The sequence below is a fragment of the Drosophila pseudoobscura genome, chromosome 2 (genome assembly GCF_009870125.1).
Source record: "Drosophila pseudoobscura strain MV-25-SWS-2005 chromosome 2, UCI_Dpse_MV25, whole genome shotgun sequence".
Lineage (NCBI taxonomy): Eukaryota > Metazoa > Arthropoda > Insecta > Diptera > Drosophilidae > Drosophila > Drosophila pseudoobscura.
In genome coordinates this window covers 17019628-17088408 of record NC_046679.1, presented here as the reverse complement: position 1 = coordinate 17088408, position 68781 = coordinate 17019628, and the positions used below count along the sequence as shown (strand labels likewise).

Genomic DNA, 68781 nt, shown 5'->3' with positions numbered 1-68781 from the left:
GATTTCGCTAAGCGCACACTATCCGCACAATACAGCACAATAAAGCATACAATACATTTGTCATGTTGCCAAGTGTAATCAAGTGCCACTAAAGATCTCTCGAATCTCTCTCGTTTTGACAACTATTACCATAACAAATCAGCGCGCCTGCCGGTGACAGGCCAATTGAACCGCACCGCAACACACCGGACGTCACCGCACAGTACCACACTCCGAGCGAGGACAGGAAACAAAAATATTTACACGGCACTATCGAAGGGCTGACTGCTTCTGCTTAGGAGAGTGGTAGGAGAGGAGTAGGAGACAGAATACGACGGAGAACAGAGCATTGTGGACGAGTCGGAGTCACCGAACAACAACATTGGCGAGGACGAGCCTGTGTGGGAAGAGCCTCTGAGGCCCGTGCCCGTGCCCGTGCCCCTGCCTGGGCTATATCCTTGTGCCTCTGTTCTCCTTTTTTATGCCACAGTCGTAAATTCCAATTATCGACGAAGTCGGGGCACGGCAGCGCCTGCGAGAGCGACAGTGACAGTGGCACCACAAACCGAGCAATGAGCCTGTCGAGTGAGGCAGATTGGAGTGGAATGGCACGGTGTGGAGTGGAGTGGAGTGGAGTGGGCTAGAGTGGTGTGGAGTGGAGTGGAGCGGATTGGTTTCGAGTGGTACAGGGGCAAGGGAATTTAAGCGATTTCCAAAGTCAGGCTGGGCTACTACAGTCGTACTGTTGCTGCTGTTTCCGATAGTTGTGGATTTTCACAAAATTTATACGATTTTTTGAGTAATCCTTGTGCCGCATCACATCAGGTAATGCAACTGAGTTACGGCTTCAATATTCGGTTTTGATTTCCGTTGCCGGTACGATACGATTGTGCAAAAATACCGGCAAACCGAACGAGTCGACAGACTCTTTCACACTACGGGTACGGGGACGAGTACGAGTACGAGGCTCAGGACTGGAGGCTGGAAATGGGATGGTTGGAACCGCACTTTGGTCATTGGATACGTTTGGTATTAACGAATCATTTACATTTATCACTCTCGATGGTTTCATTAAGCACTTCAGCAAATCCTGTATCCGAATACAATGCCAGCGCCAGCACCAACACCAACACCTGTGCACGCGCTCTACTCACATATACGAAGACACACGGCGGCGCCTGTAGTGGTACGAGCCCGAGAGTGCGTGCGAGTGGTTGTGTGTGTGTGTGTGTGAGTGCGAGGGCCGCTTTAGATGGATACCCCGAAGCGAACGGATTGGGCTACATTTCCACTTGGGACGCTCGCGTTTTCCGTTTTCCGACAGCAACTTGTGTACCGTTATAGCTTCGCCCGAAGAATGCCCAGAGTTAGTCGTTGCGTTGTCTGCTTTGATTTCTTTTCGAAATTCGAACTACGAAACCCAAGCAAAGAGAGCGAGAGAGGAGCGCGCGTGGCCGAAGAGACCAGCATGTGAAATACGAATCGGAAGAGAGCGCTCGCTCGAAACTTGGCACACGATATTCGAGCTCAACAGCAGAGTGGAGTGCGGCATTTCGTAAATTGTAGGCCGAAGCCGGACTATGCCATGGCAAATCTTTAAAGCCAACAAAAACCAGACAACAAAACGGCAACTGACAAATTTCCACCTCCCTGCCTTCTGCCTCCTGCCTCCTGCCTGGTCATTTATGCGTGAAGATTTCGCATCAAACTGGAGATATTCCCTGCGACGGGCGATAAAAGTTGTCGCTGTAAAAGTAATTAGAGCTAGACACGATTACTCGACAGAAACACTCTGCTTACCCGATAACTAATTGTTTCTACAAATTATTGGTGGTGCTATTCAAATTATATGGGAAAAATAAATAGGAAAAAGTACTTTACATACCTATGCATACGCCGTAGTACGATTAAGTATTTAAGCAAAACCATATACGAATCATACGAATAGATACAAATGAGCTTTTAAGAGGAAAAGGAAATATAAGAATTTACAAAAAATGTTCATATTTGTTACAGGTTTTCTTCCATATATAAAAGGTTACCTAAACGAAAATTAGAACCTTTCGCAGGTGGTACTTTTTGATATTTTATTACAAGCGGTGAGAAACTGATGGAACATTTGACCCTAACTAACTAAAATAATAGTATACATGCTATGTACAGAGCAATAAAAGTTAAGATAACTACGGCTAGACACGATTACTTTTCGGACAATATGTAAAATTGCTAGATAGGAATAGTGATTCCATATAGGAATACACACCATGTACACAATGTAAAAATATAACAATTTATTGATGTTTAATATGATTAAATTTGAACAATTTGATTTACAATATCAATATTTCGCCCAAAAAGAGCACACACAAGAAATGAATAATGAAATAATATCTGGGTAGGATGTGAGATGGGAGTCCGGGAGCGGAAATGTTATTCAAGATGATTCCTTCACTTGCCAATTCAAAATTAATTAAAGCAAACATCCGTGGCTTATTCACGAATTATTCACTTATCAATCAATATGTTTATTCTGTGACGAGCCAAGTCCATAAGTTGGCGCAGCATTTCAAGTGGATTTCCATACACTCCTCCCGCACCCCCACCCCCACCCGCACCCCCACTCGCAGCCGCACTCGTACTTTTATTTGGCGCAAAACATTGGGCCTTAATTCTGATTCGGCCAGATGTTATTCATCATGTGAGAGCGGCGGCACTGTTGTTCTTTATCAAGTGATTGATGCGCAATATCCACACAATTTGATACGGAAAGAAAGTTGTAGTGAAGGAACGCACGGGCAATTTGCGCTAGCCAGCCCCAGCGGGAAGAGCGCCCCCCAATCCGAATCCGAATTGACTTTTGTAGATCGAGTCTGTGAGATATGGCTGCGGCACGGACAGGGGAGTGGCAGTGGTCCGGGTGCACGGCCACCCAAACGAATCCGCGGCGGAGAGTGCAATCACCTGGGAATGGGGAATCGAACTCCATTCGATGGATGCCCAGTCGGGTCGGGGCGGGTCGGTGCCATGCTGTGCATTAAATCGTTAAAGTAACATATACAAATTAATGCAAACAAATACAAAATACACGAGCGCTGGGCTGCCGAAACGCATTCGACTCCTCAATCGCGATCTGAACAGATTCGAAAAACAATTCTTCTCGGCTTCTCGGTTGCTGGCGAGTTTGTTGGTGCTCCAGATCTTGTCAATAGTTACGACTTTCTGATGTGCCACGGAATGCTAAACAGATCAAAAGCATGGCACGTGGATGCGCCACCCCAACGTCTCCCACCAACCCCACCTTCTCCAGCTGCAACTCCAACGCGGACTCCCAAAAAAACCCCGTCTGACAGAGATGAGGTGTGAGAAATCTCAAGTGAGATGGCAGTGCACTCAGTCCCAGTCCCACACCCACAAATACCCATGGTAGCCGTAGCCGCAGCCGCAGTCGCATCTCCCACTTCCCATCGACTTGGCTTTTATTTTGGACTTAGCACTAGGGATTTGTGGTTTATTTCTGGCACCGGTACTAGGACTGCGACTGGTTGCAGCACAGTTGCTGTGGTATGGGGCGGTGGGCTGGGCTGGCTAGCTCATAAAATAGGTGTGGTCATATCATCAATAAATATTCTTTGACTGCTGGGCCGTTCAATAAAAAGAAGAGCAATGAGCAAATTAGGAAGAAATACACGGAATGTTTAGAATTGAAGAGAATAAGTTATGCGGGATGCAATGTAAAAATAGCAAGATGCATCTCCACCACGTAAACAAACCGCACTAAGATGCATCTCTGTTCGAGTGTGCGAGTGTGAGAGTGTGCTAGTGTGTATCTGTGAGTGCCTAATGGAAACACGAAACGGTGCGATCGCGTGCGCTGAGCGAACAACTGCCAGCGATAGTGCGGACCAATTTCTGGGAAATCCAGGTCCATTGTGTATTGTAGCCATTCACATTCCCATTTGCATTTGCTGGGCATTCGTCATGGGTCGCAGTCCCATCATACCAGTCCCCTCCTTAGAATATCTCTATGCAAAACTGGGGCCGGCAGCAGCAGCATACTATATACTTCGCCTTAAACGTTTAAAATCTCATTTCTAGATGCCTTACATGTGTTTCTCTCGGCCCGAACATTTATTATACCAATCTCGGAACTGAGACTGTGTCTCTGTCCAATTTACATACGAGTATGATGCCAAAAGCTGGGTCTGTTTTGGCGTGTTTGCGATTGGTCTTTAACGAATTGCTTGTCGAAGGCAACAATTAATAGCAGCGGCCAAATTAGTGGCAGCTCCGCCGTCCGCTGATGACTTAATGACAACTTCCTAATAAAAGCCAAGAATTTAATCAATTTATTAAGCTTTTACATTGGAGATACATGCGATTATTTGGCCATTAAAATTTACATATCAATGGAAGACACTCGCTTACACAATCCCGCCTTACATTTGACTCTGCCTTTGTTGCGGTGCTCCGTAGGAGGACAACTAATTCATAAATATCCCATCAATTTGTATGCAAATAACACCGATCAAATGAGTTATAGAACCAATAGAGCTTTATACATATATGTATATATGTGAATAATAATGTCGCTGAATGAGTACTGTTTATATATTATAAGTAAATCGTAATTCCGTTGAGCCATAGAATACAATAAAACCTTTAAATCTGAATGCAGGAATTCACTAATAATGGATACTTTATGTAGGAATTACAATGGAAAATTTAAACGAAATCTATTTCTTCAAGTGAACCCCTTGTCTGTACCTTCGAGCGTATCTGAGCTTCGGCTATCAGCGATTGTTCCGTGCCGCGGCTCATTTACGTTTATTAGAAATGATTTTGTTTTGGAAACGGGCCTGTTCGACCCTGTAGGATGGAGCAGACTAGCGTGGCTTTGGATTTTGGTTGGATGGATACACATTGATTCCAATGAAATCCATACATCGCATCGATTTATCGCTGCACACATGCCATCCAAACCAAACCTTAATACGTGCTTAACTGTAACATTTCAATTTGCAATTTTCGACTCGATGTCTGTCCGGGCCAACGCTCGTCTCTCCGCCTATCTGTCTGCCTCTCTGTCCGTTACGCACTTGCCACGCCCTTCATGCTAAAATGTTTTTCAAACATGCAAAGATCATTTGCGAACACAAAAAGATACACACGCATACACTCCCACGGAGACGGAGACGGAGACTGAGTAGCACTCAAGAACAGCCAAAGCACGAGCCAGAGGCAGAGCTGGTGCCAGTGCCCACGACCCAATGCTCAGAAACCGAACCCTTTGACATTGTTAAGTTTGGTGTTTTTTTTTTTGTTTTGTTCTGTTCTCGACCCGTGCGATAGAAGTATATGTATAATCAGAATTCGTAGGCACGCATTTTTGAATGGGCCACGACGGAGCGAGCTCCCTTTCCCCAACATCCACCAACATCTCCCACCGAAAAAAGAAAAGAATAACAGACATTGTGCGACGGCGGTGTCGTGCCTTATATGAGCGGGACACGACGAGTAACGTATCGTAACGTATCGTATCCGTATCCGTAACCATCGCCCGCTCAACGTATGTTCCCAGATAAGATACTTTATTGACATTGCGTGTCTAAACACTTTACCGCTACGCTACGCTAGTTATTGTTGCTGTCGTATTTGATTGCGATTGTGCGCTTTAAGCTTATTTGCATACTCATATTTCTTCATTCGGCCCGTTCCCGAGTGCCCCTCTGCTGGTCTATCGGTCTGTCGGGCTGTCGGTCTGTCAGTTTGCGTGTTTCAGTTTAAGCCACACACGAGCATGTGTATCTATTAGATAGATTGGGCAAAGCAGTTTTAATCAGAAGAAACACACTATTTATTGGGGTTTAATTTGGATACACGAAGTGTCCATGGAATATTCACCTGATCGCATGCAGTCAACGAATACTATATTAATAGAATCAAGAGAACTACAGGTACTAACAAAGAAGTTATCCCAATCTGGGATGCTTGTCAGATACTCGCATCTTTTGTAGCAGAAGATAAAGATTGCTTAAAGTGGTTACTCAATATATTTTCTACCTTTAGCCCTAGATTATTTTGACTGATTTATAAAAGAACATTTTCCAATTTCTTGTGCTCTTCGCCTCACGTGACAAAATCAATTTGAAATACAGACATTAGTACAGCTAACCACCAGATATAGAGGCAAATACGGCATTTCCCTTGGTATTCCGCGTATTCCCTTGGTAATCCGCGCTACGCTGTGCTACTAAATCGATTAAACTCCTCCGGATACCGACGAGGCCGGCGGCACGCTGCCCCTGGATCTGGTTTTCTGGAAAGGAATATACAGGATTGTCAATGGGAATCCGAATCTAAGTCCATGGCGTCTAGGCAGGGATCGCAAGGACTGGGACAGTGCCGTGACGCACCCACCACGAACATTATGTCCTGCGGATTGATGCTGTTGTCCATGTCCCGCTCGCACTCGCTCCCTCCCACCCTGCGGATATTTCGAAAAGACTTTGATTAGTATTGGATCTGAGTTGGTGTCAGCGCTCTTTACATACTTCGGCTGATCACTGCAACGGATGATCAGGCGGCAGCGGATCTCCAGCATACCGGCCGGCTCAGCCCCATTACCCAACACGCACGTGTCCACGTGGATGATGTCACTCATCCCTGGTTCGATGCGCTCTGTGACCATGGTAGGGAAGGCTATCTCTCCGTTGCCCACTGCGCGATCGTCGTACTTTACCACGAACGTCATGCCGCATTCCTCGAGGGTGTGGCGAAGGGCGTTGGGCTCCGTCTCGAACTGAAGACCGCTGCCCGGCTTGAACTCGTTGACATTGATCCGGCTCGAGGTGAGGGTCAATGGCATACGATTGAAGTTCACATCGATCACCAGCCGCTTGGGGTCGGCGATTTCTACGCCCTGTGCCTCTAGATTGGTGACCACGACGTCAAAGATAAATGTCTGAGGCGGTTCCTTGATCGGCTCCATCTTCAAGCAGGAAGCGCTAAACTTTGGTCGGAATCACTGGCAATCGCGAATTTTGTTGAGAGAATTAGGTCTGAAAAAAATAAACTTTGATTAAAGAAAGCATTTCAGATACGACTACTTCGATGATTCGGAAGAGCATCGATATATGTACATCGATTGTTCGACATATAGTCCAACATTCCCAACATCTATCTATCCGGCATCTATCTATCGACCGTTTATGTGTTGGTTTTATGTGCGTTATGCAGCACTACCCCTCGGTCGATTGCGTTTCTGCCTAGCTACGTTCTACGCGCCACAGGCTTCGGCTTGGTGTAACTTGCACTTGCACGTCAACTCCAAATGTAGGTGGTTGGTTAATAACCATTAGTAAATTTGTTTTCCATGTTCCTTATATAAAATTCATAGTCTTACGAGTGTATAGGTTCAGAAAGTGGTTGAGCTGGCTATTACAATCTCGGAGATCTCTGCGATCTTATGGCCGGACAGACTATCATGGGTAAAACGAGTAGGCTGTTGGTGCTGATCAGGAATATATGCAATAATTCTCTACGATCTTTTATAAAGCAAAACAAGCAGATCGATAATTAGATAAAACACACAATACTTTAATTTATGTTAAAATAGAAGAACTTTTCTTTCGAAATATATTTTTTACTGCTACAGATGCCACATCAGCAGAATTTTCAAAATGTTTCACTCTAAGATACAATTAATTTATACAAATATTATCACATTCTTCTATGAAAAAAAATTCCCATATGTTTTTACAGATCACCGATTGTTCTCGGTTTGAAACCATGCGGAATTGGGGACAATTTCATAGGCATATACATTGAGTGATTTTCAAGTGAGATTACATCAAATCAGGTTTCCAGATTTGCCTACGGAACTAAAATTTATGATCGCACTTCATCATTAGAGACTTCGAACTCGAAGCAGAGCAGAGTAGGCAGATTATAAATTTATGGGGCTTATTGTTATGAATGGGACAAGTTTTGACATCGCCTCGCCAGTTTCCGGTTATGCCTGATTTTCGAAGCCAAATTAGGGCCTAATGTGATCTAATTTGGGTTTTGATTTCAACGCTTCTTTACTGCGTCCACACTCATTCAATAAATTGTGCTTCAATAGAGATTTCATTTGTGGCTATGTTCGGGTAGTGATTGAGTGTTTTTGAGGCTGATTCGACCTGAATCAGTCCCCAGGAAAGGAAATTTCCTCACATCGAAGGTATGAAGGAATGCAAGGAATGTGACACGACGATGCTCTAGAGGAGCGGGTTTCTGTTGTCCAGATGTCTGAGTTCTGCCAGTTTCAAGGAAACCGGCAACGAATCAAGCCTCAAGTATCTGTCAGAGGCAATGAGGATGACGCCGTCGCTGTCGCCCCAAATCATTAATTTCACAAAACGTGACTTTTTTGCCATATGTTGAATTCTAATTCCACTCATTAGGCGGCACACTGAGGGGGTCCACTGCCATTCTAGGCATATAGTAACTTCAAAAAGATGCAGACTGCACTTGTGACACGTTTCGTAATCTCTTGGCTGGTTTTCTTGGCCCGGCAAAGGCTGTTCTCCGCTGTTCTTGCTGGCTTTTCCATAAGCAGGCGACGACAAACAACATACGGCCTCCTCGAAGAAGCCCAGTTACACTTACAGATGCACATGCAGATACAGATACAGATACAGGTACAAATGCAAATGCTTACGCGTACTTGCATCCAAGCAGCAGAGATGGATGTGCTGCGGGTGGGGATCGAGCTGGAGGAGCCCTCAAGGAGCTGCTATTTCCGCAGCGGAAGGCAGCACATTTGCGCTTACCTTTTGTGCCCAAAGCCGGCTCGGAGCCCCAGCCAGAGTCTAATTAAAATAAGCAACATGGCGAGGGGCTGGGAAGGGGAAAGGTCTTTGGTGTGCTACGTTGCAGTTGCACTAGCGGATTAGTCAGAGTTCGCTATTTCAGCTACAGCTACAGCTACAGCTACAGATGCAGATGCAGCGTTGCAGATGCAAACACGTTGCATAATTGGCCATTTCTGTGTGCAGTTGCCGCACATCGTTCTCAATCTTAATTAACAAATATACCGGGAATGAAAGTGCCAGCGAAAAACGAAAGGAAAGCCCTCCCTGCCCGGCCCAGCAAGACAAAAAGCCAGCGAAGATGCGACATAAAATGCAATTTACGACTTGTCATAAAGGGAGACCCGCCATATAGTAAATCATTTTTTATGTAGCCAAGTCGCGAGCGGAGAGTAGAGGGGAGGACATCGCGCGCAGGGTCGCGACCATAAGTAGCTGCCTGCCTGTTTGGGCTACTAAAAACGCAAATAAGCCGAACATAAAATCCTTTAGCACCTTTCAAATGCGAGCGCCGGATCCTTAGCCTTAGCCTTAGCCGTCGGACAGACCAAGACCCATGACCAGCCGCAGGTCCGCACCAGGACCAGGAAGGGCTAAGGGCTGACTGCCTGCTAAACGCGAAATTTACACAATCAACAAATGACATAAAATTGCTGCTGAATGGCACAAAACGAGAAAGAAACGAACACAACAAAGAAATGAAATTGCATGACAAATTCCCAGGGCGGGTCCGAGGCGAAGATGTCAGAGAAATGATGGACGATGATTATAAGAGTATCAGATGCCGATGGGGATGGGGGATGCGGATGAGGGGATTGGGGAGGCAGACGGGAAGATGGGTTCTCGCAGCGAAACAACATTTTAAGTCCTCGAATTCCAACATGTGGAGCAATAATAATAATTTTATTGTTTTAACAAAGGTACCAAACAGAAAGTTGCTTGAGCCACAGCTGAGCGGCTTTTAAAAACAAATCGCAAGGTGAACACGGCCTGGCTTCCTGGTAGACAGGCAGACAGAGGAAGGCAGGACTCAGGACTCAGGAGACAGCAGGTGGCAGGCGGCCAGGACCAAGGAGGATAAGTGCCAGGCAAGCGTAAAGATACAAAACATACATATAAAGAGGTTTCGCCAGCGACGCTGTAAAATGTATGAAAAAAGGAAAGCAAATATAACAAAGCCAGGCCAAACAGAGGCAAAGGACGAAGGGGACAGGCTGGAGGATGGCATCCACCTCCTCCCCCCCCCCCTCCCCATACCATCCTCGTACATAACTCCAGCCCGAAAACAAATAAAAATGGCGAAATAAAGCTGAATAAGATCTGTAGCGAAATATTTTTATTGCCATTTTGGCGATGGTGGGTGGGTTGGTGTTGGTGTAGGTGTGGGTGTGGGTGGGTGTCTATGGCGGTGGATGTGGTCCGTGGGTGGTTCGCCTTTACGATATAAATATAAATATAAATATAAATAGAAGGTGGAAGGTGCAATCTGGGGGAGGGAGGGAAGCCGGTGAGCCAACATAATTTACGCGGCCATAATTTGTCATTAAAATCTTCAGAAATAATTTTATGTTGAAATGCAAATTTTGAATATACGACTCTTTTATGCGAATCCAAAGGCACAAATGCGAGTGTATGCACATGTGTACATGTGTGTATGGGTACGTATATATAAATTGTTTCTATAAATTTACCAGAGATACGAGCACGAGTATGAGTTCTGGGCAGAGCGGAGTGGCGCAGGTGAGGAATGGGCCCGACCAAGAATGGCTAAGCTCGGGAGATTGCCTTGGTGGCATGGCCTCTGATTTAGATGCATGTTATGCGGGTAATTGACTGGAACCAGCCAATCTGGCGACCTTGTCCAAGTCATTCATTGGCGAGGATATTATAGAATATTTCCCACTGGGTGGGTGCGTTCCTGTGAGACTCAGATTCAATTTTTATTTTGCATCCAAAGCAAGCAATCCATCTTCGCTTCTCCCAAGTTAATAAATTGAATCAAATGGGAGTAATCCAGGCAAAAAACAGACGACTTTTATTATACTTTAACTGCACAAGATTTCGATCTCTAAATATTTTAGAGATTTGGTTGATTGTGAGCAACAATTTACCTACTTTACGCTATACGAATAACATATTCCCTTTTGATTTACGAGTAATGGACACAACTGTTTGATTTGAGGTATATAATGTATTCACATATTATAATAATTGCTGGGGCGCAGAAAATAAAATGTACTCGTATTTCTTAACATTAGGTTACTACTGTATTTTTCTGATTTTTTGAATCCATGAAAATACATATTTAGGAAGTAATTTATTGCATTAAAGACGCATTAAAGTCCAGAACGCATTGAGTGGCATTAGAGGGAATTGTTTAAAGTCTCCAGTGTCTCCCTCTACGAACTAGTCGTCGTACTTTTGAGATATACTCGTATATCTCATTTACGGCCGTTTGGCATGACAATTGCCACACATGGTATACATTGTAAATATTTTATATGGCCTGGCAAATATTTAGAGAACTTCACACTTGATATGCGAACAGAGTTGAGGAGGCTGAAGATGGGTAGGAGGAGCGTTTTATGGCGGACTGACGGGTGCAAAAGCAACAATCTTTGTTACTACACTCCCGTTTAATCTTTATGGCGCCTATCTGCCCGGCCCGCTCCTCTCTTTTGAACTAAATCATAATCGGGGCTGGCAATGCTGCGTGTCATTTGAGAGCACACGTCATAAAGCAGCAATTAAGACAGTGCTCGAATCGTAAGCGTCAAAAATGTCATAGAAAATGCGTAGCACAATAAAAAGAAAAACCCTCATAAAAGTGTCGAGCAGGGCACAAAGGAAAGGAGAGGAGAGGAGAGCGGAGAAGAGGAGTGGAAAGCGCAGAGTGAAACGAGAGGAGAGTCAAAGACGGAGTTGGCAACGTTGCCATCGCTCTGCTGCTAATTGTCTGTCAAAATTCTATGCACAGTAACAGTCGCAGTCCCAGAGATGAGATAAGTGCGTAGTAACCGAGTTGAATGCACAAGATATCAGTCGTTAGGAGCACCCCCTCCCTCGCTCTCCCCTCTCTACATCACTCTCTCTCCCTCTCTCTGAGTCCCTCAAAAGAGAACCAGGGCGGTTAGAAAAAAAGCAACTTTGAAAATTTCCTTCTAGGACATTCACCCGAGGTGTCCTGCAGAAGTTATAATGAAAGCCTCACAAAAGAAACCGAAAGTCTTTGATGAGAGACAAAGAAAGACACCATCTGGAATTCAAATTGGAACAGAAAAGCGCAGAGCAGATAAATGATTTACATATAGTTATTTTATTTACTAAATGTGGTTTTAATTGGTTGAAGGTTTAAGAAGATTTTCGAATTTTATCTACCCCAAATCTGCACTTTCCTCGTTGGAGATCTGAGGCACTTTAAGGAGATCATTCCTACAGGATTGGGTTGGGATTAAAAGTTGCCCATTTCTTGGCACTTATGAGTCCTGGTCCTTTTAGAACTTATAACTAATCTCCCTAATATTTACCCACAGCATTCTCCTACTTACCCAAGAAGTTTTTATTTGGTCCATTCGAGCTAGTATTTCTCGTTAGAACGGTACGTACTGTTGGACATCAGCTATCCCGTCACTTGTACACTTGGACAGGATAAAATCATTGCCTACTTTGTAGAGAATCTGCCCCAAATTTAAGATTCGAAGACACAGTAGAGTGCCTTAAAGTGCATTTCCGAGCTTCAGTTGATGTGAGCATTGCCTATTTTCCGTTTCCCGTTTCCCGTTTGCCTCGCTCCATCCATTTATGAAGTTTTATATTTTTGACTATTTACTTTGGCAAAAACAGCATCATCGAAACCGAGTTGTCAAGTGCTTATCTCTGAGCACTCGACGCCAAGTAGAGAAATATGTCAAGTCAGAAGCAAATATTTGCCCCAAATAATTGACTGCTGCCGAATAGGAGAGAGGTTGGGAGGAGGGGCGTCACTCTGCGTCACAGTCTTCCGTGTGGTCCAGTACGCAGGAAACTCTCGACAATCCCATTTCGATCAAATGGATGTCGCAACAATCACCACAAACCGCACACATCAAGCATATGAAAAACAGTCGCCTGTCGCCTGTCGCCTGTAACGGAAGCGGATATGACTCTTGGAAGCAGACCCCATCCCAATTCCATCCCCGGAGCCAACTGAGCTCTGGACTGAACTATTCGGTAAACTAATGCCGACCTAAGGCAAATATAATTGCGTGTGTGGGTCAGGCTGGGCCGGGACGGGCCGGGCCGGGCTGGTCGATCGGTGTAGAGGACGATGTTGCGGGACATTTGCATGCAGGCGTCATCTGGTTGGGGTTTTGCGGTGGTCATGTGGCCAGAAAGACAACGCTTAGGCCAAGTCCGACAATTGTGCTGAGTCTGGGTCTTCGGAGGCTCCCGTGGCTCTCCATGTAACATGGAGAGGATGGAGCTGCCTCCCTTCAGCATCTTCGAGGACAACTGCTGGGGCTGCATACGTGCCCAACAAAATATTGATTTAAATGAGTTTCGGTTTCGGTTTTCATTTCCTATCGCAAAATCCAGCAATCAGCAAATTGTGATGCTCAATGGACCACTTTTTCCTCGAGCACTTTCCGAACCACTCGTTAGATGTTAGATGTTAGATGTGTGTTTCCCCGACAAAAAGTGCATGATAAGCAAAATATTGCACATTGATGATGAGCTCCATCCTTGCCACTTGCCTCTTGCCACACGCCACACGCCGAGTGCGTGCAAGGGTGTGTGTGTACTCGAGGTGAGATTTATGTGGCCCAGGGTGAACCGGGTCCCTAATGGACGCAGCTGCCACTGGTGTAAGCTCTTCCATAATTATGGGAAATCACATGTCAAGGTCTCTTCTGCCACATCAATAATATAAACTACAATTTAAAGTTGTTGCTTTCGCTTATAGTTTTATGGGCTGGAGTTTTATTGTTGCTGAAAGCTGAAAGCCATCTGGGGGAGGATGTCTTTTTGTTTCGTTGCTGCTCTTTGGGTCGAAAAAGTATACGGGGCCATATGGACGGGCCGGGCTGCCAGCCGACCCTTGGGTGTAAATAGCCTGAGAAACCTCTCAAATTTTCCTTTCCTTCCTTTTTTTTGGGGACAGCTGGGAGGTGGGCGGTGGGCCGACTGAGGGCTCAACGAAACTCGGTAAAAGTCATTTGAAGTAGCAAAGCCGCAGACAGTGAAGCAAAACGAAAGATGTTGTAAAACTTTTGGTTTAGTTTCATTTACCTAGTGGCACAGAAAAAACTGTTTGAATATAATTCTAATTTGCATATTATTTGACTACAAGAACGAAACTTGCTCCTTCTTTAGATCCAACTCCCACTCCATGGCCTTTCGAACGGCCGTTTCTGGAGGAACCTTTGGCGTACATAATGGCCTGGAAAATCTTATACAAGACATCGCAATCTGCAGGATTGCAGCGGCAACAAAGCTCTTAAAGTAATTAGTGGCATAAATTAAGTTCCCCCTCTTCCCCTCTCCCCCTTTTCCACCGCCTAGCAGCTCCTGTGCCACCGAAGAAACAACAATGGGCAATTGTTTGAGTGACCCTTGTGCCACTTTTAATTGTTGCAATGCTGCGAAACTTTTCGACCTGACCAGCCGCCAAGGCGAAAGAGTTACAAAAAAAGGCCTCTAGCTTTTAGCCCCCGCCAATGGCGGTGGCAGGAGGGGGTGGCGGGAAGGGAAGGCGCTTGGCATGTAAAGGACCCCGCCGGACAACGCGCTGCAACAAAAGCGACCGCGGGGCATAAATAACTTTTTTTATGCGTTTCATATGGTTTTTTGAATGGCCCGAAGGTCGACTCCGAAGCTAACCAAAAAACGTGGCAGGAGGAAGACTGACTGGAAGCTGACACTTTTTAAATTGAATATAAAATAAAATAAATTGTGCGTAATTTGAAACGTTTCCCTCGCATTTTTCACAGCCCCTCACCACCAGCTTAATGACATCCTAATTGCTATCCCTCCGCTCTGTGGGATCACGATCTCTATGGGCGGGGAAACTATCGCAACATTGATTTCCAATTGATTTTGGCTTTTGTCGCCTGCCGTCATAAAAATACTCATCGAAAATTACATGCCGAAATAAAACAAGCTGTTGACTTGCCAAATAGCCGTGAAATATTCCCCCAGGGCGTAGGTGGAGCAGGTAACGGCAATCGCATCGTTTGCCCGGGAATTCGCTGAGACAACAAATGTTTTGTGCCACCCAGGCCCAGACCCAGACCCAGACCCAGTGGCCTCAGTCGCATCTGCCACGCCCCGTTGGCCCCCATTTGCTGCTCCGGCCATATCTGTCTGTTGTCTGCTGTCTGGTGTCCGTCCGTTCATCCGGGCAGTAACGAGCCCTTCTCCATAGAGAGTGGCGAGTGGAGAGCAGCCGGGAAAGAGCGGAAAAGAGCGACTGGGCGACTGGGGCAGAGGCTGGCTGCCAGGATATCGTAAAGCGACACACAATCACACATAAAATTTTACAACACGAGGATGTTTTTTATTGCACTCATCCTGGCACCGCTCCTGCTACTTCTGCCACTCCTGCTGCTTCTTGGTCCCCAATCGAAGCAACTAAAGTAGCCAATTACTGAAAAACTTCGAATTCCTTACTATGAATTTCACTCCTTCGATTGCTGCTCTGTGTGTGGCTCCTCCCCAGCTCCCCAGCTCCGGCTCCGGCTCCGAGTCCGACTCTGGCTTTCGGCTCGGGCTTTGGATTCCCAGAGTTTGTTTGCTGCGCGGCTATCAAATAAGTAAGCAACAAAACATTTTTCTATTTAATTAAAATGAATTCACCTTTTGGCTGTTCGAAGTTCGGGCACAGCTCGGGCCGAGACCGGGACAGGAGCGTCGCCGATGCCACTGATTTATGGATGGACGCCAATAAATTTGCACTCGCCTGCCGCCTGAGCCGTGAGCAATTTAAATCACGAGCTCTGCTGCGGTTTTAATTAAAAGGAATTTATTTCCCACTCAACTGCAGATAAGTGCGCAGACAGTGGAGCCGCCATCCATCCGTATAAATATAATAGTTTACCTTTGTACCATCGTACCACCCCACCCACCACAAATGCACACACCCACCCAAATACACACACACACAAATAAACACAGGCAAATATGTGCCCTGCTCCTCGTATTACATGACCACGACTTGCCATTATCGTTAAGACAATGCAAATACATACATCTATATACTACGTCTATATACATACATATGTACATACATATGTATGTTCATTAGAGATGGGCATGAGCCGTGAGGAAACTTAATTTCGTGTCATTCCTTCTCAGCAGCTGGTAATAGAACAGTGACAAAAGTTTACTCACTAGACAGCAGGAATCATCGCCCTTCAAGTTCGACGACCACTTCCACTCTTCGACCAATAAATACATCTCTTTCGAAAAGGCTTTTCGTCAGGCTGCGGCTACGAGCATTCCCTTCCGCGACTGTTAGGGATCCGCTCGGAACTCTCTTCGGATTTTTTAGAAACAGAGTATCTGACGGACATGTTATATAAACAAACTTCTCACCAATTGTTTAATATCGTCGTTCCGTTCCGTTTGAAAACAGTTGAATCGTTTTGGAACATATCAAATGTCCGATATCTGAAAGTACAGGTTGTACATATTTTTAAAAATCCGCATTTTGGTCCGCATTTGTTTTGAAAACCCAGCCAGCACCCATCTCTAGGATACTCGCACGCCAATGTGTGTCTGGCTGTCTGTAACCCTTCGCCAACATGTCTATTTTGGTCAATGGCAATGGCAACGAAGCCATTTGTTAATTGTCGCCTCCCCCCTGCGGCGGGGCCTATCATAATTATGGAGCAGGCTGCTGCTGCTGTTGCTGCTGCTACTGGTGGTGCTGCTCAAGTTGCCCCAAGTGCCTCTAAGACTGCTGTATTGTCGCCTGTCTTGTTATTATGGACGAATGCGACGCTGCCACGGAAGCTCCTACTACTGTGGCTGCTCTGGTCAGGCCTGGTCTGGTTCTGCCTCTGTCTCTGTGTCTTGTCTCTGAGTTACCACAGATCGGGTTTCAGTATTAGCCAGTAATTAATCATGCGCCTTGTTATAACGGGCATTTGTGTAATTATAGCCCGGGATCTCTAATGCATTCCATAAAAATGTAAATGCATATCGGGTTCAATCAGAATCGAGTGAAAATTAATGGCCAATAAGCGAAAATGAATCATGCGATTGGGCCCCCAACTACGACGACTGTAGTAAGACCCTCGGCCCTGGCCAAACATCTCAAGGGCCCACTAAAACCCCAATATAAACCCGGCCTCCCTTCAGCTAAGACGCTTATACTCACATACGAACAGAACAGAAGAGAACCGAACAGAACAGAACAGAGGAAATCGTCGGCGATAAATCTCCCATTTACCTTTAAACTCGAAATACGACCACCAATGGGGCGCTTTCGTCTTCTCGGCCAGGGGTGGACACCGACCGGGAACGAAAACAGGACCGAAGGCGGGACGGGAGCGGGTTGTCGGTTACAGTTACAGCCTTAAATCCACTAACAAATAAAGGAATAAATGGGCCATAAAAAGGATTTTACAAATGCCGGCTGCCACTAGAAACCCTCGTGTATTTCCTATTTTACAGTTATCGTGGGTTCTTTTCTGTTTTGTAGTTTCCTGCGAGAGAGATATACAACTCGAATTCAAAGAATTGTGTAATGAAAGCCGAAATGGCAACAAGTTGTACCTGTCCTGCTGCCCAGCCGAAAGCGGCAGTTTCTTTTAGGAAATACCATTACGCTTAGGAAATTGTAAAATTTCTGCATCTAAAAAATTTCTCTAATAAATTGTCAGTTTTTTTGAGCCTTTCATTGTTTAGTACTTTACTGAAACCAAATCATATTCAATCGTTTTTATTATATTCAATTAACATTTATATTCAAAAATCGTCTTTACATGTGCGATGTATCGTATATATCGTTTATGTTACTATGATGCCACATAGCTTAAAAAAGGTCAAGCGTAAACAGAGGTGCTACCGTAAATGTTACTTTAAAATTTTGCCGATCTTTAAAAATGAGCCAGATTAGCTACAAAAATGAAATGTTGGCAGTACTGTCGTACATGTCGAATATTTATTGGAATATTTGATCTCAAATTGTGGTCTCCGGCATCACACCAAAACTTTATCGTATCGATATCGTTATAGCCTTTCACATTCGCTTCCTTTGAATCGTTATGAACAACTTACGGTATGAACTTACGCTTAAACCCTAGTTTAAACACAATCAAATAAGAGGGAGAACTTAGATCTTATGGAAAATTGATAGCGGTCCTAGCGAACAAGTAATATTCAACCGCATATCAAAGTCGAGGAATATGATTTACGATCATGGACAGAGAACGATTAGCTTACCCCATTGTCGACCAGTTCGTATTAAAATACACTCCACGAGAATTACGAATCTTGAACAATTTTAGCGCAGTTTAGCTAAAAGACATCGTGTGTTTTTTTTTAAGTAATACAGTTTAACTAAAGATTTAACCTGTTTAAATAGAAGGCAGTAAAGTGGGTTAAGTGTTTTTTGTTGTTTTCATGGGTATATTTTGAAAATGAGAGGCTTTATTTCGGTATATATCTGAGACTCAGACGGTCACACTGCTGCTGCAACGAAAAAATGAGAGGGAAGAGCGTAATTTTGAATGTTCAATAAAAACGGGTTTGTCAGCAGGCAAAAACAGCCAAGGTAAATTGCACAACTCGTACGAACCTTACCTCATGTGCGAGGACAATATACCTTGAAGACATAATATGGAATCAAGGTATGTCATGCAAAAGGGGTGGATTTGACCTTACATGCGTTGCATTTTCTAGGCCGCTTTGCCTGTTTTCCATACCCTCGTTTTCCTCCCATTATGTAGCAAAGATGTAGTTAGCTTGTAGTGGCCATGTAATAAATAAAGCAAATGTAAACATTCGAAAAAACCACAGAAAAAAACAAACACAAGAACTAACTTTTCAAGAAAACAAGAGAATTAATCTGAAAACCACAACGAAGGCCCTAAGATAATTCCAAAGTGAAAACCCCTCAGAGCATTGCATTTACATTCCAGAAATCAAGCGTCTCTCGGCTCTGCGAACGAGAACGCGAACGTGTTTGGGGCTAGTTTTTTGTGCAAAAGTGGACGTAGTGGCTGTCGGGCCGCAGCAACTAACTGTGATTTGGGGAGACATAGCCGCCGCCGCGGCCACAGGAGCGCCCAGTCCTCAACCGATTCGCTGGCGTAGGCCAAGTAAACGGGGGCGTCGCGTGCCCGCTTATATATGTGTGTGTGGTGTGTGTATGGACAAGAACAAGTTGCAGCACTCGCGAGTTTGCAGTGGTATTAGTGGTGCTCGGTGTGGCAGTGTGCGTGCTGGGTCTTGATGTCTGCGCTGTTTCCCAGGCGACGACCAAGAGGTGAGCACACAGGTGAATTATCGGTGCAATACGCTGCCTTGGCAACAGAGCCCCGGCCACAGTCGCATCCAACAATAGACGACTCACCCCGACCCACCATTGACGACAACAACAAGTAGCGGCCAGCGAGAATAAGCAAATATAACGAAAATGTTGCGTTTTCTGAGCCGTCGCAAGGTGCGCAACAACTACGCGGATAATGCCAGCAGCCCCCGCGCCGGTGGCATGGGCGGTGGCGGGGCCGTTGCGGCCAGCGGCTCCCAGATTAAGCCGCAGCGCATCGTCGTGAACAAGAACAAAATCGACTGCCGCGTCATACTGCTGGACAATACTGACCTTTCCATCGAATTATCGGTGAGTTCGGAATAAAGAAATTCTACATATAAATTACGAATTACATTGTGTTTGTCCGATTGTATGCGGACATGTTGGGTTAAGTAAAAGCAATGACGGCGGCCCCGGGACTATGCCAACTAAAAGCATTTATAATATGACATGAACTATAGTTTGGTGTACGTTTCGAGTTGAATCAAGTCAGGCAAAAGCCCCCTCAAAGGTTAATTGCTGATGTGTGGGACTGTCGCACACAGCACTCAAATGCTGGCACACAGTATTGGCTGGGTGGCTGGCTGGCTGGTTGGCTGGTTGGCTGACTGTGTGATAAACGAACGAACCGCTGCTGATGTTCGCATTGTTTAACCCGCTAAGCGAACGTGATTAGTTCAGGGCCATCATGATTTACAGACCACGGCAGCACGAGGGTACTAATTTTCGCGACTTTGCACTTGAATTGCAGAAAAAAGCGTTGGGCAGCTTCCTCTACGAGCAGGTCTTCTATGCGCTGGACATCATCGAGAAGGACTACTTTGGCCTGCAGTTCATGGACGCCAATCACGTCAAGCACTGGCTGGACCCCACCAAACCCATCAAGAAGCAGGTGAAAAGTGAGTACAGGCTATTGGTTCTCTCTCCAATCGAACGCTACTAATGCACTTCGACTCATTTGCAGTTGGACCTCCGTACACTTTCCGCCTTAAGGTAAAGTTCTACTCTTCCGAGCCCAATACGCTGCGCGAGGAGCTCACGCGCTATCTATTCTTCCTGCAACTGAAGCAAGACCTGCTGGAAGGCCGCCTCGACTGTCCGGACGACAAGTCCACCGAGCTCTGCGCCCTGGCCTTGCAATGTACGTGTTCCTGGTTTCTTGGTTAAATTTTCTAATATGCTAATTGTTCTTACCCCCACTTACAACAACAAAAACAGCTGAGCTGGGCGACTACGATGATCAGGAACACTCGGCGGCCACCGTCTCGGAGTTCCGGTTCGTGCCGGAGCAGACGGAGGATCTGGAAATATCCATTCTGGAGGAGTACAAGACGTGCCGCGGCCTGACGCCTGCCCAGGCTGAGACGGCGTTCCTCAACAAGGCCAAGTGGCTGGACATGTACGGCGTGGACATGCACACCGTGCTGGGCAAAGACGGATGCGAGTATCACTTGGGGCTGACGCCCACTGGCATCCTTGTGTTCGAGCGGGACCAGAAGATAGGTCTGTTCTTCTGGCCAAAGATCAGCAAGTTGGACTTCAAGAAAAAAAAGCTTACGCTCATCGTCATCGAGGACGACGACGATGGTCGCGAGCAAGAGCACACCTTCGTCTTCCGCCTGTACAACGAGAAGGCCTGCAAGCACTTGTGGAAATGCGCCGTGGAGCATCACACCTTCTTCCGGCTGCGGGCGCCTGTGAAAGGCCCGTCGGCACGCCAGAACTTCTTCCGCATGGGCTCGCGCTTCCGCTACTCCGGCCGCACCGAGTTCCAGACCACCCAGCAGAGCCGGGCCCGCCGCACGGTTCAGTTCGAGCGTCGGCCCTCCCAACGCTTTGCCAGTCGGCAGTCCCATCTTCTGCGAGAGCGGCAAAAGGCCTCCCAAGAGTCGGCCGCATCAGCCGTGGCCTCGATCAATGCTCGGGCTGCTGCAGCCGCCGCCGCTGCTGCAGCTGCCTCACAGGTTCACCCGACTCCAGTTCCATTGACTCCAGTGGCTGCTCCCGTTCCGAGCAACGACAACAACAGTGACGTCTTCGATTCGCTGATTTCCACGGATCAGTTCATCACTGTAACCCCTTCGCCCTCTGTGCTCACTGTCATACAGAACTCCGCCATCATCGAACCCGATGCTGCCTGCAGTGCTTCCATCAGTTCCTCCTCACAGGCAGGGGCCGCCTGCGCCTCCCTGGGTCGCAACTCTCTAAAGTCCAACTTTAGCAACGATGATCCGGCGTACAGCAAGATTGGCTCCATTGGCAAGGCGGCTGGCTTGACTGTGAAGTATGCAAAACGGAGATGTTTACGTTTTCGAAACGTGTTTACATTGTACTTAATTCCTGGGTTTCTTCTTGCAGATTGGAGCCGGAGTATGCGCCTCCGTATTCGCCGAATGCTACCAAGAACTTTGATGAGACCAATCCGTTCAGAAGTGCGGCCTCTCACCATGGCAGCTTTGGCAAGGCCTCCATTAGCTCCGGCCAGCTCAGGTAAGCCAGTGTCCAGTTTAGCTAACTCGACCGATGTGCATATCGCTTCTACATCCTGACTAATACTGCCTGTTTGCGTTTGCCACCTGTCTCTCACGTATCTATGTTGTGTCCTGCCTTGTGTGTGTGTTGTGTCATCATTGCGCAGTGTTAAGAGCGGCTTGTCGGATAAAGATAGGGAGCTAGACTCATTACTTAAGTCCATTGTCAAAGATCCATCCCCATCAGTGCTAGCAAACGAAGCCATTAACGATGCTAACAGTATCAGGTAGCGTAAACACTCTCGAGCCTCGAACCGCATATAGATTGACCAGAGAATCTCTATCCATCCCTCCATATCTGCCAGGGTGACCATCAACAAGACTTTCGACATGGACCACAACACGGAGACACTGAAGCGCCTCTCGAACGCCAACGAGAAGCCCAACAACCAAGTGAAGCTGGCCAATGTGGGCGCCACGGCCCTGCCGCCAGGCAACATCAAGTGCAATATCCTTAAGGGTAAACCTACTCCCACTCCGAAGGGGACACTCGGAGCAGAGATTAATCAGCTTGTCTTCCTTGCATTGCAGCTCGCGTTGAGGAGGAATTGGGCGCCGGCGGCAACGCAAAGCTGACCAATCAGATGTTTGTGCCTGCCGCTAGCTCCGTTTCCCACTCCGGTATGCACACAAGCATCACCAGCAGTCACAGCAACAACAGCAGTCATGCACACAGCGATGGACCGGATTCCCTGAACGCCACCTACATATCAGTGGTGAGTGGCCAACGAACCAGTTTGCTCCACACATTGCACCCGTTTCATGCTTTTTGTATGTTTTATTTTCATTTTCATTTGTTGTCCGCACTTTATGTTTATGTATGTTGTGTGTGCGTGTGTGTGTGTGCTCACGCGCATTTTGGGGCTTGCTTCACTCGCGGTAAACGCTAAACCCGAACAGGGAGGCGATAAGCTGACGCTCAGCATACCGGAACAGAAACCGGCGGCAGGCAGTAGCGCCAGCGGCATCTGCACCGCCGGCACGAGCACCTCGAGCACCACCAATGGTAATACACCCTTCAGCAACGCTACTTTTGTCTCGGGCTTCAGTGCGCCGCTTACCCCCCCATCCTCGCTGCCAGCCATACTCAACAACAACAACAACACTAGCGGCAGCTTGGCCACCAGTGTGACCACCATCATCACGCCCAGCAGCCCCACTGCCAGCATCAGTGTAGTGGCTCCCACCAGCAGTGGCACAGACCCGGCCCCAAGCGCCCCTGCACCCGCGCTGAGCAATGCCTCGGCTGCCGAAATACTCATTAATGAAATATTCATTAACAACATCATAAACAACAATGCTGCTGCCAGCAGTAACGGCAGCAGTAACACAAGTGGCAGCAACGCAGCCGAATCTGGTGCAAAGCCTGCGGCAAACGCCACACCCAGCGCCGGCACATTGCTCTTCTCCACGCTTAGTGAGCAGGAGCGGTTAGAGGCGCAGAAGACGGGCCAGAATCCGAATCAGAACCAGAATCACAGCGAAGTAGATGCACCACAGAGTGAAAAGGTTTGACCATTGAGCAATTCTGTCTACGCTTTCACTGTCTGTCTATAAACTGGCCTAGAACGATTAACATTTAGTTTTCATTTCTTTCAATCTGCACGCAATCTAACTCTTAACGTATATACCCGTATACGTAGTTCGTTGACCTCTGTGGACGGCTCTTAACGCTTTTAACGCTTAATCTTCTTCCACAGAAAAGCAAGAGCAATTACCCGGAGAGCAGCCGCATTCCGTCCAGCAACAGCAACGATATGGTCTCACCCTGGCTGGTCTCCTCGGAAGTTGTGTCGGCCCCCAAGGGACGCGAGCCGACTATTATACGAAAGTCCGTTATTACAACTCAGTTGTAATTATTGTTTAGTCTTAACTTCTAACCCTTTTAAAAATGTAAGCCTACATGTTCTTATTTATATTTATATACATATACATATACATATACATACATATGCTAGGTACGGAAGTTCTATACAGACGAAACGTACTCGTACTCTACTCGTATTTTTTAATATAGACAAACGCTAGACAACTTTTAATCATTCCATGAGAGAGTAGCAAGAGAGCTACAAAGCGACAAAACGACAATGAGAGAAAGCAGGTCCAATCAAAATGTAAACTGTCCATAAATGTGCCTTAACGATCTATATAGTATATACATATTTATACATACATATACATATTCGTCTAGTACATTTGAACGAAACGAAAACGGGAACGAGATGTGCTAAAAACAGTGTACTTAAAATAAAGTTAACGATTCAAAATGTATTCATTTGCTAACTATAAGTGTATAGACTGGATTTTAACCAACAAAAGCAAAACAAACAAGAAGTGATGAAGGCGCTCTGCTTAATATAGTACTAGGCCTATGTTATAGCTAAGAAATGTGAGCTCCCCTCAATGCAGTATTCCAACTAATCGACCACTCTTAAGAACAACGAATCCGATCCGTGCATATTCGAACTAAATTCTAAAATCAACAAAAATTGACTGAAATTGTATACAAACTGAATTGAGATGAGAATCGAAAATTTGAAAATGTGCTGCTACCCGCCGGGTATCCTACCTACTCGTAGGTCCAAACAATATTATCCATCGAAATTTTAAGTACAAGAGCGGTGTACTCAATTATTTTTTGTCTAAGCATACAGAGAGGATGTTGAAGCATTTAAATGTATAAAATATTCAATAAAAGTGCATTTATGCATTATACATTTACACACATTCAGCATGCGCAACTGAGGCATTCATTCCCCCAAACCCAACGAGATATTTCCCATCTATTTTCGAATTAGGCAGCTCATTCCTGGAATCCAAAGGAGGCCCAGCTGCCAGTTAGCCTCCCGATGCTCAAGTCAAGTACAGACCAGAAGCAGCCACAGCGGAGGCCTTCCCAACCACACACATGTACTTGAAATTCCAAGATATTTTCGCAGCCCCCGAGGTCGTGGCACTGCAATTAAAAGACAGCCGGCGGTCGCATCGGCTCCGAGCAGTGTTGATGCTGATTCCAAAGAGAAATCTTGTGTACATACGAGAGTTTGGATATCGTTTTAGAGAACACATTTTTGATGCTCTGGCAGCATGCTTTGGTCCTATTTATAGCCGATCCATAACCCCCGCCGACGACGAGGGGGCAGCTCCTGTGGATCGGCGAAAATGGACTGTTTTGGAAGCGGAGAAATGACTGATCATCGTACGTACCTATGCCACCAGAATGGTGGCTCTGCCCCCTCCTGCTATGGATGGGATGGCTGTTCGTTTACATAGTACTCGTACGTACCATACGGATAATTTGCAGTGGGCGTGCAAAATTTCATAATTTCCTGTGCGCGATGGTCGATGCGGTGCAAGGCTAAAAATACTGATACAAACTGTCTGCTTCTTGCAGCAATGAAAGACATGTCAAACATATAGTTTCATTAGATTTAATTTAAAGTGGATTCTACTTGTATAATTTATTTTTTAAACTGTAAATTTTGCATTCTTGATTCTCCTGAACTTCTCCTCATCGGCTTGTGCGACACTTCCAATAAATATTAATATAAGTATAATACATATCATGATGGTTCAATTTCTTTGGTTGTTTTGTCCGTCTGGTTGGATGGCGGGGCAGCAAGAGGTGCGACTTAAAATTAATCATCTACGAGTCCTAGGCGCCGGCTGGCCGACGCCATCCTGCTCTCGTTGTTGCTGTATTATTGTGTGTTCGTGTTGGTGTGTAGTGTGGTGTGGGTGGTGGAGGTTGTGGCTGGTGTTGCTGCTGCTGCTGCTGCTTAGAAGCACTTGCGGTGGACAATGCCGGGACCGGACTCGTCGTACTCCTGCTTTGAGATCCACATCTGCTGGAAGGTGGACAGGGAGGCCAGGATGGAGCCACCGATCCAGACGGAGTATTTGCGCTCAGGTGGGGCGATGATCTTGATCTTGATGGTTGAGGGCGCGAGTGCTGTGATCTCCTTTTGCATGCGATCAGCGATACCGGGGTACATGGTGGTGCCTCCAGACATGACGATGTTGGCGTACAGATCCTTGCGGATATCCACGTCGCACTTCATGATGGAATTGTAGACGGTCTCGTGGATGCCGCACGACTCCATGCCCAGGAAGGAAGGCTGGAAGAGGGACTCGGGGCAACGGAAGCGCTCGTTTCCGATGGTGATGACCTGTCCGTCGGGAAGCTCGTACGACTTCTCCAGAGAGGTGGAGGCGGCGGCGGTGGCCATCTCCTGCTCGAAGTCTAGGGCAACGTAGCAGAGCTTCTCCTTGATGTCGCGAACGATCTCACGCTCAGCGGTGGTGGTGAACGAGTATCCACGCTCTGTGAGGATCTTCATCAGGTAGTCGGTCAAGTCGCGACCAGCCAGATCCAGACGAAGGATGGCGTGTGGCAGGGCATAACCCTCATAGATGGGCACGGTGTGGGAGACACCATCGCCGGAGTCAAGCACGATACCAGTGGTACGGCCGGAGGCGTACAGGGAGAGCACGGCCTGGATGGCGACATACATTGCGGGGGCGTTGAAGGTCTCAAACATGATTTGGGTCATCTTCTCGCGATTGGCCTTGGGATTCAATGGAGCCTCGGTCAGCAGAACTGGGTGTTCCTCGGGAGCGACGCGCAGCTCATTGTAGAAAGTGTGATGCCAGATCTTCTCCATGTCGTCCCAGTTGGTGATGATGCCGTGCTCGATGGGGTACTTCAGGGTGAGGATACCTCTCTTGGACTGGGCCTCATCGCCCACATAGGAGTCCTTCTGTCCCATGCCCACCATCACACCCTGATGGCGTGGACGACCCACAATCGAGGGGAAGACAGCGCGGGGGGCATCATCTCCAGCGAAACCAGCCTTGCACATTCCCGAGCCGTTATCAACGACCAATGCGGCAACCTCATCGTCACACATCTTGTATAGTATTTGTTTTACTGTAAAAGATAGAGCAGTCCGTTAATAACCGGCAGGAGAAGATACAATTTTGATGTTCGTGAATTTCAGTGTTTTCTGATCTCTGAATCTTAATTTTGATTAGAAAGGCTGTGGGATACTGACCGTCAAAGGAAAAGACAACTAGAAACCTAAATCAACACTTTCGCTGTAGAACTGCGAGTGGCCGCTGGACCGAGATGCGCTAATATTTATACCATTCGAGCGACCCTCAGTCGAGCAGATATTCCACACGCAAGCCCACACTCACACACCAACACACGCGCACAGGGAGGCACACACAGATACTCGTACGAGCACTCTCAGACATACATATGCAGCACATGGCATGGATGCACATTTCGCCGAGGGGGAAATTTTGAATTTCTTTAAAAATAATTTGTTTTCGTTTGTTTTTGGATTTCGGTTCGGTTCGTTCATAATTCCGAGAGGCAGAGACAGCCGCAGTCGCTGCTGGCTCACCCACAGATACTACATGGGCTACACAGATGGACAGATACAAATACAGGGACACATCCTCCGGATCAGAGCCCCAGCATTCCCATCGTAGGCGTATCTCTGTATCTATAGCTGTTCGTAGAGTAGATCTGTATCTGTATCTGTATGTGTGTTCGTTTTTGTTTTGTCTAATTTTTAATCAACATTTGCACGTTGGTCCAATCCATACATGGTTGGGATGGAAATCTCTCGGCGATGAGAACGCACTCGTAATTAGAAAAATACGAATCTCAAAACAAAACCAGAAACCAAAAATCTCTGTGAATTAAGTACATGCATATATTCGTACAACATTCTCCCAGCCGTAATTTGTGGCGCTGGGTGTGGGTGGTTAGGGATTTGGACCCCATAAACACAAGTCGAACATTTGTAATAGAGCGTGCAGTGCATTTATAGATTTGCAAGTTTGTGTTCGTCAAACGGAAATCAATTAAATATGCTTCAACCTATTTCCCCATTAATATTTCTTGAATACATATGTCTCTTGGCCGTCCCCCATTTATCGCCATTAATTATAAACATCATTAAAATCCATTCAGTTAATGATCAAATCTTTAATTGACTTATATGGTACTCATGGAATATTCAAAAATACAAGAAATAACAAAGGCATTTGTTGTTTACCCAATTCTCTTAAAATGCGTGCGTGTGGGTGGAAAACTGTGTGAAATGGAATTCGGAAAAGAAACGAAACGAAACGAAAGAAAAAGAAGGAAAATAAAAATACAAATCGTGCGCTCTCACGTTTTTGCATGAGCTTCTTTGACGCTTACGCGCAGAAACGTATCTAGAGTATGGAATTCTATTTTCAGAGGAAAACTCAAGAGAATTATATATTTTAAATTTTAATTTAAATATAGAAAAGTATGCGATTGGCCAGTTATCGCAGGTAAGGAACAACCTGCTCAATTGTGCTGACATTTGAATACCCTACAATATGTTGCCTAATGAATGGAATTGCAGGTTACACTGGGTTATATTATATTGAATCAATTTATATACAATAAGATAATAGAAGAAAGATAAGATAATGCAATACAATAAGATAATAGAGGAAAGAAAATAACATTTGTTTCTCTGAATATTTTTCACAATCGTATATGTAATTCTTACCCCGGATTCGGGGTGTCAATCTTGTTCTATGTCTGGTCTACCTGTCTAGTTACCTCGCTTGACTACATATTTATCAACAATTTTCTATCTTTCATTTCTACATTCATGTACTATGGGTAGTATCTGATTTTTAAGGGACTTAAAGTAGCACCCAACTAATATTATATAGATCCAAAAAAAACTTAAAATGTCAACCAAACGATGTATAATTTTTAAGACCTTTCTGAATCAAAGTTCTTACAAATTGTAATAGACTTTATTTCCCTTAGTGTTTGCGTTAATGCTATATCAAATCGAATATTTTGTCTATCTTAGTATTTCCCGTCCCGAATACCGTAATACTCATACTCGTATTTTATTTTCATTCACTCGCTGATTCATCTTATCAGCTCGGTGTCATCTACATATTTACAACGCCTTGTTGAATACCATTAACGTGTCTTTCATTCACCCAACCACAACGAATGCTGGTACGAGTATACATACATATGTATGTACATATGTGGAAGCACCAGTATCTATGTTATCGCTTGTGTGTATTGGAATTTGTTCGGCCTACATTGGCTGGCTAGCAGCTGATTGAATTGTGTTGGCCAGCAACAACAAAAAGCTGCCAATTTGAAAATACTGCAACAAATGTTCTGCCTAAAAATATTATTTATAAAAATGTATGAAAAGCACATATACTCGTACCAGCCAGCAGCAGCAGCAGCAGCAGCAACGGCGGAGGCCAGGCACCAGCGGAGGCACCAGGCTGTACATAGACCACCACCTTTTAAGGATGCGCAAAGCGACGGAGGCGAATGCCGACGACAGCTTGACGTTGGCGGCGTGCGCGCCTGTCCGCTTTCTTGACAAGCAGCCGCAACGGCTACGGCAACAGCAACAGCAACAACAACAACAACAACAACAACGGCTACGACTACGGCTATAGCGACGCAGCCGTGCATTCCACGGTGTATTGCAATTTTCGTATTTTTAAATCGAATAATGTGCCAAGAAAATATTAATATATATATTTATGAATTTCTTCGGGCAGGAGCTCAACGATTTTAATGTTTAGTTTGCAATTAATTAATTAAATTGTATGATTGAATTTTTTTCCACAGGATATACATTGGTGTGCGTGCTAATTGGAGTCACTGATGGTTGCAATGGTTCTATTTATGGTATTATTGGGATTCATTGACTTAGATTCTGAACTCACTATTTCAGCTATTTGTCGCTGTGAAGAACCAATAATATGTTTTTGAATGTATTGATGGGTATTCAAAAATGTGTCCTAAAAATTAAATAACCGTCCCGTGCGTAGATTCATCGACGAGCTCTATAATAACACTTCACGAATGCCCATTCCATGAGAAAGACGCTGAAGGAGATCAGCAGTAGGCCACTGGAGAAGGCGAACGCCCCATGGAACTGAGCCAGAGTCAGTGCCTTGAAGGGATCCTCACGTACGCGGTTGATCTCCTCGTGGATCATGCGCCTCCTGTCCAGATCGCGGGCCCACTTCTGCATGTGGCCCGACTCGATGATGTGCTGGATGACCGGATTGATCTGGTGCAGTAAATGGTACTTCTTGGGAAGCAGCATGGTGACCAAGTAGACGTAGAGGGACTCCCGGCGGTCGAAGCAGAAGAGGCGATCCCGCTGGATGCGTGGATTGTAGAAGGAGTGCTGCCGGGAGACAGCCACGGCGATATGTTCATTGTTTGCAGCATCATTGAGGCAGTCCACGATATTGTAGCACATCTGGAACTTTTCACGAATATACTTGAAGATCTGCAAGGGAAAGGGAAGGATAAGCTAACTCTGATATACTGAGGTACTGCCGATATGAATCACCTCTCCATCCTTGTTCAGATGGCGAACATTCTCTGAGCTGCCCATGATGGTCATGCGATGGCTGTAGATCTCCTCCAGAGACTGGATCTGATGCGAGCTGCGCGGAGTGGTGAGCGTGCTTATCAGGAAGCTCTGATAGGTGTTGCTGAAGAAGAAGCCCATCAGAAAGGACAGCGCAAAGAGCTGCCTCAGAACCAACGAAAGCGTCTGGGCGGGCATGGCCTGGGTCAAGAGAATCCCCAGCATCCGCAGGCAAATGGCGAAATAATTATTGAGATTCCGTAGGCGGAAGCCAGTGACGCGCTGCGCCATCAGCACCATGAAGGAGCAGGTGACAATGAAGAGCAGGAGCAGGAAGCCTGTGTCCGCATTAAAGTTGGCCACGAAGTTGAAGAACCCGTGCTTGCGCTTGGCCCGTGCCACGCACCAGGTGAGGTCGTCCTGGTGGTAAGGAATGGAGCTGGACACAAACTGGCTAATGCTGGGGTCCTCATCGATGCCACCCACAATCATCTCGATTTCGCTGAAAGATAAGTGTGTGTTTGTGTGGGATGGGGTTTATTGGAATGGGACTCCGCTTACCCGTCGATTAGCTGCTGGAACAGATGGTATAGGTTGCTGTTCTCCGCCTGCATTTCAATGTGTACATTTAAGCGCTCCGCAATGGTCTGCACCATCTGGTACTCAATTCCACTGAGCTGGGACTTGGACCCATCCGCCCCGCCGTCTGCTTCCAGGATGCCGGTGGTGTCCGCTGCTTCTACATCCGCGTAGCTTTCATCTCCTGAATCCCCATAGCTAGTTGTCTCATTATAGTCGTCGTCTCCCTGTGTGCCGTAGTAGTAGTCCTCTACAGGCTCCTCGCCGCTGCGGAAGATGTAGGGCTCCCAGGGCCGAAAGGCGGCCGTCAGCGGACATCCGCTCAGGTCGCGTGGAAACTTATCCTCAAACTTTGCTCGAAAGAACTCTTCGATGGTAGCCTCTAATTTGGTTGTGACATTGGGAGACCTGTGCAGCTCTTCACTCTCAGTTGAATTCTCTGATTGATCTTCCGATTGATTGTTACTGTCCGTTGTTTGACCAGATGGGTCCTCATTATTACTCTCAGTTGATTTAGCAGGTGGATCTTCATTGCCACTCTCATCTGCCTTGGGACCTTCCGTCGATCGATCAAATTGATCTCCATGTCCAGATTGGACCTCTGTTGACAGATCGTAATGAAAATCATTGCTACCCTCTTTGGACTGAGCTTTATTCTCCGCTGATTGATCAGCGTACTCATACATTCTTCTTAGAAGACCTTTGTTGCCAATCAAGTTATCATTAGATTCTAAGTAGAGATCTGAATCGTTTCCTTCGTATTCCATTTCTTTATTACGAGTATCGTTCTCTTCATCATTATTTGCTGTATTTTCTTCCATCTCCCCGTAAAGATGGGGGGATGGTGTTTCACTATTATCTTCTTGTTTTTCATCCTCTCTAGATTCATCTTTTACATCTTCATTAGCCCCTTCTTGACTTTCTCCTGTAATGTCGGTAGCTTCTTCTCCCCCATTTTCTTCAATTTCAACATCCTCTTCGTTTTCGTTTTCGCTTTCACTATCGTCTTCTTCCTCATAGTCATCGTCCCCATCGTTATCGTCTCGGTTGTCACTCGGATAGTCGCAGGCATCGAGCAGCTCCACGGCTATTACTCGGTTTCCGCAATTGTTGTCCGGATGATAGGGAAAGACGCTCTTGCCGTAGTAGAACTCGTTCTCCTCGCTCTGCCCAATCACGTTCACGTTAAAGATTTTCTTGTTCATGAACGTGAGAAGCAGCTCCACCATCAGGTCTGTCATCTCCTCGTCCGTCTCCTCCACCGCGGCCAGGTAGACCACGAACTGCGCGAGTGGATTCCAGTTCAGCATGCCCTTCCAGTAGTCAAACACCTCGTCCAGATCCTCGTCCTCGAGATTCTCCACAATCAGGAAATAGCACTGCGGCTTCTCGTGCATCACGAATTCAGAGGATGGGGACCCCTCCCTGGGATTCGTGACCAGCAGGGTCCAGGGATATCCGTCATACAAGTTCATGCCACTGAGCAGCCGCTCCTGAACATTGTGCAGCTGGTAGTTGCGGCTGATACACAGCACCGAGCCGGAGAGACCGTCCCCGGAGTCGAAGTACTTTCGGAGCAGGGCTAGGATGCAGGTTCCCTGTGACTGGTCGTTGTTGGGAACCATCATCAGATTCAGGCCAAAACCATCAACACCTGAAGCCAGCAGCAAGAAGTGGAGCAGCAAGGTCGCCGCCCAAACGGAGCGCCCTGATATGCGTAGCTCTAGTCCGGACATGCCACAGAAAACTGAGCGGCCACGCCCCGTACACGCCCATTAAAACGGCAACCGTGTCTCGAGGGAGCCCACAGAGCCCACTGTCATTAAACTCCAATTATGTTAATTTTCAATCTTTGATTCGGCCCCACAATCCCAACAACATAAAATGTGTGTACTCGTATTTCTCCCATTCGGCTCGGGTTGTTTGTTTAGTGCCCGTTACCGGTGCGTCGCGCCTTTTATGGCCCGTCATAGGATCTGACGCTCCACGTGAATTGCGACAGGCTTTATCTTCAATCTCCCCGAATATGCAACTATAACTACACTCAGAAAAAACTTGGGATTTTTACAAGGTAACTGACAAAATCCGTTTTTTCAGTGTGCGGGTGAGGGCCAAGTTACGATAAATATATTAGAAAATAAATCTAGAAATAAAAACTCGTGTAATGATACAAATATTAATAAAATCAAAGAAGATTGTTGCTGTGGAGTTATTTTTCATAAATACTCGTATCGTACCGTTTTTTCCGTCTGTACTTTTACCCCCGACAGGGCCCCGATCAACTCCAATGCGCCTTCAGTGCGGCGGGGCCATTCATTCCCATGGCCAGGGCAGACTTTTCTGTTGTCTGGCTGACATTAAAGTTGAAGCCACGCTAACAGCGGACAAACACGAAGCAGCGGGAACAACGAGGCCTGACATTTTCGAGTAATAAATAATGCTGCATCGAAAGGAAATCGAACAAAAAATACTCAAATTGAATCAAGCGCGTGTGCTCGAGAAGTAGCAATCCAAAAATCAGTCGCCACAGGTTTGTACCTGCTGCAGATTTTCAATCTAGCAAATTGCTCCACTTTTATTGTATATTATTTTTGGTGCGACTAACATACATACATATATCATAAACGCACTTTTTTTTCCAATCTTACATCATCGTAAATCGGACAATTTACATACACCTCAGTGGGAGATTGGCCATAAATAATGCTCGCAAAGCTGTCAAGTCTCTCGCTGCCTTTTTCCGACATCCATAAATGCAGCATTAACATAAATCAACAAGTGAGAAGTGCCAACAATTAACTTCTTAATTTAACTATCTTGTTTGCATTTGGTTTAATCAAGATTCGATTCCGTTTACATTGTCGTCACAAGTGTGTACTATTTTTCATTGATGAATTTTCCAATCAAACAATTACCCAAGTCGACTGGTTGCTGGTCGTAAAAGTTTAGACCGTTTGGCGTTGCGTGATCATGAGCTACCAAATATGTATGTGGAATATGCTAAGTATTTCGAATCCATTCAGATACAAATAACTACCAATCGAGTCATATAAATTGCACATTGTTTTTGTCGCCACTTGGTTCTCCCTTCTATTCTTAAATATCATATTTTATATTCAAAATCACTTGCTTAGTCGGTATGCTAATTTGTTGAAATACTCGTGTGCCTACAGTCAAACTGTGGCTTTTAATACTCGCATTTGATAATGAGTTTGGACTTTTGGCAATATAGACAATTCATTAAGTTCCATACTCTTAAGTACCACAAGCACACGTTTCGCAATCTCTTGCCATATCATAAAGCTTATGAAAGTTCAATTGGAGGCACTCCACAGCAACAAATAATGATCCCTTGAGGCTATGACCCATATGTACACATATACATATCTAATGAAAATCTATTTTCATTTACCAACAATATTTTGATAAAACCTCAAATCAATCGCAAGTTAACCTAACAATTATATTTTTTGCCTAAATCCGTTCTGTGACTCACTTAAAAAGGTATTCGTGTTTCGATATGCCATATCCATGAATTTCGACCAATTTATTAGCTTGACGTTCAAAGACAAAGCCAACATGCATGTCTAATGCACCACGTCTCACCCTCTCTGCTCCACCCGGCCCGGCTCCGAGTGGGCTCCGCTCGCTTTCATGGCCCGCGGAGTGTGGCCAGAGGCAGCCGAGGGACTTTTTGCGCGGTGCTGACCTTCGTCAAGAGAATAGAAATCCATAGGGGTATCGGTAGAGTAGAGTAGTACTATGTACGATATACATATATGTATATGGGGTATGGCTAACTAGTGGCTACTGTAATGGCTACATATTCTCGACTTATAAGTAGATTGATTTATTGAGTCGAATAATAACTCCCCAACCGCAGCCGTGGCTAGATTTCGTTGGATACTACGTGCATTGGAGGATACAGATACTGATCATCTGGAGGGTACGGGCATGGGTATCCGCAATCGGCTGGAAATGAAAGTATGCGCCACAAGGCGCTTAATGTTGGCCATTGTTGCCGAGGCTGTGGCTGTCTGGCTGTCTGGGTGTCTGGCTGTCTGGGTGTCCGATGCTTGTGGTGGGAAACCGGCTGTTGGCACACCTTCTGCGGAGGTGGAGCCTTCAGCCACACAGCTTTAATTGGTTTAATGGTCTGCATTTATAGAAACCAAAGCCGAGCACTTAAGGAGGCCCATTAAAAGCGCTTAGAGCCAGCATCGATATTAGTTGATTGATATTTCGGCGGCCGAATACGGCACTTAGAAGAATGGTTAACACCTAAGGTCCCAGCCAAAATGCCAGAAATATTTACCGAATTCATCAAGACCTTGTCCACACTGCCACTGCCAAAGCTGGTAATGAAACTGTCAACAGGCTTCAGCACCAGCTTCGGCCACAGCACCAGCACCAGCTATGAGCACTCGGATTCGCAATTACTTAATTGAGCCCACATTTGTGCGAGCAGAATGCACAAATGAAGCAATTGGACAGTGTCGATGACAAGGCATGTGGCGAATGCTTGGTGACGTGAGGCCGAAACATAATTAAAGTTCATTTCGTAATGGCAGAAATGAGAGGAGATACGAGTATCTGATACTTCGGATGCAGACAAAGATTCGAGCCAACATGCGACGATGTGGCTATTAATCTTCAAGTGTTCATCGTCGCCGAGTCATATAGAGCAGACCCCAGACATTCCCAGATTTTGTTTCTCTCCATAAATCGGCTACTTTCGAAACGGCCACGCGACTAACGAGCGCCGGTCCAGGGCGTTGTTGTGAAAGGAAATGTGTTGTGATGCCTTTGACAGCGCTAATATCTATGAAGCGCGGCATGCCCCGGGGGCAGGCGCAGCCACCTACGTTTCCGCCCGTCTCGGGTGTCGTAATGGTCAAGTGCAGAAGGCATGCCGGGCATAGGATTACATGGACTTTTTCGCTATTGACAGCGCGTTATGTCACTCACTGGCTAATCGTACCGTATCGCATCGCATGGCACTGGCCAGTGGCCACAGCCTTGAACTGCGCTTAGAACCGGTACTGGTACTACAATACACACAAATTATATATTTAGATCGTAACTTGGCATTAAGTGGGATGTGGATATTCTCCCCAAAAGCTAAACAACAAAATTAATACCACAATTCAAACAATTAAAAAAAGAGAATCAAGAAAAGTGAATGTCCAGCGGGGCTTGGCAGTGGTTGAACATTTTTCGGAACACTCCGGAGTCCCGGCTCCCTAACATATTATGCACGGGCAAATAACGCAATTATCGGATGATGCTACCCATATGTATATCTATATCCCCATCACCATTCCCATCCCGATTTCGTATGCAAACTGCGGATATTTTGGTCAACTAAACAATTCCATGTGTCACAATGCAAACAAATGCCGAGGCAATACAGTTAATGTTAACTTGGCTAATTCTGGCCGCAAACCAGTTTGGATACTCGTACCGTTGTTGTCTCGCAGCCGCTGCCGCTGCCGTTGCCTCTCCGGCTGCAGTCACCTCTTTTGCATAGCCCCCTTTTAGCGGCGCTTTTCACGTATTTGGGTTAGCTCCGCGGAGGCTGAAAATTGTGCAGAGAACCTTTCAAGAGCCCGGACCCGAATCCGAATCCCAGTCGGGCTTTCCATTTTCAATCGAGAGCAAACAAGTTGCTGGCTGGACTTTCACCTGCCTCTGCCTCTGCCTCTGCTCGAGATCGTTCAAACATAAATGGGCCCGTGTCCCCATCCCCATCCATGTGCTGTTACGAAACCCAGTTCCAGTTAGCTAACTCACATTGGATCACCTGTCCTGCGCCAGGTGAGCCATAAAACCAAGTAAAAGGGAAACCGACTATGCCCACATTTCGATTGATTTATTTTTTTGATTCGAATTGAACAAACTCCAAACCCCCAAAGTAGAACACAGAATGGGTAAATGTTGTTAGACAATTGACATGGCCATGTCCAGGCATATTTAACTAGAGACTCGATCCAGCACTGCATTCTGGACTTCAGGCTCGGAAAATGGTGCCACACTGTTGACGAGTAAGCGTTCACAATTGTATTGTCTGTAAAAGGCCAATGTCGGGACATAAATCTTAGCTTTGATTCGCCAATTAGTTATCCCCTGGATGCAGGATGCCAATTTACAATTAGTAATTTAACAAAAATAATATAATAAAATAAATCTTCAATTAAAGTGAGAATGCCTTTGGAACTGGTTGCGGCATTTTAATTGTCGTTCGAGTACATTTAATTTATAGCTTTCGACACTGCCTGTTTTCGGCAGTACAATGGACTCTCTCTCCCTCCATTGACAAAACTGCCGACCGCGGCAGTTACTCGTAAATACCCGAAATTCGAGAAAAACATAATCAAATATTTTATTTGTTTTCATTGTTTCGCTGATGGCGATAATGAACTTGTAAGGAGAGCAGCAATTGGTTAATTGGACCCACTAACAGCTGAATTACCACAATCTGCCACCAACTCCAACCGGCCAGAAACTAGTTGCTCTAGCAACAACAACAACAACAACAGCAACAGAAACAATCACAAATACAAATCATAATGCAAATGTGCGGAAGACGTGCCGCCAGCCACAAACATTTTTCACGCCGTCCAACGGAGCGTATGAGCAATTGGTGCACCAGTGTCCCCCCATGAATATAAGAGATTCGAGCTGAGCTTTATAGTTCAAAGCATCAGCCAAAGTTAGACCCAAAGCCGGAGCTGGAGACCGACTTCTTGTATGATTTAGAGACACTCTTATAAAATTCGGTGCGCCTGCCAGGCGTGGCGCAGTCGCAAAACGGCAACCGCAGAGCTCAGACGTGTCGCGGCGATCAGATCGAAAGCAACAACATCCACAGGCCCCAACCGAAAGTGTCTCAAAGTAAGCTAATGCCAGATGGAAATGTTGTATCAACAGCCGCAGCGGTGCCACAAATCGGCCTGGCCACCAGACAAAACACAACAAAAGACTGAGGCAACGAACTGCAACTGCCACTGCCAGCGCCACTGCAGTGGGGCACGTCGCGAAGTGCGGTTTCCAACGGTTAAAGTGCAAATTGTTATACATTTAGTTAGCTCTTCGGTGCGCCGCCATTCGGTTCGATTCAGCTTGGAGGCCCCAACAATGCCACACTCTCACCAATTCAATTCCGAAAGCCTGCAACGCCTTAGGCCATACAACTAATTGGCCAATCGATAGGCACTGCACAGCCAAGGGTAGACCGCGATTGCGCACTTGCATTCTACATTGTTGCCCAAAAGTCGCTTCTCGTGTGTGCGTGCCCAAAAGAAGACTTTGCTTAGTCGGAGAACGGATCGGAACGGAACTGTGTTAATTAGGTTCGCTTGGAAAACGCATTTTTCTGTTGCCAATTAAAATCGATCGCAGCCAAAAGTGTAACTTAACTGTTGATTTATATGGATATACCATGCTCATACCTTTGCTGATTTAGAAATGTTGGAAATAAGGAAATTGAGATCACGTCAGCATCGGCACGTTTCATTTGCTGTGGCGCGACCTTTTCTGCTTGCAAAAATCCGCAATTTACAAGCAGGTGCTAATTCACCTTCGCAGCTTCCGCTCTTCCGCTCGGCCCTGCCAGGGGATTGCCTAATAAGAGCACCAAAAAAATCACCAAATTCAAATGCGATCAAAAGTGATATGTACACCACTCAATTGAGACGGGCATTTAAGCCTTTTTAACCTTTTTGGCCAGTGTGCCTAGCCGGCACGGCCTCAGTCTCTGGCCCAGGTCCATTGTGAAACTCGTGAGAATGCGTTCGGCGTTCGGCGACAAGGTGCAAAACAGATGCGGATAAGGCAACACCATGCGAGTACTGCCACTCGTGCTGGCCGGGCTGAGTGGCTGAACTCATTTCAGGTCTCGGTTCTGCCGAAAAAAACCACTTAATTAGCCGCAGCGAGCGACTTCTGGTTGCATCAGATCTGCCACTTGGATTGTCTCCGAGGGATCTATTAGTAAATGGTCGGCCGAGATGAAGCAGAAATCAAAACGTACAAAAATGTATGAATTTCTTTTGTTAACCGACAGCGTGATTAATGCTCGGAATACCTGTTGAAATGCGCCGAACAAAGTGTGGTATTCATAGGAATATCTTTTAATTTTCCTCAGCGATTTCTTTCGTGCAGCCAAGCTATTAGCTTCACTCACTTTCGGCTCGTTTTGTTAGGGGATTTAATAGGTAAATTAAGCGAAATTCATTGGCCTGCCACAAGTCATCAACATGGATGGCTATCAGGCGAAGTGCGAGCACTGCTCGTAAAAAATATAGTAACTAATGTAAAGATCGAGCACTGCAAAGTGGCTGTGTGGCCCGACTCGTAAACGGTTTGTTCCGCTTGCGTCTGTCGTCATGACAATCGGGCGGTGCCCCTGTCATTGTCAGGTCTAATACTTGTCATAAGTGATTTCCATATTTCCCGAGCAGTGCAAGGTTTTCTTCTTTTACTCGAGATTTTGGAAATTGTCTCGGTTTCCGCTTGGCGTTGCACAAGTGTTGCGTAAGGAGTGCCAGCCAGCTCGTAGAAATAAATCTTTTTCATGCGTGTGCCGTCGGCTTCAGCCTTGACTTTTTACTCTTTTATATAACTCATCAACTACGAAAATTCAATTATCTTTAACTGCTTGTCGAGGCCCAGTCGGAGCAACTCGCGGCATGCGGCATGCGGCTTGCAGCATGCGGCACGCGCCGAAGAAAGTTTCAGTCCACTTTCTGCGGCCGCAAACGAGTCTGGGAGTTGGCCCGACACTAAATAATGTGTAAGCCTGTCAAAGACAAATTGGCCAAAATATTCAAATGCCCGGCCTCCGCGTAGCCATTCCCAGTGCCAGTTGCCCGGCTCGCGCAGCAATTAAAAACGCATGGGAATCGACTCTCGCAATGGAATGGAGAGCGTGACTGGCGTGTGAAATCGAAGCACACACACAGTCACAGACACGTCAGTTGCAGATGGAGACAACATATAGTATCTGGTGCATACGTCGATTGCTGCTCACCGAGCAGCCACACATCCACCCAGCATCCACAGCATCATTTGAATACAATAACCAGGGCCAATCTGGTGCTGTCTGCACACCGGCTTCGGCTTCGGCTCCGACTTCGACACCGGAATTGGCACATTTACATGCAATCTGTATTGGTCTCAGCATCTGCATACTCGTACTATAGGCTATGGATATAGATACGTTTAGAAAGGGTAGCCAGACGACAGTTACCGGTTTCGCTTAGGTTTATAGAATTGTCTGGGAATTCTATGCAATGGCTTATGGCATTGTATGCTGATTTTAAAGTACAAATGTTCTTAAATACATTCCTCATCTGCAATTGTTAATCATTCAACAGCACGATCCAGGGCTAGTTATCTGATTGATTATTCAGCTAGATATGGCGTGTGGTTTCAAAAGATTATTCAAGTTTATGCCACTTTCAATGATCGCAATTTTCATTCTGGGAACACTTCCAATTCCGTTTTCCTTCAACGGTGATTGAAAAGTCCGGAAATAGAAAATCTAAGTCCGCTGGTACGAGTAGATAAGCTCGAGCCCGTGCCCAGTAGCAGCAGAAAGCTTTTTAACCTGAGACTGAAAGGTTCATCCATCAAATAAACTCCGATTGGATTCGATTTGATCTTTGCAGACACCAATCTTGCCATGCTCAGGATCCTTGCCGCAGTACTTTGTGCGCTCCTCTGGCCGGCCAGTCGGGCCCTGACTCCTGGCCTGCAGGTGGCCAAGCAGTGGAAGCTCCTGCGCTACAACTTCCAGCCACAGGCGCCGGTCAACGATGCCAACTTCTACAGCCCCCAGAACGTTCTCATCACGGGAGTGGCCGTCACGGATAACCGCATCTTCGTGGCCACTCCGAAGCTGTTTACGGGCGTGCCCTCTACCGTGAGCTGGGTGTCCAAGGCGGAGTTCGGTGACTCACCCACCCTGCAGGCCTTCCCCGACTGGTCCTTCTCCAACACGGCCCGCAGCGACTTCAACTGCAGCGACCTCATCCTGACCTCGGTCTACCGCCTGCGCCTAGACTCCTGCAACCGCCTATGGCTACTGGATGCGGGGGTCTCCCGCTCGCTGGAGGACTACGAGATCACCTGTCCACCCAAGATACTGGTGGTGGATCTGGCGACGGACCGGGTAGTGCGTCGCATCGACTTTCCTCCCGAGGTGCTGCGCGGCGAATCGCTCTTCACCAACATGGTGATCGACGAGACGACGGCGAAGACCTGCGACGATGTGTTTGTGTATATCACGGACACGGTGGAGCCCGGCATTGTAGTCTACGACAGTGGCAAGGACGTCACTTGGCGAGTCTCCCATCCGGCCATGTATCCCGATCCCGACTTTGCCCAGTCCGAGATCCTCAACGATCGCTTCGTCTTGATGGATGGAGTTGTGGGCTTGACCTTTGACGAGCGCAAGGGAGTGGTCTATTTCCAGCCTCTGGCCACCGATCGGTGAGTGCCTCATCCCAGCCAGATCTCAATCATTGCTCTAAGCCTAGGGTTCTCCTTATCCCTTACCGTTCGCTTCTAGTGTTTTTTCGGTGCACAAGAATGTGCTGCGTGCCGGACCACTGCCCGACGGAAAGATGCTGGACGTGAAACTGGTGGGCAAGAAGTCCTCCCAGGGCATCGGCCTGTCCGTCTCGCCCTTCGACAGCAGCCTTATCTTCAGCCCGCTCAGCGAGACGGCCATCGCCTCGTGGAACCCCTCGACCAACCAGCAGTCGGTTCTGGCCTACGACCGCGACCAGCTGCAGTTCGTGGCGGATATAACCACCACCCGCTCGGAGCCGGGCGTCATCTACGCCATCTCCTCGAAGTTCCACCGCTTCTTCCTGAAGAACCTTGACTCCAACGAGTTCAACAACCGCATAGTGCGCCTGGAGCTGCCCTCCGGCTCCCTGTTGGGCCACCACCTGGCCCTGCCCCCGGCCCCCGCGCACAACAGCCTGCTCAATTACGGCCTCTACAACACCCACTCGCAAGCCTCCACGAACGCCCTGCAGACGTACTTCAGCAGCCCAGCGCTGACCACGCCCTTCACAACCAAGACGCCCTTCAGATTCGAGAGTGCCGGCGTCGTCCAATACGGCGTGCGGAACCCCTTCACGGCGCTCAACCAAGGCGAGGCCTTTCCGCCCAGCAAGGCCACCCGGGACAACTACCAGCGCTCCTACCTGGACACCCTGGTGGGCACCTCTGCGCCGGCGGCACCTACGAGATTGGTCTCGGCCCCCACGCCCTACACGACCCGCCACAGCGGATATTACTATCAGCGCGGGAAGCGGGAGCTGCAGGCGGAATCGGATGAGGAGGAGCACTAACCGTAGTCCGCAATCCGATTGAGGGATCCGCTCGATTTGTGTTCACGATGTGTATGTGCAATGCCACGCTCTGCTGATGTAAATAAACCTTTTTTAAATGTATTGATTAAATTAATTTAATGAAAATTGCCTGAGAAGCTGCATTTTAAAAAAGGGTAGGGCAAACGTGTGACTATGAAGTGGAAGTGAACTTCATATTTATATGCATTATATATATATATTTATTTATATATATTTCTGAATCAGAACACTTTTTCACGCTATGGCCTCTATACCAATTTCTCTTAGCTTTTTTTCTTTACCATCTGCGCTTTATGTGTGACGAATGTGGCCAATTAAGTCAACTACTATTTATTACTTTAAGCGGCGACACTTAAACGTGGATTATTTTCGCATTTGCATATGTTGAATGGGAATTTCAGAGCCAGAGCTCCACTCATTGCTCATTAACTTGGATAGCTATCTTTGATGTTGAACAAGTCTACTAGTCTAGTCTACTAACAGATGAGCTGGTTATCATATCACGAACAGGGTATTAGAGAGGTTTCCGGCATTCGGAGTGGTTTATACCTCTTGGATAGACTTTATATTTATAAGAGTTCAATTTGGAGAATATCTGCCAATGAATTTGATCTGAAAATAAGACCATCTTTTTTGGGTGCAGCAAAAAGAAGAATTCCAGCAAAAAGATAGACGCACGCACAGGCAAAAATACAAATTCTCCTTCAGAATCAATAGTCCTTAGTCAATACGAAAATAAATATTAGTCGAACAGAATATATGCTACGTGAAAAAAAAATTAATTGGCCAGTCTCCATTCAACGTTTTTCGATAACAATCGTTGTGTGATTACTATTATCAATTCAAACCGGTTGTTGGCAGGCGTTTGAGCAATTAAATTGAATATCTGGCGCCGGGCAGTAATTGTAATTAATATTTGGAGGCTCCGGCCATGTTATACGAGCGTAAGTGATTATTATCCAGTCAAGTAGCTGGATTCTGCTAAGAGATTTAAAAGTTTGTTTCGACCATTTCGAAAAAATAGTGACACAATACACAAAATTCAAGGACCATTCTAAAAACAATTGAGTAAGATTGTGACTTGGCAGACATCAGCTCATTCTAACACAACTCAACGTTCTTGACTTGGAGGCAGTTCTAAAGGCTTACCAGGACTACAAGGCATTGACAGGAGAATGGATGCAGGTCACATTCCCAGGCGCTATGCACGATGCTTGGCCGAGAAATGTGACTTCGGTCCCACCTTGAGAATGAAATCTTGATGGTCTAAAGATGCGCTCAAACGAGAGTTACTGCAATATATTGGTAATTGTATAATTCGAACAACGACGAAGAACGAACCCACCCACCCATCAAGTCTTCTGGCAGGAACTATTCTGCAAGCGACAGAGTGTGACCAGGCAGCAGTGAGCTTACCCTCTGAATTGATTCCATTATTGAACGACTAGCTAGTTATACTGCGCAGTCAGCTATGTCTTGCTTATATGTTAATGAAGCTCAAAGTGTTTGTGAAAGCGATTTTTAACTAAGAACGATATTCTTCACTGATTGCCAATTTGAATTTGTACTTTCGCAATAGTAGAATGGTGTGGGTCTGGTGTCTTCTATAGACATAATATACATCGATACTATGATCGATTGCGACTTGCAAAGTCTCCCCAGCGTACACTCTTCCAGCAATTTGACCAGAAAACACATCACAAATATAAACCAATTAGCACAGAAATCTACCAGCTGAGCCAGAGCAGAAAGACGACTAGAGCGTCGGTATGCCTCAGCAAAGCATTTGTCTAAAGGCTTGTGGCACCGTACCCCGCTGCACTTCAAAGACTCTTAAGCTGGTAATATATTCGTAAATTGTAGTCGCAAATGTGTGTGCCTAAAATCTTTTTGAAAATGCAATAAAAATTGAATTATTTTGTTCAACATTTAGTATTGAATACTACTATATTAAACTTTTATCTCATTTCCTTTTTACTAGTCTGCTCGGCATATCGAGCCTTATCTTATCCCTTCTCAGTACAAGCGATACTTGCCGGCCCTATCCCTGGACACCTTCTACAAAATATCGGCATATCTCCTACTCGAAAATGCTTTAAATGATTTGTAATGTTTTTGCATATACGAGAATGCTTATTTTGAACATCAAATCTGATGTTCGCAAAAAAAAAAAAAAATTGTCTCCTCGTGATAGATAAATTGATTTTTTTACTAGTTTTATTAAACAAAGTAAGATTTAATTGATACCATTTCATGTCTGCAGCACTCGACTTCGACATTAATGGGGCGTGAAACGACAGCAGAACAAGTTTTTGTAACTTTGTACGATTAATTCCTACATATTTCTTGTTTTGCGGTTATTTCGGAGTGTCGTGCGCCTCCGTAAAAGTATTTTGCATGGTAGAAACCTCGGCACCGGCAGGCAAAACCATCAAAGCCCCATGAACCATAAACGCTCAATGGTTTATTCATGATTGATTGGATATTTATGAGTTTGGTTAGCTAATAAGCTGATAACAACTTCGTTTTAAATCAGTGGATGGCCGGTCCATGGCAATACATATGTCAAGACTTTTCTATCTGAAACACTTTAGTTTCAGATGTTTTTTAAGCCAGATCACTGGGCGGCATGGGCCTAGGCTTCAAATACACTTTTAGATTAATTTTTTTTAAAAATAGAATTAAATATTCAGATGTGCATCATCCAGGTAGGTAATTTTATTCAAAATTTGAAACAGAGAATAATTTAGATAACTCAAAAATAAATGGATCAAGTTTTTTCGGAAATTCTTTGCTTTTTTCGTGACAAACTTTTGGCCATAATTGAAGTACCTTCGACTAGGGTATAAAGATGAGACTCTAGAAAGAAGAGCAAAAAAAACAAAGAGCTAAAATATAAATTTAAAAAAACAGGTTGGAAACGAGTATGCTATACAAACTGTCTTTTGTTTTTGTTATTTCACAATTTTACGACTCTTTCAATATCTGGTGAATTAGTTCAATGCGAGTAGCCTTCGAGTAAGGATCTCTCACTGGTCGGACTGCGAAGAGAAAGATAAAATGTAAGGTTCATACAAGTTAATTTTAGATAAGTTGAAGTCAAGAAAACAAACTGTCCATTTTTGGAGGGGTATTCTTGAAGAAATATCAACAACTAAAATGGTTTCGTTGGTGTTATATGATTTTGATTCTCCAAATTTTGTGGCGGTGAAGCGTGTGTCAAGTTAGCACTATTTCTGCCTCTTTCCTCCATCGTACATACACTATTTTCCGATCTCTCCGTTTTCTTTACTATTTTAGGAATATTTTACCATTTTTTCTATTGGCCCTACTAAGTCTGACCACGGCACAGTACTACACTCATAGGCCAAAACCAAGCCAGCCAGCATTCGAGCATGACCAACAGTACAAGAAGCTCCATAGGGTGTACGAGTGGAAGAACATCCAGTATGGTTTCCCCAGTGAACGGGAGCGTGAGGAGGTTCTGCGAAGTGGGCGCTACAATCCCGACAGTCCCATACCCATCGACATAGATGTGTACTACCCGCGTAAGCATTTCAAGAATTTACAAATATAATTGCTTAGAGTATCAATCTTGGATCAATCTTCCAGCTCAGGGTGGGGCAGTGCGTCACTTCATCACGACCCCTCGTTTCGGCCAGGGGGTGCCATACTCCCTGGCCTATGTCACTCAGGTGCAGCGGGAGAACGGCAGCGAGATCCAGGCGTATCCCAGCTACGACTGGCACAAGACCCATGGCGGAGACTGCGATGGACTGACTTCCGTGTATCGAGTGCACATCGATGCCTGCGGCCAGATGTGGATACTCGATAGCGGCGAAATCGAATTCGTCCAGCACTGTGCACCCCAAGTTGTGGTCATCGATCTGGCCACCAACCAGCTGATACACCGCTACCGTCTTCCGGAGGACACCTTTAAGGCAAAGGTCAGCAGATTCGTAACCATCTTGGCGGACATTCAGGACCCTCCGCCGCAGGGAGTGTGCAAGGACGCCTATGTGTATATGGCCGATCCCACGAGCAAGGCTATTGTCGTATACGATGTAAAGGGCAACAGATCCTGGCGCGTGGAGAACAAGTTCACGTACCCCGACGCAAGGTTTGGCACCCTCACTGTGGCCGGGGAGAGCTTCGAACTGTTGGACGGAGCCTTGGCCTTGGCCATAACTCCCAACGGGCTGGGCCTGCGTCGTCACCTCATCTTTCATGCACTGTCCAACGAACTGGAGCTTGCCATACCCTTGGACGTGCTCCAGAATTCCACAAGATGGCAGCAAGGCATCAGCTCATCTCTGCAGGAATTCGTAACCCTTGGAAGAAGAGGTGTGCAGTGCGCTGCACATGCTATTAGCAGGAGAGGCTTCTGGTTCTGCGGCTTCCTGGAACCCATCGGCATCTTCGGCTGGAATATACAGACACCATATGCCAGGCCCAATCTCCAGCTGCTCGCTCTCAACCCCGACACCTTGCAATTTGTTAGTGGCATGAAGATCGTAACACGGCCCAGCGATGGCCAGGAGGAGCTGTGGCTTCTCTCGAATCGTCTCCAGAAGGTATTTGGCGGAACCATCGACTACAAAGAGATCAATTATCGGGTGCAGCGCTGCGACGTGGATGACATGCTGCAGGGACGGGGCTGTGCGGGCTCTTAGGCTATGTAAACAATCTGTAAGCCTCCATAAAAGATGTCTATAAATCTCAAAAATATTCCCGTTCCCCTCGAGGGTGTTTGCTTGACCCTTGTGTACCTGAATGAGCGACGCCGTTGACCTTTGTTTATGCTCTCGACGTCGCCTATTTGGTCAATTAGGGTCTGTTAGCGGCAAACAGGCTAACACCTTTTCAGAGCCTTTTCTACCTGCGCGTCAGTCTTAACGCATCGTCTGAGTGGTTTGGACGAGCTCTATCTGCTTCTCTACGTTGAAATGTCGAGCATCCAAAGTATTTTGATCCTGCTGGGAGTTTTCTGTGCGGTGCAGTCCCAGAAATTGTTTGTGAAAGAGCTCCATACACTACACCAGTGGACGAATATTAGTTCGAGCCACCAGTTCCTCCCCGTGGATGTGGACATCGAGTACGGAGATGAGGGGAGGCACCGCACCTTCCTTACTATTCCACGCCTGAGCCTGGAAACGCCCTTCACATTAGCCACTGTGGTCGCCAGTGACAACGAGCTATTGGAGAATCCTCGCCTGGAGGCCTACCCCAGTGCAGAGTGGCATATTCTACCGAATAACTGTTCCGGCCTCACCTCTGCCATAAGAACCTTCGTGAGTGAGTCTGAAAAGATAACCATTTAAGAGTTCAAGACATCCATCTTTCCCGCAGATCGATGAATGCTGGCGCCTTTGGGTGGTCGACTCGGGGCAGGTGAACTCGCTGCAGCTGTGTCCCCCTCAGATTCTCACCTTCGATTTGGTCAAGGATGAGCTGGTGCAGCGGCACACATTACCCCCACACGCGTACACGCCCAGCGTGTCGATCTTCACGGCTCTTGTGGTGGATCTGGTGGAGAGCGGGGCACCAAATAAGTGCCTGGGTGGCAAGGCGTACGTATCCGATGCCTGGGGCTATGGCCTGATCGTCTACGACTCTCTCAGCGGCAAGTCGTGGCGCATAGAGCACGATTCGATGAAGCCTGTGGAGCGCCTTACCCGCTCCAGCAACTCGCACGCGGGCATATTCACAGTGAGCTTGAGCCCTAGCGAAGCCAAAGGTAAGCTTGATCTTTTGATGTTAGAAGAACTCCTTTTATAATCTTGGGTCGGTATACTGCAGATCGATTTTTGTACTTCCACACTCTGAATGGCTTAAATGAGGTCGCCATTCCACTTTCTCTGGTCAATAATGAAACTGTTTGGCAGTCCGCTAACTCCAGCGAAGTCAAGGATCAGTTCCGCGTACTCGGCACAAGAGGCATTCAGTGCGAATCGGAAGTTATGGACATCTCTGGCAATCTGTACTGCAGTCTCATTAGCTTGGGAGCTCTCATTAGCTGGGAGGAGCACTCAAATTACACGGCGGATGACCTGCGGGTCGTGGCCTATAACCCGCAAAAGATTAAGTTCGTCACTGGCCTCAAGATCAACCGAAACTCCAAAGGCGAGGAGGAGCTCTGGGCCCTGAGCAGCGAGCCGAAACTTTTTGTCGGTGGCACATTGCGGGAGAATGAGGTCGAGTTCCAAATAATTGGATGTCGCACCGCTGACCTGCTTGCCAATACTCCGTGTACGGTGGGGGCTGCGGAGACCACGCCCACGCTCACGCAAGTATAGATGTAATATAATTTTGAAAAGTTTTAAACTGTATCGATAAGTAGCGATATCTCGCCTTTAAAATGCTATCATTTTAACAATCCATTAAATTTCATTTGTAACATATGGGATATAAACATTAATTGGCTGGTTTTTTTAATTCTCGCGACTTTGGCAGTCGATAGAATCGATGAATCGGTAGCAAAGATGAGTTTCTCTCCATGTACACGTAATTCTGTTTTTACACGGTAGATTAGCTCCTGAAAAACCGTGTAAAAAAAGACATTGAGTGTATGCAAAAAAAGTTTATTGGTTCCTTGTCTCTAAAACCTATTGAAATTAGCGAAAATATTAGGAAACGGTTGTCGAACTATAAAACACGTAACGGTTCTGAAATTAATATGCTATGTAGTTGATGAGTAGCAAATTGTGTGTATTAGTGTCAAATGTAAAGCTAAATCGCGAAGATGTAGGCAACATTTCCAAAGTTGAGATCTGATTTTGCGCATCTTTAGAAGTTCCAGATACCTTATTTCCTCAGGCATAATTATTAATCGGATCAAATTACGTGTTCAGTAATTTATAGTAATAATATTCAACCGAATACAAAAAACGGGCAATATGATGGTTTTGAATACAAATAGTTCGTCAGTATATTTAAGATATACATTAAAATTTGGGACGTTGCGAATCTATGTATATTGATCTAAAAGAAGAATTTACATACAGTATTATTTTCCGCCGTTTATCTCAAATTTTTTACTTGTTTAAATTGAGGGGGGTCTAGTGGGCTAAGTTCGTTTTTTCATCGGTATATATGCGGTATTTCTGATGGTCAGACGGTCTGCTAATTTTGAATGGGCAATAAAAAAGAGTATGGACAACAGGCAAAAACAACCAAGTCAAATTGCACGGCTCGTACGAACCTCACCTCGCGTGTGACGACATTATACCCTGAGACAAAATCGGATTTTTGACTCCAAGGTATGTTAAGCAAAAGAGGTGGATTTTACGTTTTGCCCACTGTCCATAACCTCTTTTCCTCCCATTATGTAGCAAATGTGTAGTTGCCGTATAGTTGCCATGTAGTAAATTGAGCAAATGTAAACATAAAAAACTTATAAGTTCGCGGTGAATTGTTTCTTTAATCACTAAAAGCAATATTTATTAAGCAAAAAGTTAATAAAAAGTTGAATAGGCATTTGGAGGCACGTGCGGAAAGTATTGCTTTGGTGGTTTGCGGTGATCTGTGGTGCAACAGACACAGAATCCATCGCATCGCATCGCAAAAGCCGCTTCCCACGGGCGCCCCAAACAACTAACTCCGCAAAAAAAAAAACAACAGAAAACCCACAAGAACTTGGTTGGGATAGCTTCGGTTTATCCGGTTCTTTCCATGCTCCAATAAAGAAACGTGAAAAGTGTACAAGTTGGGGGTCTCTGGCTTAACCAATGTGGCACTTCCAATGAAAAATCAATTACAAGTCGTTGGACGTTCTCAGTATTGGTTATTGGCAAGAAGAGCCCACAGGCAGCTATAAGAGTTACAATTGTAAAGATAGATTAGCGCTTAAGCATGTCCGAGGATGCAGATACCATGGCACAGGAGTTGCCGGCTCCGGCAAATAGGAAGCGCGCCCGACTGGAGGATGAGGAGCAGGCGCTAAAGGTTGCCGGCTTCTCGCTGAGCGCCATTGAAGAGATGCGACAGACACGCGACGCCGAGTTGCAGAGCGAGACCATGGACCAGCAGCTGCGCCAGTTCCAGGTGCTCGACGAGATAGGCACGGCCAGCGATGAGGATGAGTCAGGTGAGTGAGGCGTATGCGAGGTGATGACTGCCGCAGGTCTTATCTCGCTCTCGATCTTCCCCGGAGCAGAGCCGCTTATCATTGAGCAAATACAGGAGGCTGATAAAAAAGGCAAACTGTAAGACAAAAAAAAAACCAGATTCAGATTTCTTTCGGAGGTGTACCTGGCAGGTGCAATCGCCTTGGCGATTTCTGTAACAGTTCTTGGGCTGATCTCATCATGCGCATGATACCCATTGTCCGGCTGGAGTGGCCCCCGAAGACAGGTACTGCCAGGAATAGAGAGTCCCAGATAGAGTCCCAGAGGATGAGTCAATCTTTTGTGGTGGCCCTACTTCACATCCCCCCGGAAATGCAGCTTATATAAATAATCTTTGTCTCCCTCTCACTGCCAGAAGACGAAAATAGCGAAAAGCTGACAGGCGAAAACGGTGGCGATGACGAAGATGCTGGCGATGGTGAGGGAGATGAATACGATTCCTCGGACTTTGATGACGACGAAATTGAGAATCTCCTGGATGAGAAGCTGCCTGATGAACTGCGCGAATCCAAGCGACCCAAATACGAGCAGCGCTTCAAGACCGTAATGGAAGGTAAGTGAGCATCCGTCCAGCATAGACCGAAAGTGATCCTTCATTACATTACAGAGAAGCGTCACAATCACTTCGAGGTGCTGCCCGAGGGTTGGGTGCAAGTGACGCATAACAGCGGTATTCCGCTCTTCCTGCACCGTAAGACGCGCGTCTGTTGCGCCTCTCGGCCGTACTTCCTGGGCACCGGAAGTGCCCGCAAGCATGCCGTACCATTGGGGGCTATACCCTGCCTAAACTATCGTCGTGCTCTGGATGAAGAGGCCGAGGCTGAACAGCAAATCAAAGAGTCCACCCCGCCGGCAGGCGTTTGTCCCATTGCTGCTGTTGCCAAGGCCGCTGAAGAGGAACCTATGGCTGTGGAGGGTAAGGAGACAAGCGAAGCTACCACAGAGCATACGACGACGACTAAGCCCGATGTTAAGAACGAGGCACAGCCCGAGACACTTGCGGCTGTGATGCCAGCAGCAAAAATCGTCACCGTCAAGGAGAACACACAGACGGAGTCGGTGACTCCGGACCAACTGAATGCGTACTGCCAGAAGCTGTTCAAGTTCAAGGTGATCCGTGTGCTGCGCTTCCGCAGCTGGAATGCGCGCCGCAGGTTCACCAAGAACCGAAAGCACATCAAAAACATCCAGAGACCCACTCTGCCCGATGGCACGAAGCTTATCAAGTTCCCCATTCTAGCGGCTAGCGGAGAGGGCAACACCAATCCTCGTGCGCGCAAGGAATGGATCATGAACCCGAACGGCAAAAGCTTTGTCTGCATCCTCCACGAGTATGTGCAGCACGCCTTGAAGACGCAGCCCACCTACGAATTCAAGGAGTTGCAGAATGCGGCGACGCCCTATTCGGCGATCGTTTCGGTGAACAATCTGAAGTATGGTACGGGCTATGGCACCAGCAAAAAGCAGGCCAAATCGGAGGCGGCACGAGAGACCCTGGAGATTCTCATACCCGATGTTAAGGACAAAATAACGGGCAACAAGGACACGAAGGGCGCCACAGCCAAAAAGGGACAAAGCGATCTATCAGTGAGTGCCAGAAAATCAAAAACACGAAGAAGGACAATTACTATTCCAACTCTTTTAGGTATTCGATGACATCCGGATTGAGGATCCCCGAGTCACCGAATTCTGCAACAAGACGACAGAGCCTTCTCCCAATGCCATTCTCCTCACGTGTCTGCAGCGTAATTACGGCAGCGATGTGCAAATTAGCCAAGAGATTAATCGGACAGCCAACAACAAGAACGAGTTTACCATGACCGTCGGCAAGCACACCGCCAAGGTGGTGTGCAAGAACAAGCGCGAAGGCAAGCAGCTGGCCTCGCAGGCCATCCTCCAGGTTGGTATTAGCGGCTGGCTGGATTCTAATGAACCCATCTTAAATTTGATTCTTGACAGATACTGCACCCGCACATCCAAACGTGGGGCTCTCTATTGCGTTTGTATGGCAACAATTCGATCAAGACGTTCAAGGAGAAGAAGCTAGAAGAGCAGGAGATCACCGTGCTGCAGAGCAAGGCGGCAGTGAATCAGCCAAACTACGCCATTCTCGAGAAGCTCAAGATGGAGATGCTCAAGCTGTCCGCCAAGCAGGAGAGCGTCCTCACCATGGGCACCTTTGTCCCTCCCAACGATGTCGATCTGCCCACATCGTCTGGCTCCAATCTGAACAATGTAGAATTATAGCATACGGGAGCATCCTCTCTAAAGAGATCTGGCCTCTCACCCTCATGACAAGAGCTCACATCTACCAGTCTGCCAGATTTATGATTATAAATATAAATTTTACGACAATCGCGACACCATTTTTTGAATTCCCATGAATCCATTCAAATTGGGTTACATCAAGACAAATATTTGATAGCTATGATTACGATTAATTCATTTAGATTGAGTCTTGTTTAGATAATAATTTCAAGATCATAATAAATAGTATTTCCATAAAGATTTCCTTGAAAGGATGCTGCTTCTAATGACTGGAGCTTCTGTATGGAGTGTGTATATATTTTTAGGCGGGCTTTAAATGTAATCTAAAGTCCGTTTTTTTGTTGATTCATATAAATTTCTCGGTCCCAAATAAATCATAACAGCTTCTCTGGCAACAAATGTGGGAAAACTACGATAAGAATAAATACTACTTGCACATGAGGAAGCATCTATATTTTTTGAAAAATACAGTTTAATGTTTGGACATCAATTATTATTATTTTATTTCTTAATTTGACGTAAGCAATTGCTTAAATGCTAAGTCTAACATAAGGTCTCAATAGGGCTAGCTTCCAGGGCCATCGACTGTAGAGTTATTTGAAAATATGTCGTAAGGCCGGAATTTTAGGTTTAGTTTGGTCTCATTCAAATTGCTTTAATTCACTAAATTATAGTACTAAAATAACAGTCCCAAATTCTTGTCGAAAAATCTACGTTAGTTTTACTTAATGTAAATCTTCATATCTTCCACTATTTCAATCAAAAATCTCTCAACAATACCCTATAGTTAGGACCGATCTGCAAGGGTATCCAAAAATGCGGCCGCACAGAAGCTCTTATTTCTAATCTTTTGCATCGTCTGGGAAATTTTAAAACTGTTAGCATACCATTGACCTTTAACCAATTTGGGGAAATGTTTCAAAGGCCTTATAAAAATAAAAAATGAAATATTTACATGGCCATTAGAGGTGCCTGTGGAGAAGAGGGGGAATGCGTGGTGGGGGTTTCAGGTGAGTTGATGTAAATATTTCAAATGTATGTGTGCGTGCATCCACGAGTATATGGGTCCACGTTTTGTTTGTATGTATGCGTGCAATTATTTAAAAGACGATGCAGTCATAAATTATGCTACATTTTCATTTCATTCTAACGTTTTCCTTTTTATAGCATTCCAACGAGCACACACACACACACCCGTACAAGCTCATAGAGAGAGCCAGAGCGAGTAAGAGTGCCACAGGGAGAGAGGGAGAGGAAGAGCAGGGCTACGTCGCATTTGGCAGCACTGGCATCCACGAGTATCGTTAACTGCGCATCGAAAATCGCGCACGGAGAGAGAGAGAGACTGAACAGCAGCCATGCTGGAGATGGGAGATGAATGTTGATTTCCAACCTCGCGGCGCGGCGCCACAGTCATTTCTACAGGCATTCAGATACTGCCACTGTATCTGTATCTTCAGTACTGGTTTGTTGCGTGGCGAGTGAAAAAGTGTCTGTTCCGGTGCTCCGTCGGATAGCTAGAGATCTGAACAGTGTGTGTGGCTCATCGTCTGCGATTTATAATTAAATCACTGTAACAGGACATCCCAAAAACAGGGAGATAACGAGGAAAAAGTAGAAAAAGCCCCCACCAACATCCCAGCATCACTGCCGTGGAAGTGTCCGCTCGGCTGCCAAAAGCAAAATCACTTTTATTGACATTCATCTTTGTCGCCTGTCGCCCGTCGCCTGTCGCTTGTCGCAGTGTTGGTGTTGGTGTCGGTGCCGCTGTTCGTCGTCGTTGTCCCTATCGTGGTACCCTTCGCTGTTCCCTTTCCTGTTATCCTGTGTCCACCCCAGCTCCCGGTACATCGTGTGTCGCGTGCTGCAAGTGCGTGGTTTTGCCAAATCTCCGGATAAAGCGGTACACACACCGTGCCGTGCGGGAGGAGAGAGCAGAGCAGGAGAGACACGCGTGTTGCGTTTGATTTTTCGGTTAACGGCACAAAAATTGGGTCTCGCTAAGAGTCGCACATACACTACACATACACGACAAAAAAGAAAAACGAGAAAATCGGGTACACATCTCTCGTCTGCCAGGCAGAGGCCAGCATCCTCGTGGAATCGGTGGAATTCTGCTGCTCTTCTGTCGCATGCATATGTATGTATTTGTGTGTGTGGGGGGGAATTGGAATCGTGTCTAATGCATTTGGCCCGCTCTTGGCCACCTCTTGGCCCTTGGCCTAAGCAATTCAAAAATATGTAAATTATGTAAAATTCGATTGGAATTTTTGTCAACGACTACGGCAACATCAACAGAACAGCCACATGAACATCATTGCCAGCAGCAACAACAGAGAATAGAGAACAGAGAACAGGAAGAAGCAGCGAGCAATATAACGCGAATAGCAGCAACGGAACAGAATAGGAGGAGGAACAACAAGCCAAAGAAGAGCAACTGTCATAGCAGGTAAGCGCTGAACGGGAAAGGGTATGTGGAGCGGAGCGCATTAGGCGCCAAGTGTCAGCGGAGAACGTTGGAAAATTCAATAATCCGCCGTAGGGCGCCCAATTGCCTTCTACTCCATAGCCCCATCTGTGGCCCCCCACACCATCACCAAATGTACATATGTACGGTATATGGGTATACGGTATATACGGGTATATGTATGCGCTTTGGCCTGGTCTACTCTGCTGTTGCCGGCGCTGTTGCCGACGTTTTCGCCGTCTGTTGCGTCCCCAAAAAGTAGGTTGACTCTCGGTCTGGTCTCCAGTCTGTTTGGGTCTTGGTCTCTGCGACTATGTTTTGAATGGTCCCTGGGTCTTTCGATGGATCTCTGGGTCTCTATTGCGCGCTGGTCTCTTTGGCCTCTATTTTTGCGGATTTTTTCACAATATCCATTCAGTTTTCAGTTTCAATTACGGTATCGTTTTCACCTTCTAGTTAATTTTTAGCGAAATTAAAGAACAACAAGGAACAATCAGCATAATGTTGACGAAATGTGTATTTGTTTACTTAGCTTAAGACCTACCCCTCCCCACCCATCTCCTAACTATAAGCCCCGCAAAAAGTAGCCACCGGAATGGTCTTTGAAGTCTGATACGCAAATCCAGGTAATACGACCCACGGGGCCCCCAGGCATCACAAAAAAGAGACAGGCCCCCCCACACCAAATTTAAACAAAAAAGCTTTCTAGGAGGCATACACCCGTTTTATAGACCCTTCTTAATACGTTTCCTTTTCTTTTTCGCTTCCTTGGCTTTCGCTTTTCATTCATCAATATTTAAAGCAAAATATTTTCTTTCAAGTTTTCCTCAATTTTGACCCGTCCGATACGGTTTCTGGTATAAAAAGAGGTTCATTGCAAAATATACACCCACATGATGTCCTCAAATTTGATTAAGGCAGCGCCAGCGCATTGTTTCTGATTTTGATACTTTCACTTTCTTGTTTTAAGGCTTCTATAAAAAAAAAGTTAATGGAATGTAAGTCGTTTCTTATAACAGACATAATTAAATAAAAGGGTATACAAAGCTCAGCAAAGAAGATATTACAACTCTGAAGCCTATACGCTATTTGCAGATTTATAGGTATTAAAAGAAATTTTTACCATGCAAATTTAGATTTGTCTTATAATAAAAAAACAAGGCCTTATTTTGGCAGTTGGAATCTTTAATTCTTAAGACCTTATAACAGCTACTCTATAACCTTTAACAGAAAGTCAGCAATTTTTTGCCTAAAATATATTTAAAAATAGGTAGTTTTCTTCCATTAAATGATAAAGTGAAAGACCTGCTTAACCAAACTCCCAAGAAAACACTGACCTCCTGGTTCTGTCAAGAAAATTCGTAGAATAATTTAGGCATTTTTAAGGGCTAACACCGCAAACTCCCTTGAAAGATTTCGGCTTTCAAAGAATCTTTTTCACTTAATTTCATTTTTTTTTTAAATTTTTTGTACTTTTATCAATCATATTTCTTGATTTGAGAAAATCATATCCAGTTTTTCTACAGGGAAATATTGTACATACATATTGTATTTCTGAAAAACAAAACCAAAGGCATACAACTTTATAACTAATCATTCTTTCTTTGCCCACAAAGTTGATGATAAACCGAACGAAATTTTTGATTGTAAAATTGAGACATGTAAATGTTTCTCTTATGCGATTTATATTCCCAAAAACACCCAAATGTCTGCTTTATTTTATTTTATTTTATCTTATTTTATTTCTGATAATACCGACATTCCTTCGAAAGTTTGTTTTAATTAATATTCCGAAATGCAAAGCAGAAGAAGAAACCAGACAAACAAAACAAACCAAAACAAACGAAATTATTTAAGTAAACGTGAAACTTGGCAACCAATCTGGAACCCCAAAAACCCTGGGCCTGAGTTTAGCTTGGGACCCTTTCCGTATCGTCACCACCCACATTCACGGGGTTGCAATGGCAACCAACCTTGGGGGAAAGATGTGGCACCACAAGGTGCGTGTTCTTTGATGTCTGATAAGCAATGTGACACCTTCGGCTCAATGGATGACCGACCAGCGAGCGGCCCAATCCGACAGCAGCAGCCCAATCCCAATCTATCTGTTGGGAGCGGTGGGGGGTGGCGGTACTTAATAATGCAAATACCCACAAAAACTTTTGTCTTCCATCAGACGTAAATTCCAAAAGGGGGGCTTATCAAATTCTTAGAATGGCTTTACACACAAATAGAAAAGTAAGCCAGAAAAATAGCATTCGTTTTGTCGTCACTTCGAGGGGTCCTGCTGCTATTCCTAGTCCTGTGTGGCAGGCAGGCGGGCAGGCAATTTGGTTGGGTAACAAATTATCAATGGCGAGGAAAATCAATAAACATTAATCTTCCGCGCGATTTTGTCTATATCCCCACATTATTTGCATAGTTAATGGCCGCCACAATGGAGGCCGCCCGACGGGCATTTAACTTTGGCTAAGATTCGTTTTAATTGGATCGACAGAGCCAGGCAATGGCCTGGCAGGTCAAAAATTATTGCTCAGAACAGTGGCTACGTGGCTGCAAAAACTTTAGTTATGATTCGGGGATTGACAGATATTACTTCTCTGTTCGTTCGATGGCTGAGATGAGATATGAAAACAGTTGAAGCTTTGATTTATTTGCAATGAAATCCGACAATGGATTGATTGTGTCTGGCCTTAAGCACCGCACTCGAGGCGACTGTGGCACTCAACCCGTTTCGGAGTGTAAGCCTCTCAAGGAGGACCACCGGTAAGAGGTGGCAACAAAGAAGTATTAATGATGCTCAAGCATTTTCATCGATAGGTAATTAACATGGATGGTGTGTAGGTGTGTGTCCAGTGGTATCCTTCAGCAGGCCTCAAGACATGACATCCTTCCACGTTGGATGGCAGGAGAATATTGAATCTCTTGTACAACATGGCGTATACATAATGTATAAATGGGGTTTTTTGTCTGAGGCACTAGGCACCAGGCACCATGACATGTGTGTTTGCCATTAAGAGGAAAATGAAATGAAATGATTCTGCTAATAGACCCAAGGGAGGCCTGCCTTTTGATTGGATATCCTTGGACGTACATCCCCACCCATACAGTCCCCTCAGCAGGCGAATATCCATTTATACATTGATATCGCCACCCACCCCTCCGTAAAAGCAATCTCATCTAAGGGAACTTTATCCCATGAAATTAAAATTTAATTTCAATTAACTTATCACATCGTTTGCCAGCAGCCGACAACCGACACCCGAAATCCCATCATACCCCATCGCATATTCCTACAGCCTGCCCCATCGCCACGACACCCGGGGACCCGACACCAATCAGGAATGCCTTAGCCCGGCACATCAACACATTGAACTCTGGGCTAATCTACCACAAAATACCTACCTGCGAGGTGTGGGCCCCGGCGTTCTCCTGTCACCTTGCCAACTTGCCACCGTGCGCCGTCCGCCCCCTCTGGCACCACTTCCACCTTGAAAATTTCATAATTAAACGTTGCCCAGCCCCGGCTTAGACTAGACCATGCCACACCAGACCATGCCACACCAGACCATGCCACACCAGACTGTAGACTGTAGACCGTAGACCGGGGCAGAAGCAGGCCATCTCAGGCATAGCCTTGGGTGACATCTTCAAGAATTCTAATTAAATCATCCCAAAGAACTTTTGAGGACTTTCTGTGTTGATTCATGTTCCATGTGGCAGCTGCCCCAAGTTTCCCAGGAATCTCCAACCAAAAAAAGGGGGAAGGAAAAGAGCGAGCGGTGGAACATAAAAATTACAAAAAAAAAGAAGAGAAATGGAAAACTTTTACCAGATGCACAGCCAAAGCTTTGCCCAAGAATTTCACTTGATTTCTATTTGCTGTTGTACCCGGGCCCCCGGCCCCCGGCCGCCGGCCCACTCCTCAGGGCTCTCTTCTGATCTGCCTTCCCATTCCCCCCACTTAAAACGCTTACCGGTTCGTGTCTTATGCCGACTAATTTGTGGTGTTTGCTTTAGGTCTCTTCTATAGGGGGGGCTGCTGCTACTGCTGGTCCAATGAGTTCCATTTCTGGCCGGGATTCCTGGCTTATATGCAGAGTGGTATCCGGACAGTGGCTGGGAGATCTACGGGAGGATAGGTATCAGTATTTCATGTCGCCACACACCCACACCCACACCCGCAGCCAACACGAACAGACACACCTACAGACACACCTACACATGTATACAAGATTCATAGACTCATAAATCTTTGAGTATTGAAAAACCATTTTTGCCTATAAGAACTCATGCCAAAAAGTTTATCCGGCGTACACGCTGCTTTCCGGCCGAGGGGGAGGTTTTGGGGGGTCAATGGGTGGGCAATGGGCATGGCGGGGATGGAAGGTCAGGTCGGGGAAACATTCGCAAACTTAGCTTGAGGTGAAAGCAAACAACGTGACGTCGAAAAACAGACCGCACCACGAAAACCCCACAAGGCAGCACAGCATCGCATCAGAGGCACCACCAACAGTTGTGTACAACATTGAATGCCAATTTAGCCTGAACTACAAATGGTTGCAGGGGTTAAGGGGGGAGGATGGAATGTGTGGTAGGGACAAGGGAATAGCCACTCACTGCTGACGGCCATTTTGGGTGGAAAATCCACCAAATAATATTGTTATGGTACACATACTACTTGTACACGTTGGGCCTTGGTCAGAGAGCTTTAACTTACAGTCGAATGTGCTTCCATATGCTTCAAGCAGGAGCCCAGACACACACAGCCACAAATATATGTATGTATGTATGTATGTGTGCGTAGGGTATAGAATATCGTATATTCAACGAAGCGTTCGAAATGAGAGAGGGATATTCATGAAATGGAATAACTAATGACTTTATGCTAGAAGCGTGTTTTGTTAATTGCATTTGACTGGGGAACAGCGCCGAGAGACCAAACCAGAGACACACAGGGAGGCAGAGATGGAGGCTGCAGAGAGAGAGAGAGTGAGTGAGAGAGAGAGAGAGAGAGAGAAACCAGGCCCGAAGCTAAACAGATGGAGAGAGAGGCTAGTCGAAGCCTTTGGTATGCTGAGGGGCTGAAACTTGCAATACCCTGGCAGGTCGATGGTATCTATAACGATAATACAAAGTATTGTTCACCGTCCAACCACTACCCACCATCTCCAAAAACCCCATACAAAATCTAAACATAATCAAATATGCTTTGATCTGGAGCCACATATGTATATTGAATATTCCGCTCATCCGAAATTGCTTATGCACAAGGAAGGTGCAATAGTGTGCTTGTATAAACTTTCAATCATCTGCTAGAAATCATTATACCCACTTTGCAAGGGTATAAAAAGAGAAGGGGAAGTATAGATAGAGCGCGCGATAGAGAAAGAAATCTGGGGAGTTGGGAGGTATGGATGGAGATAGAGAGGCACCATGAGATATGGCCAATGGAAAGAGTGCCGTGCCTCGCCAATGGGCTCGCCGAAAACTTGGTGCCACAACTGGGCTATCATTAACTGCGCAGCGCTGCGGAGGGGCAAACAAAAAAAATACCGCCATACACACACATCCAAATGTCGGCTGCCTGTTGTGGCAAACGAAACTTAACGAAATTAGAGGGAGGCCAAGTCCAGCCAAGCAGCAGGAGGCAGCAACAAAGTTGACACAGACCACGGCTAATGAAACCACAGTTGAAATGAGGAAGGGACAGAGCAGAGTGGCAGAGGGGCCAGATAACCAGTCAGAGGGTAACAAGTGGAATGAGTGAATATGGCTACTCAAGTTGCCCGCAGTTACAATTTTGTATCTCGTCCTCAACGAACCCCAATCCACCGATCCCCCAACGACACCGACACCCCGAAAAACGTTGGCGACAATTTGCCAATAGCGGCGATAATTTTCGCTATTCGAGAGGGGAGAAAGGATAGGGAAACGCGGCTCCACGAGAAGGTGGAATAGAGCTATTCCACGAGGTGGAATTGAGCCATTCCAGAAAAAGGTGGGATGGAGTTAAGGATGGGATATATCGTGTGGGATGTGCCGCCGCTAAAAGGGTTAACCCCATTTGAGGTCCCATTGAGTTCCTGTTAGCGCCGCATTGGAGGTTGGCATATCTTCAATTTCCTAGATGAAAAGACTGGATGGAAATTACTTAATTAATGAATCTTATCCATACATCGCTTACATTTGCACACAAATCCATCTGGCTAATTAGAGAAGCGAAACCTTAGTAAAATCACTTTAAAAAGTATTTTTGGAGGTATTCTCTGTCTGGTCTCGGGATATTAATTAATGAATTAAAAATAAGTCTAGTAAAATTGGCGATTGAAGTCACCTTAAGGAATATCGGAGAGCTTTGCCTTACCCAAGATTATTTTATAGAAATTTTTCATTCGAAAAGTATCCGTAATTTTATGCGAGATAGAAAGTATTGTACAAGTGTTTGGGTAACAGTTGCTGGTTTTCTTTAATTCCTAGTATATTTAAATAACTGGAAATATTTTCTATAGCCCAAAAACATAGTTAAGGCTATGAGAAATGAAATGCTGTTTTGAAGAGGCTTGGGTGCAGTATTTTTCCCTTGATTTATCTGCATTTTCCGGTGATTATCTGTGGAGAGCATTTGTGGAGACCAATTAGTGAAGCACATTCCTGTTCTTAAGTGAAGTATGTCCTTTCCTTTGCCCATTGCCCCATTCCCGAATCCATTCCCATATCCATTTTTCTATCGTTTCTTTTTCTTCTCTACTCTACTCGGTTCTCCTTTGCCATTCCAACTAATGTGCACTTGAAATTAATTGGCCAGCTGCTTCACTTTGTAGCCCTGATCCACTCGAATTTCCGTTTCGTAACTCGACTTCTGTGGGACCTTCTATTCCCTTCTCTTTGGGCCGCCATCTCAATTATGAGAATATAAATACTTAACTGCCTTTTAATTAATCCTGGCAAAAAAAAAGCTATGTATATGTATATTTATAAATGCACATACATATGTACTATATATAAAATATAGCATTTATTCCGCTAGCTTGCTCCACATGTGAAAAGCCAAACACACTTCAAAGGCAGGAGCACAGGATTGGTAAACTCAAGTGGCTTCCTGTCTTATGGTCACTCAATTATATGGACACCAGGAGGGTGCTTGCCACACGGTGCTGCAACATCAACAAACAAGTCGCAGCGCACAGGCACAGGCACAGGCACAGGACATGAGGGCCAGGGGCCAGGAGCCAGGGACCTCCTGACTCCTGACTTGCTCAACGTTCAATTTGCGTACTTAAATTCATTTCACTTTAATTACGAAGGTTTTCCGTTTAATATTTTATAACCAGCTCCAGCCCCCAACCTGAGAGATCCATCCTTCCGGCAGAGTGTCCCCATCTGGCAAGGATGCCCCTGGTCGCTTCATCTGCTTAATGTCTGTTATTTTCATTACCCCAGCAGTGCCACCAGTGCCACACAGACTTCGACATCGTCGTCGATGTGGATGTGGATGTGGACGCTCCCCCTTCTGCTCTTTCTGACGGCAATGTTGTCAGGGTTCTGGGTCCTCTCAGGGTTTTTTATTTTCCTGGTATGCTCTCTCTCGCCTTTCGGTGTTTGTTTGGTAGGTAAATATTTCGACTATAAACCGTATTAAGGTATTCATAAATTGCAGCTGGATGGCAGGGCAGGGCAGGGCAGGGTCGTTTTACCATAACCCCAAGAGCAAGTCATCAATGTGGGTCGATGCCGATGCCGAAATATCCAATTTCGTAATTTTCTCTGCGACCCCTCGTCTCAAGAAGTAATGGTCCGAAATGGCCTATTGGAAAATTCGTTAGCGGATCGGATGACATAAAAACGTCTCGCGGCTATGTGTGTGCGATGTTTATGTTGAAATGCCCCAAATCCAAATGAGCAGCAACAAGCTAAGATGCCCTTTTTGCGAATAAGGAGGAGGAGTTTCGCCTGGATTTCATCGAGAGATGGGTGGGGGGGGGGGGGACACACACGACGCACCATTATAGAGACCCAAAGTAACGCTGGGAAACGCTGCCAACAAAGTGGCAAAGCACACGAGATGCTCATCAAATACCAACCAAATGGTGTAAAATGCCTCATTGAATAAGACATCTGAAAATCTCCAGGAGCTCACCTGCTGCTGCCTCCAGCTCCAGCTCCATCGCACCATCTTCGTCTCTCTCTCTCACAGTCTGTCGCTCTGTACACATCGCTTTCTCTGTCTCTGTATCTTTACCTCTCTCTTTTACTCTGCTTCAGTCTTTCTGTGGGTGAATTCTGGCTGCCACAAGCAGTGATGGGGCAAAACTGTGATTGAGTTAACCAGAAATTAGCTTAAAGTCTCTCTATCAAAGTCTCGTACTCGTATAAGATGTGCTTTTTTAGAATCTGACACAAAAAAGAGAAAACATCAGCTTTGGGAATAAGGAAAAAACCTCAAAAAGACATAAATGGAGTCATAATCTCTTACTTACCTACTAGCACTCTTGTATTGCTGTTGTTTTTGCCGTTCTACAGCATATAGTATCATAAAAAACCAGCAGAAACTCCACTATACCGACCATAAAATACCCGCTCTCCAGATTTACGACTTGAAAATGATCGAAAGCGAATTTCAGGAGGCACAAACTATCAAAAAAAAACACACACATAAAATGAGCAGAGATGTTAAGACTTGAAAAAATAAAAGACAAAGTAGCAAACATATGTTTCCAGATCTTTATGGTTATATATTCGATTCTTATGAATTTTAACACTCTTCAAAATGAAGGAGCTTCATTCATGCGAAAAGCAATCGCATCAAAGTATTAAATATTGAATGAATCACTACTGTTTCTCTGATATCTACTTATCTTTCCTTTGAAATATTTATGATTATAGACAGTTGTTATTGACCCAAACTATGCCATAGGTGTGGTAGGAGTATCCTTAAAGTTTCCGTACTATTAAAATGTAAAATTTGTCCTCCTCTTGATTCGAATTCCATTAAAAAACGTAAATGGCAGTGATTGAATCACAGACTGCGACTGTTCACGCATCACCAGCGTTGAGACATGCCCGGGAGCGAGCACCGCAGACCTGGCAAGGACACGATGGGAGCGTCGATTGGGTGTGTGCGTACTTTCGCTGGCGCTGGCGACAGAGTGGGAGTCGAGTCAGAGTTGGAGATGGAGATGAAGACAGAGTTGGCGACCTCGACAACAGCTAAAGCAACAACGATGGCGGCGGCGATGACGACGATGACGACGACAGCGCAATTGGTTTTTTTTTGGGAGACAACAAAGAAAGCAAACGACGATTGGGGGGAGTGGGGGAGTATGATGTGAGGGTGTGAGTTCAGGAGGTGGAAAATGAATGTGTCGTAGGTGGGTGGCTGGCAGTGACAGTGGCAGAGGCGAACGACGTGCGTGGCTGAGATTTGTTTGGCTCTCATCCGCGCACTTCCTTAGCTTTGCTAACTTTTAGCTTCCTTCTTGGTTCTGTTCTCTTCTCCATTCCGCTCATCCTTCTGTTTCCTTCCTCTGCTGGTGCTCCCTTCTGCGTCTGCAGGTCTTCTCCTTCAAAATCCTGCCACAAACTTCTCCTCTGCTTGCCCCTCCGTTTCAACCCCTACTTTTCATTGCTTTTCTTCTGCTCCTCCTCCTTCAGGGCTTTTCTGCTAATGTGCCTCTCTCTCCCTCTCTCTCTCTGTGTATGTGTGTTTTATAACCGCAACCTGTGGGGTTTCGCCCGGGGGGTCGGAGGGCAAATCGTTGCCGTTTTTTTATGCGACCATTTCCATTGCGACTGCCACTGCCACTGCGTTCGTGTTCATTAACGTTGCTATTACATTTTAACACACCGAATCGGAATGTGTCCTGACAACGTCCTTGCACACGCCTCCCCCCCCTGCCCCCCCTGCCGGACGGCCCTCGTTAGAGACAACTTGGCTTTCGCTTTTACTTTCATTTGCTTTGTTTGTTGCCGGTGTTCCGCTCTCTCCCGCTTTCTCTCCTGCGTTTGGAGAATGTTGAAACATCCTGTTTAACTTTATTTCATTTTTCCACAGCATCCTACACGTGCCCGAACGGCAGCACCAACACTCCAACCCCACCCCCATCCCCACCCACTTTCTCCCACTTCCGGTGTGTGCGTTTCCGTGTGTGTTTGTGTGTGTGTTTTAGTTGGCATGCATAAATTTTTACGTTTGTTGTTGTCTTATCAGATCATTTATTGCGCAAGGGAAAGGCACTCTTCTCTCTGCTTTGCACACTGCCCCGTGCCGCTCCAATGCCCCCACTCCCCTTACCCGTCCCCCTACCACTCTTCACTCGCATTACTCGTGTTATTTGCATGTTGTAGAAAAATATCAATTTGCGTACCTCCGACGTCGATGGGTGTCTTGCCCCTGGCTCGTGGCGCCCCTGAAGCTATCGTCTGCGGGTCGTTTAACATTTTCCGCTATTTGCAGGCAGGCCTTTTGTCCTTTCTTTCCTTTTTCTTCTCCTTAATTTGCCGCACACACACACACACACGCTCAAATAGGCACACGAATACACACACAGTTACAGTTGGAGATATGGCAATATATCTAGAATGTTGTGCAAATGTCTCTGCTCTTTTTTTTTGGGTGCTGCTGGGGTGTGGGGCTCCATTTGAATATGAATTTATATCAATGTGTCTGTCTGTCTGCTCTCTTACTGTACGGCTGGGCCACACTGCGTTTACGCAATTTATATAATTCGTGGAGCTATTTGCATAACTATATTGGTACGGCCCCAGGACCTGCCCTAAGGCCATCGGGCATCGACCATCGGGCAGTGCTCAAAAAAGTTCATCCAGCTAGCGTGATAATGTACTTTTTGGTTGCTGGGCAGAGTCCTGGCAATTTGGTTCCAAAATGGCTGCTGGGGCTACTCCTGGCTATCCTAGTAGCGAGTCCTGGCTACTTTGTTCTGTCTCTCTCTGAGGATGGGGCGCTTGGCTGGAGGCTCTTCGGTGGCTCTACGTGGTTCCACTTTGAGTCTGGAGCTCATTGAATTTATCGCATTGCTCCGCTGCTTTCTGCTCTCCCATATCCTGGCGCTTTTGATCCTATCCCCCTGCTTCCATTAAGGGGGGCGTCGCATGAGATGAAGCTCAAGCAAATAAGGTGAAATGCAGCTTGGACTTATGCCCAGGAGTCACGTAACTTCCTGTCCGGACCACAGTCGCTCTTCTCTTCTCTTCTCTTCTCTTTGGCTACTGCCATAGCTCTAAGCTGACTTCGAGTTATGGCTCGGACGGGTACGGAGAAATGGGGAGAAAGAAGTGCTATGGTTGTGGCGGTGGTGGCTGGTGGTTGGAAGACACTTCGCTGGGTATTCATAAATTTAATGCTTAGCAGCAGTTTACCACCCACCCCAGCCCACCCCACCTCTCCGCCAATAACTTTCCTGATAATATCTAAGAATCACCCAGCGGCATACCAAGCACCATCTCGCTCTTTGGTACAGAGCGAACGAGGCCTGCCTCTCTTGCGCTCTGTTGCTCTCTCTATCGCTGGCACATTTCGTGTTGCATACTTTTATGTGTTACAGATTTTTCGGCGCGAACGCGGCTCTAATGAGGAGCGGCAGCAGCATCGGCAGCAGCAAAGCAACAACTATAACCACATCATCAACTTTGGGCCCAAACTATGTGTCGTATACGTAATATATGTGAATGAAAATAGGGAAGAGGGATAGAGGATAGGGCGTGCCAGTGCCACAGTGGCAGAGTGGCAGGGAAATCATGCCACTCACACATCTGTGCACACAATTTTTTATGGTTGGTTAACTAAATTTACTTTACTGCCTTCCAAAAAGAGAGAAAGATAGACAGAAGAGGGAGTGACACACACACAACACACTCAGAGAAAGAGATAGGATAAAAATACAGATAGAAGGAGACAAAGCGGGGGGCAATAGCTGTCTACATTCTGAAGCTGATCAAACTGATTGAATTGCCAGTCACTGAGATAGAAACTAATGAATTGCCTTAGACATGGGCTTCACAGATACACAGATACACGAGAACGAGTAGGAGAACCTCTGAGGTTCATTGAAAATTACTTGGATTGAATATTCCTGATTTCTGGCAGTAACCCTCCCAGATGGATACTCCTACGCATTACGGCCTGCCTTGATGATGGGGGAATACAATGCACTGCTCTGCCCTGCCATTGGATGCGATTACGAATACATAAATTCATTAATAATGCCCTCGCACATTATGGTCCCAGGCCCACTGTCCCAGACGGGCTTTAAAGTGCGTTATTTCCATGTACTCACTTATGCCAGACTTCCTTGCTCAGCGGAGTCGCTCAGTTGGGAGCTCTGAAGTACAGTGGACACTCCAGCACAAAGACCAGGCTCAATACCACAAAGAACGGGCGAATCCTTACTGTACTTTGATATTTATGTGTATATATTAGGAAGGAAAGGGAATACGAATCCAAGTATAAGCTGCCAAGTATTTACTGAGGATATTTAGCAAACATTTACTGTCGCCAAATATTGCAAAAGGCAAAGTGGAAGCGACAGACAGAGTGACAGCAAGGGAGATGGGCTACTGGGACCCCTCTCTCTCTCCATCTCTCTCTCTCTCTCTTACTGTCTCTTATCGATATTTGCCAAGTAATATAAAAAAGTGGCATATACAGCGAGGAGAAGTGATAAAGGCAGCAGAGGCTCAGTTGTCATGCTGGTTGCTGCTTCTCCATCTCCATCTCCTTTTCCTTCTCCATTTTTCTCTTGGGCTCAACAGCTCAATCTGCTACGATTTTGAATGGTATACACTTCGCCTCCCTAGGCCCCAGACCCTGCCCCAATCTACTGACAAGGTCCCAGCTGTAGCGCTTGGGATGCAGTAGAGATGTGATGGGGGTCATGAAAAATTACACAGAGCATTTTGTTCGCCTGTCGCTTTGGCTCTCGAGATATTCCAATTTTTGAAGTGTCAAAAATATCCGCTTATATATAGAAATAGATACACACACACACACACGCACACACTTTATATGGCTTCTACTCGAACACACACACAGCTACACAAAAGATATCGAATGAATATGTAAGCAGATAATGGCAGCTTTTGGCCTGCGTCGCCCCTTTTCTTGCCCGCCCTACTCTTTCACTCGTTTCGTTTGGAGTTGGCCAAAACAAGAAGACAGCAACAAAGTACACAAAAAAATTGATAATTCCTTTGGCGGAAAACTTTCCCAGCAAAGCAGCCACAGCAAAAAGAAGTACAAAAAAAATGCAGCAAAGAAGCAGCGAAAATAAGTAGAAATAAGAAGAGAATTTGTGCGGGCAAAAAAAAGAAAGTTCAAATCAACATATTGATTTTTGTTGTTTTTGCGTGCGGCAGAATCGCTGAAGGAGGCGTGTCCCGGCCCACGACCACAACTACAACCACGAGCGGGAGATACGACCACACACACACACAAACAGGCAAAGCCGACGCTGACGTGTGTATCTTGTATCTTGTATCTGCTGCTGTACCGCCATTGCCACAGCCACTGGCCCTCGCAGCTGTAAATGCTTTCGGACAAGGGAACAGGGGAAGGGAGAGAAGGGAGAGCAGGGAGCTGGGAGCAGGGAGAGCCTTTGCTTGTTCACAACTTTTATTTATTTATGGTCTGAT

At 45.9% G+C, this 68781-nt stretch overlaps 9 protein-coding genes and 1 long non-coding RNA gene across 16 annotated transcripts in view; 5 read left to right on the top strand and 5 right to left on the bottom strand.

Annotated features, from left to right (window-relative positions):
- side-IV (sidestep IV) overlaps nt 1-1371 on the bottom strand; it is a 12133-nt gene extending 10762 nt beyond the window's left edge. For both annotated transcript variants that reach the window (XM_015182042.2, XM_015182041.2), the window contains exon 1: nt 1028-1371. The gene's annotated coding sequence lies outside the window, so the exon portion shown is untranslated. The remainder of the gene's footprint in view (nt 1-1027) is intronic.
- A 4716-nt stretch (nt 1372-6087) lies between these two features.
- Nucleotides 6088-7092, bottom strand: LOC6897413 (uncharacterized). The gene is made up of 2 exons (XM_002137529.3): nt 6531-7092; nt 6088-6463 (listed from the first exon to the last, which is right to left on the bottom strand). The coding sequence occupies exons 1-2, from the start codon at nt 6965-6967 to the stop codon at nt 6319-6321; spliced, it is 582 nt and encodes a 193-aa protein (XP_002137565.2). The 5' UTR covers nt 6968-7092; the 3' UTR covers nt 6088-6318.
- Nucleotides 7093-18750: 11658 nt separating this feature from the next.
- Nucleotides 18751-24603, top strand: yrt (erythrocyte membrane protein band 4.1-like yurt). Of its 3 annotated transcripts, XM_001358968.4 has the most exons (10): nt 19453-19656; nt 20099-20246; nt 20312-20488; nt 20566-21631; nt 21706-21837; nt 21986-22105; nt 22184-22338; nt 22410-22594; nt 22779-23387; nt 23579-24603. In XM_001358968.4, the coding sequence occupies exons 1-10, from the start codon at nt 19453-19455 to the stop codon at nt 23732-23734; spliced, it is 2952 nt and encodes a 983-aa protein (XP_001359005.3). In that variant the 3' UTR covers nt 23735-24603. The 3 variants fall into 3 exon arrangements, with proteins under 3 accessions (XP_003736640.2, XP_001359005.3, XP_003736641.2); XM_003736592.3 differs by lacking the exon at nt 22779-23387 and having other exon boundaries at nt 18751-19656; XM_003736593.3 differs by lacking the exon at nt 21986-22105 and having other exon boundaries at nt 23579-23734.
- Nucleotides 24604-25295: 692 nt separating this feature from the next.
- Nucleotides 25296-27086, bottom strand: Act87E (Actin 87E). The gene is made up of 2 exons (XM_001358967.5): nt 26933-27086; nt 25296-26808 (listed from the first exon to the last, which is right to left on the bottom strand). The coding sequence occupies exon 2, from the start codon at nt 26786-26788 to the stop codon at nt 25658-25660; it is 1131 nt and encodes a 376-aa protein (XP_001359004.1). The 5' UTR covers nt 26789-26808; nt 26933-27086; the 3' UTR covers nt 25296-25657.
- A 2666-nt stretch (nt 27087-29752) lies between these two features.
- Ir87a (Ionotropic receptor 87a) lies at nt 29753-32694 on the bottom strand. The gene is made up of 3 exons (XM_033377566.1): nt 30866-32694; nt 30284-30806; nt 29753-30220 (listed from the first exon to the last, which is right to left on the bottom strand). Exons 1-3 carry the CDS (start codon nt 32617-32619, stop codon nt 29753-29755), a joined length of 2745 nt encoding a protein of 914 aa, XP_033233457.1. The 5' UTR covers nt 32620-32694.
- Nucleotides 32695-37653: 4959 nt separating this feature from the next.
- Nucleotides 37654-42351, top strand: yellow-e (L-dopachrome tautomerase yellow-e). Its single transcript, XM_001358965.4, has 3 exons — nt 37654-37777; nt 40555-41377; nt 41457-42351. The coding sequence occupies exons 2-3, from the start codon at nt 40569-40571 to the stop codon at nt 42247-42249; spliced, it is 1602 nt and encodes a 533-aa protein (XP_001359002.3). The 5' UTR covers nt 37654-37777; nt 40555-40568; the 3' UTR covers nt 42250-42351.
- A 2607-nt stretch (nt 42352-44958) lies between these two features.
- LOC26533577 (uncharacterized) lies at nt 44959-68054 on the bottom strand. Of its 4 annotated transcripts, none has more exons than XR_004468626.1 (6): nt 67428-68054; nt 63612-63765; nt 63272-63525; nt 59109-59259; nt 45210-45311; nt 44959-45158 (listed from the first exon to the last, which is right to left on the bottom strand). It is a non-coding gene; the product is annotated as an uncharacterized lncRNA (long non-coding RNA). The 4 variants fall into 4 exon arrangements; XR_004468625.1 differs by having other exon boundaries at nt 44959-45129; nt 67428-68050; XR_001451759.2 differs by lacking the exons at nt 44959-45158; nt 45210-45311 and adding an exon at nt 50355-50472 and having other exon boundaries at nt 67428-68052.
- yellow-e2 (L-dopachrome tautomerase yellow-e2) lies at nt 45225-46991 on the top strand. The gene is made up of 3 exons (XM_015182038.2): nt 45225-45332; nt 45571-45818; nt 45883-46991. Coding segments are annotated over exons 1-3 (1311 nt in total). The 5' UTR covers nt 45225-45330; the 3' UTR covers nt 46944-46991.
- Nucleotides 47145-48688, top strand: yellow-e3 (L-dopachrome tautomerase yellow-e3). Its single transcript, XM_001358963.5, has 3 exons — nt 47145-47561; nt 47620-48007; nt 48070-48688. Exons 1-3 carry the CDS (start codon nt 47217-47219, stop codon nt 48564-48566), a joined length of 1230 nt encoding a protein of 409 aa, XP_001359000.3. The 5' UTR covers nt 47145-47216; the 3' UTR covers nt 48567-48688.
- On the top strand, nt 49623-52757 carry pasha (partner of drosha). Its single transcript, XM_001358962.4, has 5 exons — nt 49623-50356; nt 50752-50949; nt 51004-51983; nt 52042-52296; nt 52356-52757. The coding sequence occupies exons 1-5, from the start codon at nt 50122-50124 to the stop codon at nt 52641-52643; spliced, it is 1956 nt and encodes a 651-aa protein (XP_001358999.4). The 5' UTR covers nt 49623-50121; the 3' UTR covers nt 52644-52757.
- Nucleotides 68055-68781: the final 727 nt, after the last annotated feature.

What these genes read in the sequence shown, in the direction of transcription:
- yellow-e3 (XM_001358963.5), top strand. Translation starts at nt 47,217, where the DNA reads ATGTCGAGCATCCAAAGTATTTTGATCCTGCTGGGAGTTTTCTGTGCG. An exon ending in CCTCTGCCATAAGAACCTTC is followed by an intron (nt 47,562 to 47,619) that starts GTGAGTGAGTCT and finishes TCTTTCCCGCAG; the next exon opens with ATCGATGAATGCTGGCGCCT. An exon ending in GAGCCCTAGCGAAGCCAAAG is followed by an intron (nt 48,008 to 48,069) that starts GTAAGCTTGATC and finishes GGTATACTGCAG; the next exon opens with ATCGATTTTTGTACTTCCAC.
- yrt (XM_001358968.4), top strand. Translation starts at nt 19,453, where the DNA reads ATGTTGCGTTTTCTGAGCCGTCGCAAGGTGCGCAACAACTACGCGGAT. An exon ending in ACCTTTCCATCGAATTATCG is followed by an intron (nt 19,657 to 20,098) that starts GTGAGTTCGGAA and finishes CTTGAATTGCAG; the next exon opens with AAAAAAGCGTTGGGCAGCTT. An exon ending in ATGCACCACAGAGTGAAAAG is followed by an intron (nt 23,388 to 23,578) that starts GTTTGACCATTG and finishes CTTCTTCCACAG; the next exon opens with AAAAGCAAGAGCAATTACCC.
- Ir87a (XM_033377566.1), bottom strand. Translation starts at nt 32,619, where the DNA reads ATGTCCGGACTAGAGCTACGCATATCAGGGCGCTCCGTTTGGGCGGCG. An exon ending in TTCCAGCAGCTAATCGACGG is followed by an intron (nt 30,807 to 30,865) that starts GTAAGCGGAGTC and finishes CTTATCTTTCAG; the next exon opens with CGAAATCGAGATGATTGTGG. An exon ending in ATCTGAACAAGGATGGAGAG is followed by an intron (nt 30,221 to 30,283) that starts GTGATTCATATC and finishes TTTCCCTTGCAG; the next exon opens with ATCTTCAAGTATATTCGTGA.
- yellow-e2 (XM_015182038.2), top strand. An exon ending in CATAGATGTGTACTACCCGC is followed by an intron (nt 45,819 to 45,882) that starts GTAAGCATTTCA and finishes TCAATCTTCCAG; the next exon opens with CTCAGGGTGGGGCAGTGCGT.
- Act87E (XM_001358967.5), bottom strand. Translation starts at nt 26,788, where the DNA reads ATGTGTGACGATGAGGTTGCCGCATTGGTCGTTGATAACGGCTCGGGA.
- yellow-e (XM_001358965.4), top strand. Translation starts at nt 40,569, where the DNA reads ATGCTCAGGATCCTTGCCGCAGTACTTTGTGCGCTCCTCTGGCCGGCC. An exon ending in CAGCCTCTGGCCACCGATCG is followed by an intron (nt 41,378 to 41,456) that starts GTGAGTGCCTCA and finishes GTTCGCTTCTAG; the next exon opens with TGTTTTTTCGGTGCACAAGA.
- pasha (XM_001358962.4), top strand. Translation starts at nt 50,122, where the DNA reads ATGTCCGAGGATGCAGATACCATGGCACAGGAGTTGCCGGCTCCGGCA. An exon ending in CTTCAAGACCGTAATGGAAG is followed by an intron (nt 50,950 to 51,003) that starts GTAAGTGAGCAT and finishes ATTACATTACAG; the next exon opens with AGAAGCGTCACAATCACTTC. An exon ending in CCTCGCAGGCCATCCTCCAG is followed by an intron (nt 52,297 to 52,355) that starts GTTGGTATTAGC and finishes GATTCTTGACAG; the next exon opens with ATACTGCACCCGCACATCCA.
- LOC6897413 (XM_002137529.3), bottom strand. Translation starts at nt 6,967, where the DNA reads ATGGAGCCGATCAAGGAACCGCCTCAGACATTTATCTTTGACGTCGTG. An exon ending in CGTTGCAGTGATCAGCCGAA is followed by an intron (nt 6,464 to 6,530) that starts GTATGTAAAGAG and finishes AAATATCCGCAG; the next exon opens with GGTGGGAGGGAGCGAGTGCG.